Source organism: Leucoraja erinacea, unplaced genomic scaffold (assembly GCF_028641065.1).
Source record: "Leucoraja erinacea ecotype New England unplaced genomic scaffold, Leri_hhj_1 Leri_317S, whole genome shotgun sequence".
NCBI classification, from domain to species: Eukaryota; Metazoa; Chordata; class Chondrichthyes; order Rajiformes; family Rajidae; genus Leucoraja; species Leucoraja erinaceus.
The window spans coordinates 93,736-145,507 of record NW_026576218.1 but is presented as its reverse complement, the minus strand read 5'-3'; the positions used below and the strand labels follow the sequence as shown (position 1 = coordinate 145,507).

The 51,772-nt window shown below is 49.6% G+C and overlaps 1 protein-coding gene across 1 annotated transcript; it reads left to right on the top strand.

Moving 5' to 3' along the window:
* Positions 1-6,122: 6,122 nt before the first annotated feature.
* On the top strand, positions 6,123-35,298 carry LOC129693506 (mucolipin-3-like). Its single transcript, XM_055630317.1, has 15 exons — positions 6,123-6,204; positions 6,923-7,009; positions 10,131-10,342; positions 14,395-14,562; positions 14,962-15,115; positions 16,946-17,027; positions 17,360-17,456; positions 19,377-19,476; positions 21,268-21,380; positions 24,019-24,168; positions 27,094-27,195; positions 27,830-27,952; positions 29,839-30,045; positions 32,845-32,975; positions 33,780-35,298. Exons 1-15 carry the CDS (start codon positions 6,123-6,125, stop codon positions 33,796-33,798), a joined length of 1,827 nt encoding a protein of 608 aa, XP_055486292.1. The 3' UTR covers positions 33,799-35,298.
* Positions 35,299-51,772: the final 16,474 nt, after the last annotated feature.

Below are 51,772 nucleotides of genomic sequence, written 5' to 3'. Positions count from 1 at the left end.
TACATTGAGTGCTGCTGTTTGTGATGTTCAAAGCGGATAAGAATCATTTGAGCTTTTTCTGCCAGCGGCGCACTCAGGTCGCTGACTTTGTGGCACGCCCCTGTAGTTGGTAATGTCTTGTAGCCCCGCCTACCTCCCTGTATTATTGCTGGACAGTGGTACTCTCATGCTCCTCCTGTGACATCCGCCTTGGCCTTTTTAATACCACTTTGCAGCTCGGATAGAGCAGCCCTGTACAGAGCTCTGTCACATGACCTGAAGCCAGCATCGCGGGCTCGGAGGAGTGTGCGGACCCGACTGGACATACAGGGTTTCTGGTTTGTGAAAACCCGTATGTTTTTGTCTCCAGTCCTTCCGATGTGCAGAACTTGATATAGTCCATCACCTATTCTGTGAGAGTTTCCAGGGTCCGGTGTTCGAATATGTTCCCAGTTTGTCTGGGTAAAGGCAGTCCTGTAGATTTGAGGAGTGCATTTTCAGGCCAGGTTTGTAACAGATTTTATGGTGGGCCTGGCACTGCGTCTGAGGGGGGTGTAGGCTGGAGAGAGCAGAGGGAGAGATGGGTCTGACTGGCCGAGTTGGGGGAGGGGGATGGCTCTATACCGCGGGTTGATATGGTGTAAAACATGATCCAGCGTGTTCACCCTCTAGTAGAACACTTGACATGGTTGGTAGAATTTCGGCAGTACAGTCTTCAAGTTGGGCCTTATTAAAGTCCCCTGCGATTATGTGAACACCTTCGGGGTGGTCCCGCTGCTGTTCGCTTTAATGGTGTTCAGCAGGAGAGAGAGCGCCTTGTTTACATTGGCGTCAGGTGGAATATACAACAGCCGTGACAATCACGACTGTTAGTTCTCTCGGTAGAAAAAAAGGCCGGCATCTTACAGACATGTACTCGAGTGAGTGGGAGGGAGGGGGAGTGAGGGTTGAGGGAGGGGTGGAGGAGGGGTGAGGGAAGATGGGGTGAGAGAGGGGGGTGAGTGAGAGGGAGGGGGAGTGAGGGGTGGGGGAGGGTGAGGGAAGATGGGTGAGAGAGGGGGGTGGTGGGAGGGAGGATGGGATGGGGTGAGGGGGGGTTGAGGGGGGGGTGGTGGGAGGGGTGAGGGGGAGAGGGTGAGAGAAGGGGGTGAGTGGGAGGGAGGGGAGTGAGGTTGAGGAGGGTGGGGGAGGGTGAGGGAAGATGGAATGGGGTGGGAGGGGGGTTGAGGGGGTTGGAGGGTGTTGAGGGGGACAGTGTGAGAGAGGGGGGATGAGTGGGAGTGAGGGTGGGGGAGGGTGGGGGGATTTCTTTCTTTTTTTTCTTTGGGGGGTGAGAGGGAGGTTGAGATTAGATTACTCACATCATGGCGGGCTGCTGTTGTTTTTGCCTGTCGCTTCCGGCGTCCCCGGTTGCCATGGCCGTTGCCAGGGTGACGCGGTGACGTGAAGACGCGGTGCCCCAGGGCGGCGCATGCGCTGTGTGCAGACACTGGGGTCTGAAGTTTCTCACCAACTTTTCTCCAGAGGTTTGAACTTTGAAGGTTGAACCAGAGCGAACTGTGTTTTAGTTTACAGACACGTGGCCGTATCCAGCACCACCGGGGGAGACTACGCTGCTTCAAGCAGTGGAGACTTTGGAGGTTTTCACAAAAATATATGAACACAAGAATAAAAGAAAAGTTTTGACAACAATCTCAGCACACAATGGCACTAAAATGTTCTCCAGTGATGCTTGTATGTTTCTTACAATCGTCACAGACCAGTACAGCTTAGGGGGACGTGTTTTGATTTTATTTGAAGGGAGTATGAGATGTCTTGGGCACAGGTGGGAATGGACAGGAAGTCTGAAGAACAGTCCTGTCCCGAAATGTCAGCCATCCTTTTCCTCCACAGTTGCTGCCTGACCCGTTGAGTTCCTCCAACACTCTGTGTCAACAGAGCAGGAACAGGTCCTTGCATCCACATTCGCTTGGGCAGCTTGGACAGCCAGTGGTATGAATATTAATGATGTCTCTAACTTCAGCTAGCCCTGGCATGCCCTCCCTCTCTATCCCTCCCCCACACAAGTCGCACCTGCTTCTTGATTGAAGCTGACTGAGCTTGTTGCCTTCCCTCACAGTGGGAAACGTTGATTCCGCTGTGGGGGGTGTTTTATGTTAAATTCTACAGTCTTGTGTTTATCTTATTTGTGCGCTGCATGCTAAATCAAATTTCACTGCCCCAATTGGTGTATGCCACAAGAAATCTTTAGAATTTACTCTCTGGAATTTAGGAGATTGAGAGGGGATCTTATAGAAACTTACAAAATTCTTAAGGGGTTGGACAGGCTAGATGCAGGAAGATTGCTCCCGATGTTGGGGAAGTCCAGGACAAGGGGTCACAGCTTAAGGATAAGGGGTGAAACCCTTTAAAACCGAGATGAGGAGAACTTTTTTCACACAGAGAGTGGTGAATCTCTGGAACTCTCTGCCACAGAGGGTAGTTGAGGCCAGTTCATTGGCTATATTTAAGAGGGAGTTAGATGTGGCCCTTGTGGCCAATGGGATCAGGGGGTATGGAGAGAAGGCAGGTACGGGACACTGAGTTGGATGATCAGCCATGATCATATTGAATGGCGGTGCAGGCTCGAAGGGCCGAATGGCCTACTCCTGCACCTAATTTCTATGTTTCTAAATGTCACTTGAACTTGTTTTCACCCAATAAACAGCTGTTTCCTTGATCATCATTACTTTGTTTGCATATCTTTCATTCACTGTTCTTTATCTCTCTACATCAAGGTCTAGATCTCTCGTTTCCCTTATCCCTAACTAGTCTGAAGAAGGGTCTCAACCCGAAACGTCACCCATTCCTTCTCTCCAGAGACGCTGCCTGTCCCGCCGAGTCACTCCAGCTTTTTGTGTCTATCTTCGGTTTAACGCAGCACCTGCAGTTGCTTCCAACAACTTCCACCCCCAATGTCCGCGCTGAATATGATGACAAGATCATCTTTAATCTCCCCTGCCTGCACGTGATCCACAACCCTCCATGTGCCTATCTAAAAGCCTCTGAACCACTCTCGTATCTGTCTCCACCACCCACCCCAGGCAGTGATACAACATTGTGTTTGTTCGTAAGTTCACAAGACAAAGCGGCAGAATTAGGCCATTCGGCCCATCGAGTCTACTCTACCACTCAAACATGGCTGATCTATCTCTCCCTCCTAGCCCCATCCCCCCCATAACCTCTGACACCCACACTAATCAACAACCTGTCAAACTCTGCTTTAAAAATATCCAATGACCTGCAAGTGGCAAGGACATACAAAACAATATGCTGAAATACTCATTATTTAATTGCTAATAAAATGGAGGATGACATTTATTCCATCGCTGATTACTAACTACACCTTGTAAGGTAATCTATTCCGTCCCATTGATCCTCAGCCTTGTAGAGTATTTTCTGTGAAGTGCCAGGGCGTGTAGGCTTGTGAAGAATTTGTACACATGCATATCTCCATCAGAATCTGAAGAAGGGTCCCGACCCGAAACCTATCTATCTCTGCTTTAAAAATACCCATTGACTTGGCCAGCACAGCCGTCTGTGGCAATGAATTCCACAGATTCACCACCCTCTGACTAAAGGAATTCCTCCCCATCGCCTTTCTAAAGGTCAAGTCAAGTCAAGTTTATTTGTCACATACACATACGAGATGTGCAGTGAAATGAAAGTGGCAATGCTCGCGGACTTTTGTGCAAAAGACAAACAACAAAACAACCAAACAAATTATAAACACAATCATAACACACATATTATTTTACATAATAAATAATGGAAGGAAAAACGTTCTGTAGAGTTAGTCCCTGGTGAGTCCCTGGTAAAGGTGCGACCTTTAATAGGGGGGTTGCACGAAAGGTCACTGGGTCATAGGGCTCGACGCACGGAGCCGCTAAATCCAACTGGAAGACATCCGTCACTTTCAATATATGTTATCAATGATAGAAACGTGTACTTTCCTACCTGTTAAAGCCGCCAAAATGTTGAATTTTTGTGGGAGTCGGGGTAAGTGTGAGACACATGTACCCAACTTCAGAATTCCAAACGTGAAGCGAAATGAAGGTATAGGGTGATTTCACCAAAGGTCAAATGAGCGTAGATCCCCCCTCACGTGACCGAAATTTTTAACTGGAGGACATCTCTCAGTTTGGTACATGTAAGTGAATGGGGAAACACGCACTTTCACACCCGTTAAAAACATGGAAAACGGCCGAATTTTGAGCTGAAATTTTCTGTGCTAGTCGGGGTGACCGTGAAGCACAGCGACATAGATTTTCAGGCAAAAAAAAAGATAGAAAGTGAGGTAATTACAAGAGGGAACTGAAGGTAGAAAACAGCGGAAGTGAACAGCAGACATTTGCCGTGGTGATTTTAAGATCAAAATATCGGGAATTATCGCGTTTGCTCGCTGAATTTCATCAAAAGTAAGTTAATAATGCCTTACTTTTGATGAAATGCAGCGAGCAAACGCGATAATTCCCGATATTTTGATCTTAAAATCATCACGGCAAATGTCTGCTGTTCACTTCCGCTGTTTTTCCACCTTCAGTTCCCTCTTGTAATTACCTCACTTTCTATCTTTTTTTTTGCCTGAAAATTTAGGTCGCTGTGCTTCACGGTCACCCCGACTAGCACAGAAAATTTCAGCTCAAAAATCGGCCGTTTTCCATGTTTTTAACGGGTGTGAAAGTGCGTGTTTCCCCATTCACTTACATGTACCAAACTGAGAGATGTCCTCCAGTTAAAAATTTCGGTCACGTGAGGGGGGATCTACGCTCATTTGACCTTTGGTGAAATCACCCTATAGAGAAGCGAGAACTGAAGGGACAACAGCAGCTAAAGTGCTTGGTAAACATTGAAAATATTGGGAATTATCGCGTTTGCCCACTGCATTTCATCCAGTAAGGCATTATTTGTGTTTTTTCTCGATTCCTTTGGCATCTAGAAATTCTCAGAAGTGATAAATCTGGCTCTAAATTTTTCTTCAGATGCGTTTTCATTTTGTATGTAAAAACCCACGAGAACCATGGGCGATTTAAAAAAATTACAGCCAGATTTATCACTTCTGAAACTTTTTAGATGCCAAAGGAATCAAGAAAAAACACAAATAATGCCTCACTGTTGATGAAATGCAGTGAGCAAACGGCCAATGTTCGCCAAGCGCTCGGTCTGTTGTTGTCTCGCTTCTATCTACCGTCATTTCCCCTCATTTTTGGAATTGTGAAGTATGCTAAATGTCTCTCACTCTTATCCCGATTTCCATCATTATTTACAGCGCACAAATTGACAATTTCAGCGGGTTTTAACGGGCCCGCTACGCTGGAAACAATGGTAAGTGCCTACCTGCAGTTCACCGCGTGTACTCCACTTGGAGTAGCGTGGCAACAGTACGGGTCATGGTTTGTGACCCGACTGTCGTGAAACCTCCCTATACCTTGGGGGATGCAAGCAATGAATTTCACGTGACTTGTCGCATGTGGCAATAAAGCATTTATTCATTACTTCATTCAAACATACATTCATTCATACATTCATTCATTCATTCATGCATTATTCATTCGTTCAATCATTCATTCCAGTCCTGGGCCTCCTCCATTGTCAGAGTGAGGCCCACCACAAATTGGAGGAACAGCACCTCATATTTCACTCGGGTAGTTTACACCCCAGCGGTGTGAAAATTGAATTACTCCAGCATGTTATGTCTATCTTCGGTGTGAACGTTGACTTCTCTAATCCCCTCTTGCAGCGTGCACGCGCAGGGGGGGGGGGGATCCCTTTCTGGCAGCGTGCACGCGCAGGGGTGGGGGGGCTTTCTGGCAGCGTGCACGCGCAGGGGAAACCCTTTCTGGCAGCGTGCACGCGCAGGGGAAATCCCTTTCTGGCAGCGTGCACGCGCGGGGGAATTCCTTTCTGGCAGCGTGCACGCGCAGGGGGAATCCCTTTCTGGCAGCGTGCACGCGCGGGGGAATCCCTTTCGTGCAGCGGGCACTGACTGGGACACGTTGAGTTGCATTTGACTTTAATGAACGCTGTAGGTTTCGACGTGACCTCCAGGGCCGCCCAGCGGCAACTATTAAATTGGGGTCGTTCAATCTAGCTGCGTCAATGCCATGGGACTGGCGGCGAGGAGCGGCTCGGGCTGTGAGATGCAAACACTGGCCATCCAGTCGGCCTGTCCACAATACAAGCAAGGTCTGTCTGCATTCAAACCCGCCGTCTGCTGGCCGTGTTTAGACAACATGCCCTCGATAAAAAAACATACAGTCAAATAGTGCTGTCGTTTGTCTGTTGAGCAAAGTTCCACACAGAGGGCGGCGGGTGTGTGGAACGAGCTGCCGCAGGAGGTAGTTGAGGCTGGGACTATCCCATCGTTTAAGAAACATTTAGACAGGTACATGGATTGGACCAAACGTAAGCAGGTGGGACTAGTGTAGCTGGGTCATGTTGGCCGGTGTGGGCGAGTTGGGCCGAAGGGCCAGTTTCCGCACTGTATCACTCTATGACTAAGTTCAACTTGTGCTGTCCCTTCCCGTTTCCCATTCATTCCGAAAATTGTGAGATATATAGATATTATGTGTGTGTATTATTCTGTCGTTCTCAACTATACTATATACACACACACATCTTTCTATACATGTGTCACCAATTGTGGTGTATATATATTTGCTATATTGTGTGTGTGTGTGTATATATATATATATATGTGTGTGTAGGTGTTACAGTTCAGTGCGACTGATACTAAAATCCTTGACTTCCAGCTCTCTGGAGTTATTTAGTGTTATGTTGAAGTTGAATCATTTTTGAATAACTGCTTAGTGTTGGGGACTGTGATCTATTTTACAAGTCGATAGTCGCCTTTTAGCCCCTCGGGCCCAGTGTGTGGTTTGTTCAATTTGTTTCTGCTGCGCAGTAACTTTTTGTGAGTGTGCACACGAGTTGGTGACTGGGGACAAGAGTGAATTAATGCGCGGCTTTGGACCCGTGAGCGGCCGCGAAGGTGCGCGGATTGAACTACTCTTATCACGGGAAGGGTTGGGGTGAGTGTTAGTTCTGGGATGGCATTGTCGTGTGTGTCTCTGTCTGTGTGTCTGCGCGTCTCTGTCTGTGTGTGCCTGCGTGTGTGTCTCTGTCTGCTGAATTAATGACCCGTGTGTGTGTGTCTTTGTCTGTGTGTGTGTCTTTGTCTGCCTGTGTGTGTGTGTGTCTGCCTGTGTGTGTGTGTGTGTCTGCCTGTGTGTGTGTGTGTCTCTGCCTGTGTGTGTGTGTGTCTCTGCCTGTGTGTGTGTGTCTCCGAGTGTCTGAGTGTATGTGTGTGTGTGTCTGAGTGTGTGTGTGTGTCTCTGAGTGTCTGTATGTGTGTGTGTGTGTGTCTGAGTGTGTGTGTGTGTGTCTGAGTGTGTGTGTGTGTGTCTGAGTGTGTGTGTGTGTGTGTGTGTGTGTGTGTGTGTGTGTGTGTGAGTGTGTGTGTGTCTGAGTGTGTGTGGGTGTGTGAGTGTGTGTGTGTGTGTCTGAGTGTGTGTGTGTGTGTCTGAGTGTGTGTGTGTGTGTCTGAGTGTGTGTGTGTGTGTCTGAGTGTGTGTGTGTGTGTCTGAGTGTGTGTGTGTGTGTCTGAGTGTGTGTGTGTGTCTGAGTGTGTGTGTGTGTGTGTGTCTGAGTGTGTGTGTGTGTGTGTGTGTCTGAGTGTGTGTGTGTGTGTGTGTGTGAGTGTGTGTGTGTGTGTCTGAGTGTGTGTGTGTGTGTCTGAGTGTGTGTCTGTGAGTGTCTCTGAGTGTGTGTCTCTGAGTGTGTGTGTGTGTGTGTCTCTGAGTGTGTGTGTGTCTCTGAGTGTGTGTGTGTGTCTGAGTGTGTGTCTGTGTGTGTGTCTGTGTCTGCTGAATTAATGACCCGTGTGTGTGTGCGTTGTGTGTGTGTGTGCGGTGTTGATCCATTGTTCCACTATTTGTAGAGGTGGGGACACACACCCGCCTGCAACAACTCCACCTTGTCATCTCCTGATGAAATTAGACCCCACTCAGTCACAAGACAGGAGCAGAATGAGGCCGTTCGGCCCATCTATCCCCTTCCCATTCCCACACTGACCTTGATAGACACAAAATGCTGGAGTAACTCAGCGGGACAGGCAGCATCTCTGGAGAGAAGGGATGGGTGCCAGTGACATTTCGGCTCCAGACCCATCTTCAGACTCTAACTGAAACATCACCCATTCCTTCTCCCTGTCCCACTGAGTTACTCCAGCATATTGTGTCTAACCTCGTATTTGGCTTGGGTAGCTTGCACACAACCCAGTGGCATGAACGTTGAATACTCCAGGTAAATAACCACACACCCTTGTCCCCTTTTCCCTGGGGGCATCAAAGCCATCACCCAGTAACTGATGCTGTCCAGGCCTGGATGTCTACCCTTGAACTCCAACTATAGGCTGTGAACGCCATATGCAAGACGATTTACTTATTTATTGTCACATGTACCGAGGTACAGTGAAAAGCTTCTGTTGCGCGCTAACCAGTCAGCGGAAAGACAAGACATGATTACAATCGATCCGTCCACAGTGTACAGATACAGGATAAGGGAATAACGTTTAGTGCAAGGTAAAGCCAGCAAAGTCTGATCAAAGATAGTCCAAGGGTCACCAATGAGGTAGATGGGAGGTCAGGACCGCTCTCTAGTTGGTGAGAGGACGGTTCAGTTGCCTGATAACAGCCGGGAAGAAACTGTCCCTGAATCTGGAGGTGTGCGTTGGTTTTCACACTTCTGTACCTCTTGCCCGATGGGAGAGGGGAGAAGAGGGAGTGACCGGGGTGAGACTGGTCCTTGATGATGCTGCTGGCCTTGCCGAGGCAGCGTGAGGTGTAGATGGAGGCGATGGAAGGGAGGTTGGTTTGTGCGATGGTCTGGGCTGCGTCCACAACTCTCTGCGATTTCTTGCGGGTCTTGGACGGAGCTGTTCCCAAACCGTGCTGTGATGCATCCCGATAAAATGCTCTCTGTGGTGCATCTTGAGGAGTTGGTGAGAGTTGTAGGGGACATGCCGAACCTCCTTTGCCTTCTCGGGATGTAGAGGCGTTGGTGTGCTTTCTTGGTCGTTGCTTCAACACGGGTGGGTGGTCCAGGAGAAGGTGTTGCTGATATTAACTCCGAGGAATTCTGTTTCCACTATTCCATGTCTACTTTGGAACTGTCAGTGTAAACTGGGGAATGTGGACCGTGTCACTTCCTAAAGTCGATCACAGCTGACAGGAAGGCACTGCAACGGGTGGTGAAAACCGCCCATCATATCATCGGTGCCCCGCTCCCTGCCATGGCTGCCCTTCACCGCACACGGTGTCTGAGACGGGCTGGCAACATCATTAAGGACCCCTCGCACCCCAACCATGGACTGTTTACCCTCCTCCCATCAGGGGGGTGGTACAGGAGCCTTGGGTCTTACACCAGCAGGCTAAGGAACAGCTTCTTCCAAAACACCATTACCCTGCTGAACTCACAAGCCTGGCGCTAGCCCCCTGTATATGCCTATGTACACGGGGCTGGATTAACCATTAAGCAAAATAAGCACGTGCTTAGGGCATGAAGGGAAGGGGGGCACCACAGAGATGGTAAATGGTTTACAGCACAAAATAAATCACTTTAAACTTGCTAAAATAATATTCAAAGTGGTTTATATGAGTTTATATGTGTTACGCAAGATTAATTTTGAGATCTGATCAAAGACTTTGCAATTAAAAAAAGTAGAAAACTTTTCAACTATAAATAAAGTGGAAGTTTACAAAAATAAACATTATTTTACATCTTCCTGTTAGTTTTGTTTCATTTTGAAAAATAAAAAAATACTTTATTTCAGTTTATATTTTGAATTACATATATATGGGGGCAGCAAAATCTTTTAAGTGCTTAGGGCCTCTATGGGTCTTAATCCGGCCCTGTATGTACATACACCAATATATCCTCATTTGTGTATATTGCCTTCAACTGCACTTTACTAGTTTGCATTCTGGTTAGATGCAAAACTGCGTTCCGTTGTACCTGTACTTGTACTGTGTGCAATGATAATAAAGTTGTCTCGCTGGCTAGACTGCCGTGTCTTGCAGTTCCTTGTGTCCACGTTGTCCTTGCCTCGCCAGGTATGGAAGATGTCGATCTGCCGGTCAGTGACCCCCCCTCGCCGGGGAAGGACGGAGAGCGGGACGGAGACGTCGCCCACGCCGACACCGACCAACTCCGCAGGAAGCTGAAATTCTTCTTCATGAACCCGTGCGAGAAGTTCAGGGCCCGCGGGCGCAAGCCCTGGAAACTGGGCGTCCAGATCCTGAAGATAGCCATGGTCACTCTGCAGGTAACAACTCCCACACCTGTGGTCCCAACTCCACGTAACCCCCCCACACCCTGGCCCATTGTCACTTTGCAGGTAACAACCACCTCCCCCCCCCCCCCCCCCCCCCCCCCCCCCCCCCCCCTGTGGTCAAAACTCCAGGTAACCCCCACCCCCACACCTGTGGTCACTCTGCAGGTAACAACCCCCAGCCCACACACCTGTGGTCCAACTCCAGGTAACCGCCCCACACCTGTGGCCACTCTACAGGTAACCCTCCCACACCTTAGCCCATGGTCACTCTGCAGGTTACCACCCCCCCACCCAGCCCACACACCTGTGGTCCAACTCCAGGCAACTGCCCCACACCCTGTAGCCACTCTGCAGGTAACAACCCAACCCCCACACCTGTGGCCACTCTACAGGTAATCCGCCCCACACCTGTGGCCCACAGTCACACTGCACGGTAACAGGCCCTTTGGCCCACCTCCCCCATGCCCACCAAGGTGAACAATGTTTGGTTCATTGTCCCGTGTGCCGAGCTGCAGTGAGAAGCTTCTGTTGCCAACAGAGAGACTGCGCGTGATTACAGTCGACCCACGCACCGTGTACAGATTCCTGGTCGTCGCTCCCTACTCCGTCATGAGGGTCCCGCCTGCATCGAGGCCACCGTCACTCTGGTGCTGAAGGAAAACAAGGTCTTGTGCCTTGCCCACTGTCACCCAGAGACCCTGGCATCCATGATCATCATGTACTTGGAGAGACTAGTGGTGGAACGCGTTAAATCCAATCGGCCCAGCGACCATGAGGTGTACAAAATCATGAGAGGAATAGATCGGGTAGACGCACAGAGTCTCTTGCCCAGAGTAGGGGAATCGAGGACCAGAGGACACAATAGACAATAGGTGCAGGACTAGGCCATTCGGCCCTTTGAACCAGCACCGCCATTCAATGTGATCACGGCTGATCATCCACAATCAGTACCCCGTTCCTGCCTTCTCCCCATATCCCCTGACTCCGCTATCTTTAAGAGCCCTAACAAGCTCTCTCGAAAGTATCCAGAGAACCGGCCTCTGAGGCAGAGAATAAGGTTAAGGTGAGGGGGAAAAGATTTGATAGGAATCTAAGGGGTAACTCTTTCCCACAGAGGGTGGTGGGTGTATGGAACGAGCTGCCAGAGGAGGTAGTTGGGGCTGGGACTATCCCAACATTTAAGAAACAGTTAGACAGGTACATGGACAGGACAGGTTTGGAGGGATAGGGACCAAATATAAGGGACTAGTGTAGCTGCAGCAAGTTGGGCCGAATGTCCTGTTTCCACGCTGTGTCCCATCTAAGATGCTCCCATTTGGCCCATGTCCTTCTTAAACCTTTCCTCTCTGTCTAACAGCACAGCAGAGAGCATGGCAACGGGCCTTTTAGCCTGATTAGACCATGCTGACCAAGATATCCCAGCTACACGGCTTGTACTCGCTAGAATTTCGAAGATTGAGGGGGGAAACTTACAAAATTCTTAAGGGGTTGGACAGGCTAGATGCAGGAAGATTGTTCCCGATGTTGGGGAAGTCCAGAACTAGGGGTCACAGTTTGAGGATAGAGGAGGAATCCTTTAGGACCGAGATTAGAAAAACATTTTTCACATAGAGAGTGGCGAATCTCTGGAATTCTCTGCCACAGAGGGTAGTTGAGGCCAGTTCATTGGTTATATTTAAGAGGGAGTTAGATGTGGCCCTTGTGGCTAAAGGGATCAGGGGGTATGGAGAGAAGGCAGGTACAGGATACTGAGTTGGATGATCAGCCACGATCATATTGAATGGTGGTGCAGGCTGGAAGGGCCGAATGGCCTACTCCTGCACCTATTATCTATGTTTCTATGTTACACTAGTCCCATTAGTTTAACCCAGATCCCTCTAAACCTCTACCATCCATGTACCTGTCAGTGCCTTAGAAATGTTGTTCTGGTCCCTACCTGAAGACCTCCTCTGGCAGCTTGTTCCATACACCCACTGCCCTGTGTGTGATACCAGTTGCAATGAGGGTTCCTATCCAATCTTTCCCCCTCACTTTCAATCTGTGTCCTCTGGTTTGCTGATTTCCCCAAACTAAAAAAAGACCCCAGTCCCATTTTCTTACATCTGACCCATATCTCTCTAAACCTGTCCTATCTACCATTTGCCCGAATTACTATTAAATATAATTTCATCCATTGCTTTCACTTCCTCTGCAATGATTTTCAATTGTCACCGCCCAATCTCTCAGAGTCTGAAGAAGGGTTTCGGCCCGAAACGTCGCCTATTTCCTTCGCTCCATAGATGCTGCTGCACCCGCTGAGTTTCTCCAGCTTTTTTGTCAACCCTCTCAGAGTTCACTTCATGCTGAGTCTGAAGAATGGTCTCGACCAGAAACGTCACCTATTCCTTCTCTCCACAGATGCTGCCTGACCCACTGAGTTACTCCAGCACTCTGTGAAACGTCACCTATCCATGTTCTCCACAGATGCTGCCTGACCCGCTGAGTTATGGTGCAGCAACATCTATGGAGCTAAGGAAATAGGTAACGTTTCGGGCCGAAACCCTTCTGGAAATAGGCAACGTTTCGGGCCGAAACCCGGAAGGGTTTCGACCCGAAACGTTACCTATTTCCTTAGCTCCATAGATGCTGCTGCACCCGCTGAGTTACTCCAGCACTCTGAAACGTCACCTATCCATGTTCTCCACAGATGCTGCCTGACCCGCTGAGTTACTCCAGCACTCTGTGAAACGTCACCTATCCATGTTCTCCACAGATGCTGCCTGACCCGCTGAGTTACTCCAGCACTTTGTCTTCTTTTTGTAAACTAGCATCTTCCCTTCCTTTCCCCATCTCTGGACAAGAGACTCTGGGCATCTACCCGATCTATTCCTCTCATGATTTTGTACACCTATATAAGATCACCCCTCATCCTCCTGCGCTCCAAGGAATAGAGTCCCATCCTGCCCAACTTCTCCAATTTGATGTTGCCTTGAGGTCCCCGTCACCCAAGATGCCCCATCTATGTTCGAATAAATGAATTTCTGTAATCAGAGGGTGGTGAATCTGTGGACTAGAGGTCACAGTCTCAGAAATAAATGACGATCATTTAGAAAGGAGATGAGGAGGAATTTCTTTAGCCAGAGGGGGGTGAATCTGTGGAATTCTTTGCCACAGACGGCTGTGGAGGCCACAAGTCAGTGGATATTTTTAAGGCAGAGACAGATAGATTATTGATTTGTACGGGTGTCAGGGGTTATGGGGAGAAGGCAGGAGAATGGGGTTAGGAGGGCGAGATAGATCAGCCATGATTGACTGGGGGAGTAGACTTGATGGGCCGAATGGCCTAATTCTGCTCCTATTCCTTATGACCTTTGTTCTCTGGAGCTTTGGTGGCTGAGGGGGAGACCTAATAGAAGTGTATAAAATGACCAGTGGCATAGATAGGGTAACCAGTCACAGAGTGATACAGCGTAGAAACAGGCCCTTCAGCCCAACTTGCCCACACCAGCCAACATGCCCGCTGAGGCAGAGAATTCCACAGACTCACAACTCTCTGTGAGAAAAAGTGTTTCCTCGTCTCTGTTCTAAATGGCTTCCCCCTTATTCTTAAACTGTGGCCCCTGGTTCTGGACTCCCCCAACATCGGGAACATGTTTCCTGCCTCTAGCGTGTCCAAACCCTTAATAATCTTATATGTTTCAATGCGATCCGGCAGGGACATTGTGGGTCGAAGGGCCTGTTCCTGTGCTGAAGATAGACACAAAATGCTGGAGTAACTCAGCGGGACAGGCAGCATCTCTGGAGAGAAGGAACAGGTGACATTTTGCATGTCCAGGCCGTCCTTCTGACTGGGAAGGGTCTCAGCCCGAAGCGTCACCCATTCCTTCTCTCCAGAGATGCTGCCTGTCCCGCTGAGTTACTCCAGCGTTTTGTGTCTTTCTTTGGTGTAAGCCAGCATCTGCGGTTCCTTCCCACACACCATGCGTGGCTGTCCTGCGTGTCACTGTCCCGTGTTGTCACCACTGCTGTCGGCCGATGTTCACGTCTCCTGTTCTGCCCCTCAGCTGGTCGTGTTTGGTCTCAGCAACCAGATGGTGGTTCTGTTCAAGGAGGAGAACACGGTGGCATTTAAACACCTCTTCATTAAGAACTACCTGGACAACAGCAACAGTGACCTTGCCATCTACACCCAGAGTGAAGTCTACGAGTATCTGTCCTTCATCTTCACCCAGGTCAGTATTCCCAATCCCAGACCCTCTTGTCATCCAACCTCAGCCCAGTTATGTTTCAGTTGAAATACAAGTATAAACACATCGATGGGCGGCATGGTGGTGCAGCGGGTAGAGCTGCTGCCTCACAGGGCCAGAGACCCGGGTCTCATCCTGACTATGGGTGCTGTCAATAGACAATAGATGCAGCACCGCCATTCAATGTGATCGTGGCTGATCATCCCCAATCAATACCCCGTTCCTGCCTTCTCCCCATATCTCCTGACTCCGCTATTTTTAAGAGCCCTGTCTATCTCTCTCTTGTCTGTACGGAGTTTGTACGTTCTCCCCGTGACCTGCGTGGGTTTTCTCCGGGAGCTCCGGTTTCGGGAGTGAAGGGCCGGGGCTTGTTTTGTCTTGCAGTACGTGCAGCTGCGGAGGGTGTCGGTGGGAAACCATGCATACGAGAGGCGGGGGACCGGCCTGATGCCCCTCACCGTGTGTCAGTACTTCTACAAGCGGGGCAGCGTCAGCCCAGGCAACGAGTCCTTCAACATCGACCCAATGGTGGAGACCGGTACGTTAGCAGCAGAGTTCTTCCTGACCACGCGGGATTGGGGCGTGGCGTTGGGCGTGGCGTTGGAGGCTTGACTCCATCTACACCTCATGCTGCCTCGGCAAGGCCAGCAGCATCATCAAGGACCAGTCTCACCCCGGTCACTCCCTCTTCTCCCCTCTCCCATCGGGCAAGAGGTACAGAAGTGTGAAAACCAACGCACACCTCCAGATTCAGGGACAGTTTCTTCCCGGCTGTTATCAGGCAACTGAACCGTCCTCTCACCAACTAGAGAGCGGTCCTGACCTCCCATCTACCTCAGTGGTGACCCTCAGACGATTGGACTTTGCTGGCTTTACTTTGCAGTAAACATTATTCCCTTTATCCTGTATCTGTACTCTGTGGACGGCTCGATTGTAATCATGTATTGTCTTTCCACTGACTAGTTAGCGCACAACAAAAGCTTTTCACTGTACCTCGGTACACGTGGCAATAAACTCAACTCAAACTGTAGATACACGCACAACGCTGGAGTAATTCAGTGACAGGTGCATCTCTGGTGAGAAGGAATGGGTGATGTTTTGGGTCAAGACCCTGCAGACCCTTCTTCAAATCGAGAGATGCTGCCTGTCCCGCTGAGTTACTCCAGTATTTTGTCTATCTTCGCTTTAAACCTGCATCTGCAGTTCCTTCCTATAACATAAACTCAAACTGTTATACTTTAGTTTATTGTCACGTGTACCGAGGTACAGTGAAAAGCTTTTGTTGCGTGCTATCCATCCAATACATGATTACAATCGAGCCATCCACAGTGTACAGATATATGATAAGGGAATAACGTTTAGTGCGAGGTAAAGCCAGCAAAATCCGATTAAAGATAGTCCGAGGGTCTCCAATGAGGTAGATAGTAGTTCAGGACCGCTCTCTAGTTGGTGAGAGGACGGTTCAGTTGCCTGATAACAGCCGGGAAGAAACTGTCCCTGAATCAATACCCTGGGGATAGACTTGGTTTATACTCTCTAGAATTTAGGAGATTGAGAGGGGATCTTATAGAAACTTACAAAATTCTTAAGGGGTTGGACAGGCTAGATGCAGGAAGATTGCTCCCGATGTTGGGGAAGTCCAGGACAAGGGGTCACAGCTTAAGGATAAGGGGGAAATCCTTTAAAACTGAGATGAGAAGAACTTTTTTCACACCGAGAGTGGTGAATCTCTGGAACTCTCTGCCACAGAGGGTAGTCGAGGCCAGTTCATTGGCTATATTTAAGAGGGAGTTAGATGTGGCCCTTGTGGCTAAGGGGATCAGAGGGTATGGATTCAGATTCAGATTCAATTTAATTGTCATTGTCAGTGTACAGTACAGAGACAACGAAATGCATGGAGAGAAGGCAGGTACGGGATACTGAGTTGGATGATCAGCCATGATCATATTGAATGGCGGTGCAGGCTTGAAGGGCCGAATGGCCTACTCCTGCACCTATTTTCTATGTTTCTATGTTTCTAATCTGGAGGTGTGCGTTCGTTTTCACACTTCTGTGCCTCTTGCCCGATGGGAGAGGGGAGAAGCGGGAGTGACCGGGGTGAGGCTGGTCCTTGATGATGCTGCTGGCCTTGCCGAGGCAGCGTGAGGTGTAGATGGGAGTCAGTGGAAGGGAGGTGAGGTGATGGGGACGTGGGGAGAAGACGGAACGATGGGTGAGACTTCAACCCATGTTGTTGCACGGAGTGTGGGAACAGCAGGGCAGAAACTGTCCGTCAGTCTGTGGTGTGGAGTGGTGTGGGAATGCATGGCTAGTGTTGATGCTGCCACCGGTTTAACACGCGTGATGTTGGCGTGTTTTCTACATGCAGAGTGCTTGGACATTGAGCCAATGACTCCGGGTTCCGCTGGACCGGCAGCTGAGAAACCAAACTTGACCCTGCACTTCCATCGGTAAGTCACCTGGTTTAGTTCCTTGCTGAACCCAAACTGCTGGAGTAACTCAACGGGGCAGGCAACATCTCTAGAGAGAAGGAATGGGTGACGTTTCAGGTCCAGACTGTCTTAAGAAGGATCTTGACCCGAAACATCACCCATTCCTTCTCTCCAGAGATGGTGCCTGTCCCGCTGAGTTATTTGTGGTTTGGTGTAGTGTTTCTCTCTAGTATCTAATGGTATAAATGGGGCTGGTTTGGATGGGGGATGTCGGTCGGCATGGGCCAGTGTTTCTGGGCTGTGTGACGATTTGCGATGAATTTCATTGAGTGCTTTTTATTTTTTCTCAGCCTTTTAATGGTGCAAATTCAGTTTAAACTCAAGGCCATCAATCTTCAAACCATCCGGCGTCACGAGCTGCCTGATTGCTACGATTTCCATGTGACTGTAAGTTGCTCCTCTGTACAATGTCGCCCCATCCACCTGCTGCTCGGTAGAATGGCTTGATTGTAATCATGTATTGACTTTCTGCTGACTGGTTAGTATGCAACAAAAGCTTGTCACTATACCCTGGTACACATGACAATAAACTCGACTCAAACTGTAGATAGACACAAACTCAGCGGGACAGGCAGCATCTATGGTGAGAAGGAATGGGTGACGTTTCGGGCTCGAGACCCTTCTTCAAATCCAGAGATGCCGCCTGTCCTGAGTTACTTCAGTATTTTGTCTAACTTTGCTTTAAACCAGTTCCTTCCTATAACATAAGCCTGTTGCAGTGTAGTTTATTGTCCCGTGTACCGAGGTACTGTAAAAAGCTTTTGTTGCATGCTAACCAGACTGATTCCTGGGATGTCAGGACTTTCATATGAAGAAAGACTGGATAGACTTGGTTTGTACTCGCTAGAATTTAGGAGATTGAGGGGGGATCTTATAGAAACGTACAAAATTCTTAAGGGGTTGGACAGGCTAGATGCAGGAAGATTGTTCCCGATGTTGGGGAAGTCCAGGACAAGGGGTCACAGCTTAAGGATAAGGGGGAAATCCTTTAAAACCGAGATGAGGAGAAGTTTTTCACACACAGAGAGTGGTGAATCTCTGGAACTCTCTGCCACAGAGGGTAGTTGAGGCCAGTTCATTGGCTATATTTAAGAGGGAGTTAGATGTGGCCCTTGTGGCTAAAGGGATCAGAGGGTATGGAGAGAAGGCAGGTACGGGATACTGAGTTGGATGATCAGCCATGATCATATTGAATGGCGGTGCAGGCTCAAAGGGCCGAATGGCCTCCTGCACCTATTTTCTATGTTTCTATGTAACCAGTCAGCGGAAAGTCAATACATGATTACAATCGAGCCTTCACCAACTAGAGAGCGGACCTGACCTCCCATCTACCTCATTGGAGACTGACGGACTCTTTAATTCGACTTTGCTGACTTTATCTTGCACTAAACGTTATTCCCTTTATCCTGTATCTGTGTGTGGACGGCTCGATTGTAATCATGTATTGTCTTTCCACTGACTGGATAGCACACAATAAAAAAAGTTTTCACGGCACCTCTGTACAGGTGACAATAAAGAAACTAAATGAACAGTCCCTGACCTCCCAAAGTGCTTTACCTGACGCTTGTCCTGATTAAACTCCATCTGCCACCTGCCTGCCCCTTCTGATCTATGTCCCCTGTATCAGTCCACAACCATATTTGCTGTCTACAGCCCTTGTCCAAAACCTTGCTAATCATAAGTGATAGGAGTAGAATTAGGCCATTCGGCCCATCAAGTCTACTCCACCATTCAATCATGGCTGATCTATCTCTCCCTCCTAACCCCATTCTCCTGCCTTCTCCCCGTAGCCCCTGACACCCGCACTAATCAAGAATCTATCAATCTCTGCCTTAAAAATACCCACTGACTTGTGGCCTCCACAGCCGTCTGTGGCAATGAATTCCCCAGATTCACCACCCTCTGACTAAAGAAATTCCTCCTTATCTCCTTCCTAAAAGAACGTCCTTTAATTCTGAGGCTGTGCCCTCTGGTCCTAGACTCTCCCACTAGTGGAAACATCCTCTCCACATCCACTCTATCCAGGCCTTTTGCTATTCTGTTAAGTTTCAATTAGGTCCCCCCTCATTCTAATAAACTCCAGCGAGTACAGGCCCAGCGCCGACAAACGCTCATCATATGTTAACCCACTCATTGCTGGGATCGTTCTTGTAAACCTCCTCTGGATCCTCTCCAGAGCCGGCACATCCTTCCTCAGTTACGGGGCCCAAATGTACAGCAACACATGCAAGTTATTTATCTGAACGTGTGCTTGGTCCAGTTACAGAAATGAATGTCTGCACTAATGGTCATTTGTATTTGTTTCAGATCACCTTTGACAATAAGGCTCACAGTGGCAGAATTCAGATTGGTTTGGACAGCGACATATCCATTAGAAAATGCAAAGGCAGGCATGTAACTGGGGGAGGTGAGTATCCCTGATGTTTAGAGTCACGTAGCTGTACAGCACGGAAACAGGCCCTTCGGCCCACCTGGCCCATGCTGACCAAGTAGGCAGATTGGTCGCGTCCCATTTGCCTGTATTCGGCCCATGTCCTCTCCCATCAGACAAGAGGTACAGAGGTCTGGAAACGCATGCCTGCATATTCAGGAAGATACCTCCAGTCTGAAGAAGGGTCGAGTCAAGAGTATTTTATTGTCATGTGTCCCAGATAGAATAATGACATCTTTAGTTGCTGCAGCTCAACACAATATGTAAACATAATAAATAATATAACAAAAACTCAGAAAAAATAAATAACATACAATAACAGTGCAATGATAATAATAATCTGTTGTAGTTCAGAGTTTATGATGTTGTGTTTAATAGCCTGATGGCTGTGGGGAAGTGGCTGTTCCTGAACCTGGACGTTACAGTTCTCAGGCTCCTGAACCTTCTTCCCGATGGCAACGGAGAGATGAGTGTGTGGCCAGGATGGTGTGGGTCTTTGTTGATGTTGGCTGCCTTTTTGAGGCAGCGACTGCGATAGATCCCTTCGATGGTGGGGAGGTCAGAGCCGATGATGGACTGGGCAGTGGTCACAACTTTCTGCAGCCTTTTCCAATACTATACAATTTATTTGTCATTTGGACCCCATTGAGGTCCAAACGAAATGACGTTTCTGCAGCCATACATTACAAACAAATAGACCTAAGACACAACATAATTTACATAAACATCCATCACATCGCTGTGATGCAAGGCAAAAAAATTATCTCTCCACTGCATTCGCCCCCCCCCCCCCCCCCCCCCCCCCCCGATGTCAGAGTCAAAGCCCCCGGCTGGCGATGGCGATTGTCCCGCGGCCATTAAAGCCACGCCGGGTGGTGCAAGGTCGCACACCGGGTTCTTGATGTTAGAGCCCCCGGCGGGCGCTCGCAGTGTCCCGCGGCCATTCCAAGCCGCGCGGGGCAGTGCTCTTCGACCCCGCAACTCGGGCGGGAGAAGTCGCCGTTGCGGAAGCCCTGAAAAGCGGTCTCCCTCCAGGGACCCGCGGGCTCCCGGTGCCGCCGTCCGCCAGACCCGCAGTTGCAGCCTCCGAATCTCCGGAGGTCGGGCCGCAGCAGCGCTCCACCACCGCTCCGCCCGCTCCGGACTCGGCCAGCCCCGTGACGGTGAGTAGTCGGCAGCTCCGCGACTGGAGCCCCAGGTCGTTCCTGTTGGAGGCCGCTCCACGTTGCAGCCCCAACGACAACGGAGACCCGACAAAGAAAAGGTTGGGTCTCCCGTGCAGGGGAAAGATTTTAAAGTTACACCAACAACAAAAAATAACAAAAACTACATAAAAACGAGACAAAAAATAATAAAAACACAGACGGACTGCAGAGGCCGCTGCTGACGAGAGTCGCTCCACCCACCTGGACGTTCAAGTTGCCGAACCAGGCCACGATGCAACCAGTCGGCATGCTCTCTACTGTGCACCTGTAGAAGTTTGAGGGAGTCCTCTTTGACATACCGACTCTCCGTAATCTTCTCGGGAAGTAGAGGCGCTGTGAGGCAGCAGCTCTACCCGCTGCACCACCGTGCCGGCCCAAATGGGGGCTGAAATGAAATATTCCAAGTGTCCACTAGATGGTGATGTGGAGTCAACATGCAGGGACCAGGATAGACACGAAATGGTGGAGTAACTAACTCAGCGGGTCAGGCAGAATCTCTCGAGGACATGGTGTACCTGCTGACCTGCTGTGGTCACTCTAACATTGAGTTTCTTTCTCCTAGTGCAACGAAACAGCCACTACATGGTGATATTCGACGGTTTTATCGTGGGGATTTGCCTGATCTCGTTGGTCCTCTGCACCCGGTCCATTGTCAATGGGATAAAGCTGCAGCATGTACGTATCACCTCGTGTTTGATAAAGGTGTTGTATTGTTTGTTGTCACGTGTAGCAAGGTGCAGTGGAAAAACTGCAGACCAACACAAAGTGCTGGAGTAACTCAGCGGGTCAGGCAGCATCTCTGGAGAGAATGAATGAGTGGCATTTTGGTGGGTCTGAAGTTGGGGTTAGGGTCTGATGAAGGGTCTCGACCCAAAACGTCACCTATCCGTGTTCTCCACAGATGCTGCCCGACCCGCTATGGAGCTAAGGAAATAGGCAACGTTTCGGGCTGAAATCCTTCTGGAAATAGGCAACGTTTTGGGCCGAAACCCGGAAGGGTTTCGGCCCGAAACGTTGCCTATTTCCTTAGCTCCATAGATGCTGCCTGACCTTCTGAGTTACTCCAGCACTCTGTGAAACGTCACCTATCCATGTTCTCCACAGATGGTGCCTGACCCGCTGAGTTACTCCAGCACTCTGTGAAACGTCACCTATCCATGTTCTCCACAGATGCTGCCTGACCCGCTGAGTTACTCCAGCACTCTGTGAAACGTCACCTATCCATGTTCTCCACAGATGCTGCCTGACCCGCTGAGTTACTCCAGCACTCTGTGTCTGTATCCGTGTAAACCAGCATCTGCAGTTCCCTCCTACACAGTGAAAGGCTGATCATATTATACATGTTTATGATCAACTTGGGCATGAATATGAAAGGTAGTGCAAATGAGTCGTACAGCATCGAAACAGGCCCTTCGGCCCGACTCGTCCATGCTGACACAGATGCCCCATCTAAGTCAGTCACGTTTGGCCCATCCCACTCTGGCCTGGCATGGTGGTGCAGCGGTAGAGTTGCTGCCTTTTGCAGTGCCAGAGATCTGGATTAGATCCTGACTACAGGTGCTGTCTGTGTGGAGTTTGTACGTTCTCCCCGTGACTGCGTGGGGTTTCTCCAGGTGCTCCACTTTCCTCCCACATTCCAAAACGTGCAAGTAAATTAATTTGCTTCGGTAAAATTGTAAATTGAACGAATGAATAAGTTTATTGGCCAAGTATTCACATACAAGGAATTAGCCTTGGTGCTCCGCCCACATGTGACAACGACATACAGCGACAGTTAGGAATGACACATAAAACATTAAACATTAATAATAAAACATTATTGATTAAACATGAGAATTAAATAAAATACCTGAGCAAAAGGAGGCTACAGATTTTTGGTTATTGTCATTCATTCATTCAAAATCTAAATTGTCCCTAGTGTGTAGGATAGTGCTAGTGTACGGGATGATTGCTGGTCGGCACGGATTCGGAGGGCCGAAGGGCCAGTTTCCACGCTGTATCTCAAGTCTAAAGATTCCTTTGGGAACCTGCAAAAGAGGAGAATAGCAGGATTTAGTGTTGCAGAATTATGTTGTTACACTTGGAGAAAAGGTCCAGTGTGCACATGGGGTAGGCTGGAGGATCAAGACTACACCCAGGCTTAGTTGGTAACTGTGGTGGCACAGCGGTAGAGCTGCTGCCTCACAGCGCCAGACACCCGGGTTCCATCCTGATCCTGTGCTGTCTGTACGGAGTTTGTACGTTCTCCCTGTGACTTTGGGGGTTTTCTCCGGGTGCTCTGGTTTCCTTCCACACACCAAAGATGTTCAGGTTCGTGGGTTATCTATAGTCTCTCTATGGTTTATTGGTTAATTTGCTTTGGTTAAATTGTAGGATGGTGCTAGTGTACGGGGTGATCGCTGGTCGGCATGGACTCGGTGGGCCGAAGGGCCAGCTCCCACACCGCATCTCAAGTCTTGAGATTCCTTGGAAACCTGCAAAAGAGGAAAATAGCTGAGTGCAGAATATAGAGTTACAGCGTGAAATTGTTACAGTTGGAGAAAAGATCCCGTAACTGCATTGTGGTTGGTTGGAGGATCAGATCTACACCCAGGCTAGTTTATTGTCATGTATACCGAGGTACAGTGAAAAGCTTTTGTTGTGTCTAACCAGTCAGCGGAAAGACAATGCATGATTACAATCGAGCCATGATAAGGGAAAAACATTTAGTGCAAAGTAAAGCCAGCAAAGTCTGATCAAGGATAGTCCGAGGGTCATCAGTGAGGTAGATAGTAGTTCAGGACCGCTCTCTAGTTGGTGAGAGGACGGTTCAGTTGCCTGATAATAGCCTTGAAGAAACTGTCCCTGAATCTGAAGGTGTGTGTTTTCACACTTCTGGGGATGATCAGCCATGATCACATTAAATGGCGGTGCTGGCTCAAAGGGCCAAATGGCCTACTCCTGCACCTATTGTATCTATTGTACCTCTTGTCAGATGGGAGAGGGGAGAAAAGGGAGTGACTGGGGTGAGACTGGTCCTTGATGATGCTGCTGGCCTTGCCGAGGCAGCGTGAGGTGTAGATGGAGGCGATGGAAGGGAGGTTGGTTTGTGCGATGGTCTGGGCTACGTCCACAACTCTCTGCGATTTCTTGCGGGTCTTGGACGGAGCTGTTCCCAAACCGTGCTGGGATGCATCCCGATAAAATGCTCTCTGTGGTGCATCTGTAGAAGTTGGTGAGAGTTGTAGGGGACATGCCGAACTTCCACGGCCTACTGAGGGAGTGGAGGTGTTGTTGTGTTTAGTGGGTACGTGCCTGTGTTCTGTCCCTGCAGGAGTTCGCCAGCTTCTTTGCCCAGCAGTACAGCAAGCAGGTGAGCTGGTCCGAGCGTTCGCAGTTCCTCAACGGCTGGTACACCCTGATCATCACCAGCGACCTGCTCACCATCACCGGCTCTGTACTCAAGATGGAGATTGATGCCAAGGTGAGGGGTGATGGCGGTCTGGGTGCGGACTGACCCCGTGGGTGGTGGGATAGTAATGTTCATCAGTTACTGCAGCAGAATTAGGCCATTCGGCCCATCGTTTTCAAGATGAGAGTTGCTTTCAAGAGTTAGATAGAGCTGTTAGGGATAGTGGAGTTAAGGGATATGGAGAGAAGGCAGGAACGGGGTACTGATTGTGGATGATCTGCCATGATCACATTGAATGGCGGTGCTGGCTCGAAGGGCCGAATGGCCTACTCCTGCACCTATTGTCTGTTGTCTCAAGTCTACTCCGTCATTCAATCATGCCTGATCTATCTCTCTCTCCTAACCCCATTCTCCTGCTTTCTCCCTGTAACCCCTGACACCCGCACTAATCAAGAATCTATCTATCTCTGCCTTAAATATATCCACTGTCCTGTGGCCTCCACAGCCGTCTGTGGCAAAGAATTCCACAGATTCACCACTCTTTAGTCAAAGAAATCCCTCCTCATCTCCTTCCTAAAGGAACGTTCTTTAATTCTGAGGCTGTGCCCTCTGGTCCTAGACTCTCCCACTAGTGGAAACATCCTCTCCACATCTACTCTATCCAGGCCTATTGCTAGTCGCTAAATTTCAATGAGATCCCCCCCCCCCCCCCCCCCTCATTCTTCTAAACTCCAGTGAGTACAGCGGGCGGAACGGTGATGCAGCGGGTTGGGCTGCTGCCTTACAGCGCCAGAGACCCGGGTTCCATCCTGACTACGGGTGCTGTCTGTACGGAGTTTGCACGTTCTCCCCGTGACCTGCGTGGGTTTTCTCCAGGATCGTCAGTTTCTTCCCACACTCCAAAGACGTGCAGGTTTGTAGATGAATTGGCTTAGTATAAGTGTAAATTGTCCCTAGTGTGTGTGTAGGATAGTGTTAGTGTGCGGGGATCGCTGGTCGGCACGGACTGGGTGGGCCGAAGGGCCTGTTTCCGTGCTGTATCTCTAAACTAAACCCAATCTACAGGCCCAGTGCCTACAAACGCCCATCATATGTTAACCCAGTCATTCCTGGATTGATTCTGGGGAACCTCCTCTGGACCTTCTCCAGGGCCGGCCTAAGCCACACGCTGCCTGGATGGTTCAAAACGCAGCGCGTGCAATGTGGGGTTAGATGTGTTGACCACTCCAGCGTGAAGCGACTAGGGACGTTTGCTGGAGATAGCTGGGGACTTGGTCAGCATGGCTAAGGTGGACTGCACGGCCTGTTTTCATTACCTGAAGAAGGGTCTCCTATTCTTCAGACGAAACATCGCCTATTTCTCTCCACAGATGCTGCCTGACCCGCTGTGTTACTCCAACACTCTGTGAAACGTCACCTATCCATGTTCTCCACAGATGCTGCCTGACCCGCTGAGTTACTCCAACACTCTGTGAAACGTCACCTATCCATGTTCTCCACAGATGCTGCCTGACCCGCTGAGTTACTCCAACACTCTGTGAAACGTCACCTATCCATGTTCTCTACAGGTGCTGCCTGACCCGCTGAGTTACTCCAACACTCTGAAACATCACCTGTCCATAGAAACTTAGACATTAGGTGCAGGAGTAGGCCATTCGGCCCTTCGAGCCTGCACCGCCATTCAATATGGTCATGGCTGATCATCCAACTCGGTATCCCGTACCTGCCTTCTCTCCATAACCCCTGATCCCTTTAGCCACAAGGGCCACATCTAACTCCCTCTTAAATATAGCCAATATCCTTCTGGAAATAGGCAACGTTTTGGGCCGAAACCCTTATGGGTTTCGGCCCGAAACGTTGCCTATTTCCTTAGCTCCATAGATGCTGCCTGACCCGCTGAGTGACTCCAGCACTCTGTGAAACGTCACCTATCCATGTTCTCCACAGATGCTGCCTGACCCGCTGAGTTACTCCAGCACTCTGTGAAACGTCACCTATCCATGTTCTCCACAGATGCTGCCTGACCCGCTGAGTTACTCCAGCACTCTGTGTCTATCTATGGCCCGTCTTCATATCTATGACCTGATCTGAATAATTACAGCCTTCTCCAACAGAGGGAGGTGGATGTATGGAACAAGCTGCCAGAGGATGTTTAGATTAGAGATACAGCGTGCAAACAGGCCCTTCGGCCCACCTACTCTATGATGACCAGCGATCTCCATTGACGTTAACAATATCCCACACTCAAAATAGACAATAGGTGCAGGAGTAGGCCATTCGGCCCTTCGAGCCAGCACCGCCATTCAATGTGATCATGGCTGATCATCCCCAATCAGTACCCCGTTCCTGCCTTCTCCCCATATCCCCTGACTCCGCTATCTTTAAGAGCCCTATCGAGCTCTCTCTTGAAAATATCCAGAGAACTGTCCTCTGATGCAGAGAATTCCACAGACTCACAACTCTCTGTGAGAAAAAGTGTTTCCTCGTCTCTGTTCTAAATGGCTTACCCCTTATTCTTAAACTGTGGCCCCTTGTGGCCACTTGGGACCATTTACAATTTTACTGAAGGCAATTAACCTACTAAGCTACAATTGTCTTTGGCGTGGGGAAGGAAACCGGAGCACCCGGAGAATGGTGACGGAGAGAGGGTACAGACTCTGTACAGACAGAGCCCCGAGAGTGGATTGAATGCGGGTCTATGGCACTGTGAGGCAGAAGCTCCACCCGCTGTCTGCACGGAGTCTGGAGAGTGGGAGGCTGGAGCTGATCTTAAAGAGCCGCATAAACTCACGAGGGGAATAGATGGGGTGAATGCAGAGTTTCTTCCCCCACCTCAGGGAATCATCAAGCAGAGGACATGGGTTTAAGGTGAGAGGGGGAAAGATTGAACAGGAGGCTGAGGGGCAACGTTTCCACTGGGAGGGTGATGGGTGGGTGGGTGTGTGGGTGGTTGAGGCAGGGACTGGAACAGCATTTAGATGTTTGTTTGTGTTACAGAGTTTTGCATCGTATGATGTGTGCAGCATCTTGCTGGGCTCGTCCACGCTGCTGGTCTGGGTGGGAGTCATCCGATACCTCGGCTTCTTTGAGAAGTACAACGTAAGGAGCTGTGTGCCTCTTCTGTTTGTGTTTGTGTGTGTGGATGTGTGTGTGTGTATAGGATGTGTGTGTGTGTATAGGATGTGTGTGTGTGTAGGATGTGTGTGTGTGTGTGTGTAGATGTGTATGGGATGTGTGTGTATAGGATGTGTGTGTGTATATATATGCATATAGTATATATATGTGTGTGTTTATATATATATATGTCTATATATGTGTCTGTTTGTTTGTGTGTGTGTATGTGTCTATTTGTGTGTGTGTAATATATATATATATATATATGTGTGTGTAATATGGGTGTGATTGTATATGTGTATGTGTGTGTGTGTGTAAATATATATGTATATGTATATGTATGTATATGTATATATATATATGTATATGGGTGTGATTATATATGTGTATACGTGTGTGTGTGTGTATATGTGTGTGTGTGTAAATATATATATGTGTGTGTGTGTGTGTATATGGGTGTGATTATATGTGTGTGTGTGCACATGTGTGTATATATGTGTATGTGTCTATTTGTGTGAGTATATATTTATGTGTGTGTCGTATATATATGTATGTGTATGTGTGTGTGTGTGTGTGTGTGTGCATATATCTACACGTGTGTACGTGCCTCTTGCTGCAGGTGTTGATTCTCACCCTGCGTGCAGCACTGCCCAATGTGATGCGTTTCTGCTGCTGTGCCTCCATGATGTACCTGGGCTACTGCTTCTGTGGATGGATCGTGCTGGGGCCGTATCACCAGAAGGTGCGGGGGGCCGCTGACGAGGGGGCGGGAGGGAGGGGGGGAGCGAGGGTGGGGAGCGGGTGGGCAAGATGCCAGCGGGGGCAAGAGTGGGGGGGGGGGGGGGGGGATCGGGTTGGACCCCGCTTGTTGCCTTTGGGCACCAGATCTGAGGAAGGATGTGCTGGCTCTGGAGCGGGTCCAGAGGAGGTTTACAGGAATGATCCCAGGAATGATGAGCGTTTGTCGGCACTGGGCCTGTACTCGCTGGAGTTTAAAAGGATGAGGGGCAAAACCTCATCAAAACGTACAGAATAGTGAAAGGCCTGGATAGAGTGGATGTGGAGAGGATGTTTCCACTAGTGGGAGAGTCTAGGACCAGAGGGCACAGCTCAGAATTTAAGGACGTTCTTTTAGGAAGGAGATGAGGAGGAATTTCTTTAGTCAGAGGGTGGTGAATCTGTGGAATTCTTTGCCACAGACGGCTATGGAGGCCACAAGTCAGTGGATATATTTAAGGCATTATTTGCCTGAGTCTGGTCCCAGGTCATCATAGAGCCACACAAGAATGGGACCTTTGGCCCTCATTAGATTAGTTTATTGTCCCGTGTACCGAGGTACAGTGAAAAGCCTTTGTTGCGCGCTAACCAGTCAGTGGAAAGACAATACATGATTACATTCGAGGCGTCCACAGTGTACAGATACAGGATAAAGGGAATAATGTTTAGTGCAAAGTCCAATTGAAGATAGTCCGAGTGTCTCCAATGAGGTGGATGGGAGGTCAGGACCGCTCTCTAGTTGGTGAGAGGACGGTTCAGTTGCCCGGTAACAGCCGGGAAGAAACTGTCCCTGAATCTGGAGGTGTGCGTTTGTTTTCACACTTCTGTACCTCTTGCCCGATGGGAGAGGGGAGAAGAGGGAGTGACCGGGGTGAGACTGGTCCATGATGATGCTGCTGGTCTTGCCGAGGCAGCGTGAGGTGTAGATGGAGGCGATGGAAGGGAGGTTGGTTTGCAATAGACAATAGGTGCAGGAGTAGGCCATTTGGCCCTTCGAACCAGCAACGCCATTCAATGTGATCATGGCTGATCATCCCCAATCAGTACCCCGTTTCCGCCTTCTCCCCATATCCCCTGACTCTGTTATCTTTAAGAGTGTCTAACACTCTCTTGAAAGTATCCAGAGAACCGGCCTCTACTGCCCTCTGAGGCAGAGAATTCCACAGACTCACCACTCTCTGTGTGAAAAAGTGTTTCCTCGTCTCTGTTCTAAATGGCTTGCCCCTTATTCTTAAACTGTAGCCCCTGGTTCTGGACTCCCCCAACATCGGGAACATGTTTCCTGCCTCTAGCGTGTCCAAACCGTGAATAATCTTATACGTTTCATTAAGAAACCCTCTCATCCTTCTAAACTCCAGAGTGTACAAGCCCAGCTGCTCCATTCTCTCAGCAAATGACAGTCCCGTCATCCCGGGAATTAACCTTGTAAACCTACGCTGCACTCCCTCAATAGCAAGAATGTCCTTCCTCAAATTAGGAGACCAAAACTGCACACAATACTCCAGGTGTGGTCTCACTAGGGCTCCGTACAACTGCAGAAGGATCTCTTTGCTCCGATATTCGATTCCTCATTATAAAGGCCAACATGCCATTGGCTTTCTTCACTGCCTGTTGTACCTGCTTGCTTACTTTCATGGGACCCCCAGATCCCGTTGTACTTCCCCTTTTCCCGTTTTGTGTGACGGTCTGGGGATTCTCGTGGGGTGGGTATCAGTTGGGGATTGCTGGGGAGTTGCGGATTGTGGGGGGGGGTGGGGGGGGGGGGGGGGGGGTTGGGGGTGGCTGGGGGCCGTCGGGGAGTCGGGGGTGGGACAGTGGAGTTGCCCGCTGATGTTGGCTCTGGATCCACAGTTCCGATCGCTCAACATGGTCTCCGAGTGCCTCTTCTCCCTCATCAATGGCGATGACATGTTCTCCACCTTTGCGGCCATGAAGGACAAGAGCTACCTGGTGTGGCTCTTCAGCAGGCTGTACCTGTACTCCTTCATCAGCCTCTTCATCTACATGGTCCTCAGCCTCTTCATTGCCCTCATCACCGACACCTACGAGACCATCAAAGTAAGGAGACCTCACCTGGGCGTTGGCTGCTGTTTATTGTCACGTGGACAGAGGTGCCGTGTAAAGCTTTTTTGTTGCGTGTTAACCCGTCAGCAGAGAGACAATACATGATTACAATCGAGCTGCCCACAGTGGACAGATACAGGATAAAGGGAATAATGTTTAGCGCAAGGTGAAGCCAGTGTGCCGGAGACCATTGGCTGGGGCCCAGGGCTATTGGCCAGTCCTGGCCTGAGCGTAAATATAAACATGCTTGGGACTAGCATGGATCTGATGATCTCTCTACAGGGTCAGCAGAGTAGTGCAGTGCCGACTACAGGTGCTGTCTGCACGGAGTTTGCACGTTCTCCCTGTGACCTGTGTGGGTTTTTTTCCGGGCGCTCCGGATTCCTCCCACACTCCAAAGACTTGCAGGTGTGTAGGTGAATGGTCTTCTGTCAAATGTCCCCAGTGTGTGTGTCGGGGTGGGTGGAGGACACGGGCAGGAGAGGAGTGGCGGCTCGTGAGCCAGACCAGTGCTATTTGTTACAGGCACCTTGTATGTGAACACTTGGCCAATAAGCTCTTCATTCATTCACCTCCAGTTCCATTTCTTACCCTCCTAAATGAACCTGCCGACTGCAGTCTTTGGGATGTGGGAGGTAAACAAACTCCTTGGGGAACCCTGTGCACCTGAGGCTGGGATTGAACCCGGCTCTCCGGAGCCGAGTGGAAGCAGCTGATGGAAATTTGCATCAACTTGATGATAAACGTGTCTGACTGTTTTACGGGAATGTTTTGAATGCAGAGTGTTTTACCCAGAGTAGGGGCATCGAGAACCACATGACGTCATGGAGAATGGAGCGGCTGGGCTTGTACGGGGGAGATGCAGCGAGACCTGGGTGTCATGGTACACCAGTCATTGAAGGTAGGCATGCAGGTGCAGCAGGCAGTAAAGAAAGCGAATGGCATGTTGGCTTTCATAGCAAGAGGATTTGAGTATAGGAGCAGGGAGGTTCTACTGCAGTTGTATAGGGTCTTGGTGAGACCACACCTGGAGTATTGCGTGCAGCTTTGGTCTCCAAATCTGAGGAAGGACATTATTGCCATAGAGGGAGTGCAGAGAAGGTTCACCAGACTGATTCCTGGGATGTCAGGACTGTCTTATGAAGAAAGACTGGATAGACTTGGTTTATACTCTCTAGAATTTAGGAGATTGAGAGGGGATCTTATAGAAACTTACAAAATTCTTAAGGGGTTGGACAGGCTAGATGCAGGAAGATTGTTCCCGATGTTGGGGAAGTCCAGGACAAGGGGTCACAGCTTAAGGATAAGGGGGGAAATCCTTTAAAACCGAGATGAGGAGAACTTTTTTCACACAGAGAGTGGTGAATCTCTGGAACTCTCTGCCACAGAGGGTAGTTGAGGCCAGTTCATTGGCTATATTTAAGAGGGAGTTAGATGTGGCCCTTGTGGCCAAGGAAATCGGAGGGTATGGAGAGAAGGCAGGTACGGGATACTGAGTTGGATGATCAGCCATGATCATATTAAATGGCGGTGCAGGCTCGAAGGGCCGAATGGCCTACTCCTGCACCTAATTTCTATGTTTCTATGTTACACTCTGGAGTTTAGAAGGATGAGAGGAGATCTTATTGACACATATAAGATTGTTAAGGGTTTGCAAGGGTTAGAGGCAGGAAACATGTTCCTGATGTTGGGGGAGTCCAGAACCAGGGGCCACAGTTTAAGAATAAGGGGCAAGCCATTTAGAACGGAGACGAGCAAACACTTTTTCTCACAGAGTGTTGTGAGTCTGTGGAATTATCTGCCTCAGGGCAGTGGAGGCCGGTTCTCTGGATATTTTCAAGAGAGAGCTAGATAGGGCCCTTAAAAATAGCGGAGTCAGGGGATATGGGGAGAAGGCAGGAACGGGGTACTGATTGTGGATGATCAGCCATGATCGCATTGAATGGCGGTGCTGGTTCGAAGGGCTGAATGGCCTACTCCTGCACTATTTGTCTATTGTCTGTTTAAAGTCAGAGGAGGAAAAGGTTTGCTAAGAACCTGAGGGGCAACTTTGTCCACACATGAGGGGGTGGGTGTATGGAATGAACTGCCTGAGGAGGTAGTTGAGGCAGGTGCTGCAACAATCTTTAAAGGACATTTGGACAGGTACATGGATAAGGAAGGTTTAGAGTTATGGACCAAACGCAGGCAGGTTTAGGTGGAGATACAGAGAAGAAACAGGCTCTTCAGCCCACCAAGTCCGCTACAACCAGCGATCCCCACACAAACACTAACACTTTCCTGCACACATTAGGGACAATTTACACCTACACCAAGCCAACTAAACCTAAAAAACCTGCACGTCTTTGGAGTGTGGGAGGAAACTGAAGATCAGCCATGATCATATTGAATGGCGGTGCAGGCTGGAAGGGCCGAATGGCCTACTCCTGCACCTAATTTCTATGTTTCTATCTCTGAGAAAACCCACGCAGGTCACGGGGAGAACGGACAAACTCTGTACAGACAGACAGCACCCGTAGTGGGAATCGAACCTGGTTCTCTGGCGCTGCAAGTGCTGTAAGGCAGCAACTCTACTGCTGAGCCACTAGGTGGGACTAGAGTAGATGGTGGGCAGGGGCAAGTTGGGCTGAAGGGCCTGCGTCGGTGATGAATGACTCTTTGTGTCCGCGGTTGAGGAGGTGGTGGCTGTTTGGCCTTGTCTTGGAGGTGGGTTTATGGTGCTGCATGTTACCTGCTGCTTGCCTCCTGTGTACCCTTGCCCTGCGTCACGTCCTGCTCTGTCCTCTCCATCAGCTTCACCAGCGGCAGGGGTTCCCACAGACCGACCTGCAGGCATTCATCGGGGAGTGCCAGGACTTGCCGGACTCTGGCAAGTACCGGGTGGCCGAGGAGTTGCCCGTCTCTCTCTACTGCTGCTGTAACAGGTGAGGCTGGGAGAGGCACTGCCCTGTCCAAATCATCGTCCACAAGTTAGTTTTAGTGATACAGCGCGGGAACAGGCCCTTCTGCCCACCGAATCCATGCCGACCAGCGATCACCCTGCACATTACTCCCACACTAGAGGCAATTTACTGAAGCCAATGGACCTACAAATCTGAAGAGGGCCCTCGACCCGAAACGTCACCCATTCCTTCTCTCCACAGATGCTGCCTGACCCGCTGAGTGACTCCAGCACTCTGTGAAACGTCACCTATCCATGTTCTCCACAGATGCTGCCTGACCCGCTGAGTTACTCCGGCACTCTGTGAAACGTCACCTATCCATGTTCTCCACAGATGCTGCCTGACCCGCTGAGTTACTCCAGCACTCTGTGAAACGTCACCTATCAATGTTCTCCACAGATGCTGCCTGACCCGCTGAGTTACTCCGGCACTCTGTGAAACGTCACCTATCCATGTTCTCCACAGGTGCTGCCTGACCCACTCAGTTGTGGTGCAGCAACATCTATGGAGCTAAGGAAATAGGCAACGTTTCGGGCCCAAATCCTTCTGGAAATAGGCAACGTTTTGGGCCGAAACCCTTACGGGTTTCGGCCCGAAACGTTGCCTATTTCCTTAGCTCCATAGATGCTGCCTGACCCTCTGAGTGACTCCAGCACTCTGTGAAACGTCACCTATCCATGTTCTCCACAGATGCTGCCTGACCCGCTGAGTGACTGCAGTACTTTGGGCCTCCACACTGTATATTTAACAATAATGCTCAGATCCATTTTCCTTTTTGTTTCCCAGGTTGAGGTCGGAAACGTAGGGATGAGAAGTCCTTGCCACCTGTCCTGAAGATGGTGTGTGTGGGTGCGTGTGTGTGTGGGGGTGCGTGTGTGTGGGTGCGTGTGTGTGGGTGTGTGTGTGTGTGTGTGTGTCTGGCTTTGCCCCTCACCAGCTGGGTGCGGGCACTCTACGTAATGCCAAGGCTCTGGCTTGAGCTGAACATGTGTCCACTGGCCCAGTATGGTGACGCTGGTCTGACGAGCCCACCTGAACGTCCCCAGGGCACGGCCTGGCCACGTCTCTTCAGTCGTGCTGCGGCCCTGGAGAATGAAGCTGCCATTGGTCGTGCTCTCCAGCTTGCTTGTCGCATTGGACGGGTTGATGTTGGACTGGGACCAGTTGGTGCTTGATCAGCTGGTGTGGGACTGAACTAGTTGGTGTGGGACTGAACTAGCTGGTGTGGGACTGAACTAGTTGGTGTGGGACTGAACTAGTTGGTGTGGGACTGAACTAGTTGGTGTGGGACTGAACTAGTTGGTGTGGGACTGAACTAGTCGGCATTGGATCAGCTGGTGTGCGACTGGGACTGGCTGGTGTTTGACCCGCTTGTCTGGGACTGGGACTGCTTGGTGTTGGACTCTATGATGTTGGACATGTTGATCTACAACTCTGGCTGTGCAGCACGAACAAACCTCTGCTCATCCACAAGCCCCAACTCCTTGGTAAAACTCAACGCAACAAAGCAGGTGCCTGTGAGTGAGGGGACAGTGTCTGGAGGGACGGAACATGGTCTAACTCCAGCTTGAACCCAGTGCTGCCGTTCTGTTGACTGCCTGTGTCCCTTCTCCTTGGCTGCTCTTTGACCTCCCCCCTCGGCTTGGCTGCAGAGGGCAAGTTTAACGTCGCTGTGACTGGACGGGTCACTAGGGCGAGAGTCCCAGACTGCCCACGGTCGTCCCCAGCTCCCCGTGGAACTTCCTGCAACACCACTAGAGACTTTTATTAACTGATTCACCATTCAAATTATTGAAAATGTAACATATGCTGCAAATCTGGACCACAACGTGCAAACTGGAGGGAGAAAGGCTGGTGTTTTGGAAGTGAAATAAATAAATCTCTAGCCACTTGGTCTGTGCTGTGTCACCATCATTCATTCCCATAACGTCTGATGAAAAGCCGGAACAATGCCCACAGCTGGCTTCCACCTTCTAGGTCATTGTCCTCGGCTGTCCGGTGCAGTTGGCAAAGGTCCTGCAGGATCTGGGAGTGTGCTGGTCCTCCAGTGTCCACATGTGTTTTGTTTTGTTCCTTCTTTAGCGGCGGCACAGTGGTGCAGCGGGTAGAGCTGCTGCCTCGCAGCGCCAGAGACCCGGGTTCCATCCCGACTACGGGTGCTGTCTGTACGGAGTCTGCACGTTCTCCCCGTGAACGAGTGGGTTTTCAGCACACTCCAAACACGTGCAGGTTTGTAGCTTAAGTACCTCCTGTAAAGATTGTAAATTGTCCCCAGTGTGTAGGATAGTGTTGGTGTACGGGATGGTCGCTGTGGACTGTCGGCTGAAGGGTCTGTTTCCACGCTATATCTCTGAACTAAAAAAATCTAAACCCTTCCCACCTCAGAAAGATTTAGGAGGGAGGTTCAGCAGTTGTCTTCTGCTTTGACTCTTGCAACCAAGAGACCAGAGGGTGTAGCTTTAAGGTGGGAGGTGCGGAGTTGCAAGGAGATGTGCAGAGCAAGTTTGAAGATGTGGTGTGGCCCACCAAGTCCATGCCAACCAACAATCACCTGTACACACACTAGGGTCGATTTACCTGCACGTCTTCGGGATGTGGGAGGAAACCAGAGAACCTGGAGAAAACCCACGGGGTGAACGTACAAACTCCGTACAGGTGGCACCCGAGGTCAGGATGGAACCTCTTATCTCTGGCGCTGTGAGGCAGCAACTCTCCTGCTGGTGACAAGCTTTTGTTTACACGGTGGTGGGTGCCTGGAACACGGTATTGGGGGGGGATGGTGAAGGTAGATACCCTTGTGGTGGTTTAAGGAGCATTTAGAAACATAGAAAATAGGTGCAGGAGGCCATTCGGCCCTTCGAGCCTGCACCGCCATTCAATATGATCATGGCTGATCATCCAACTCGGTATCCCGTACCTGCCTTCTCTCCATACCCCCTAATACCTTTAGCCACAAGGGCCACATCTTACTCCCTCTTAAATATAGCCAATGAACCGTGGCCTCAACTACCTTCTGCGGCAGAGAGTTCCAGAGATTCACCACTCTCTGTGTGAAAAAAGTTTTCCTCATCTCGGTCCTACAATTTAGATTAGTTTAACTTGGCATCATGTTCAGCCTGGACATTGTGGGCCAAAGGGCCTGTTCCTGTGCTGGATAGCTCCATACTGACCAGGTGAGGCACCTTCTCCAACCTCTGCTGTTCCAGGTGCCAACTTCTTTACATCGGCGAGACCAAGCGCAGGCTCGGCGATCGTGTCCCTCAACACCTCCGCTCACTCCGCCTAAACCTACCTTATCTCCCGGTTGCTCAGCATTTCAACTTCCCCTCCCATTCCCAATCTGACATTTCTGTCCTGGGCCTCCTCCATTGTCAGAGTGAGGCCCAGCGCCTCATATTTCACTTGGGTGTCTTACACCCCAGCGGTAGGAACATTGACTTATCGAACTTTAGATAGCCCTTGCTTTTCCTCTCCCTCCATCCCCTTCCCAGTTCTCCCACTTGTCTTACTGTCTCTGCATACGTTTTATCTTTGTTCCACCGCCTCCCCTGACATCAGTCTGAAGAAGGGTCTCAACACGAAACATCGCCCATTCCTTCTCTCCAGAGATGCTGCATGTCCCGCTGAGTTACTCCAGCATTCTGTGTCTATCTGCCATACTGTTGTACAGATGTTTAAGAAGGAACTGCAGTTGCTGGAAAATTGAAGGTAGACCAAAATGCTGGAGAAACTCAGCGGGTGAGGCAGCATCTATGGAGCGAAGGAAATGGGCGACGTTTCAGGTCGAGACCCTTCTTCAGTTGCACTCTCATCTCCTGTTGCAGTCTGTTCTCCCCACTGACAGTTCAGCCCTGTTGATGTCTGTATGGGCATGTTAAAAAGATTTCGGTGACAGTAGCGACAATTTTTGCTGTCGTAGGTTATCGCCAGGTGTTGTAGGTGAATTCCATTAAAACTAGCCCCTGGCAGTCGCCTAAAGAGTTGCCTAAGTGGGACAGTACTGGAGTAACTCAGCGGGACTGGCAGCATCTCTGGAGAGAAGGAATGGGTGACGTTTCGGGTCGAGACCTTTCTTGTTGGTGCCATCACTGCAGGGCCCTTGGTCAGAGCAGTAGGTGACCACTGATGTCCCACTTGAGGCCAGTATTTGGCCGTTGGGCAGATTCGCATCACGGGTAACCAGCCCTTCAAGATGGGCCGAAAGGCCTGTATCAATGCTGTACAACACTATTTGCAATGTAGCAATTCTCCAACAGTCCCAAACATGGCCAGCAGAGGTCAGTGGAGATGGACACAAAATGCTGGACTAACTCAGCGGGACTGGCAGCATCTCTGGAGAGAAGGAAGGGGTATTGTTTTGGGTCGAGACCCTTCTTCAGAGACCCCTTTGCTCCAGAGTCTCTGCCTGACCACCAGTGAGTCCACCAGTGAGTCGCGGGGAAAGACAGTTTAAAAAGAGCCAAGATCCAGGAGCTCGGAGAAGTAGCAAGCAGAGACAAGAGACTATTGGCTTGAAAGTCGTGAGAAAGAAGGTGAGTCGGAGGGAAAGACCCAGGTTCAGGTAATTTACTAACCAGCACTACAGTAGTTGATTAGGGAAGAGATTAAAAACAAGTGCAGATTTAGTGGAGCAGCCTTGCTGAGATGAAGTGCCTTGGTGAGTAAAGTGTGAGTCTTTGGCGAGGAGACTGAGGCAAGGAGGCTACCCTTGATTCGAAAGCTGTGATTTTATTTATTTTTTTTTGTCCATTGAAGAAATGGCAGGTAAGTTGGTGCAGTGTGTTTCCTGCATGGTGTGGGAGGTCAGGGTATGGAGGGTGGTGTGGGAAAGGTTAGACTAGGCAGGTGAAAGGCGGAGAGCGAGGAAGGAGGGTTGGTTTAAACTGCATGTATTTTAATGCAAGGGGCCTGATGGGGAAGGCAGATGAGCTTAGGGCGTGGATAGGTACGAGCGGCTGGGACATTGTAGCCATGACTGAGGGGCAGGACTGGCAGCTCAATGTTCCGGGGGTACAGGAGCTTCAGGACAGGCAGGGGTGAGGGAAAAAGAGAAGGGGGGAGGGGTTGCATTGTTGGTTAAGGAGGATGTCATGGCTGTGTTCAGAGGTGACATTGCGGATGGTTCGTCTAGTGAGGCTATATGGGTGGAGCTCGGGAACAAGAAATGGATGATCGCATTGTTGGGGGGGTACTACAGACCCCCGAATAGTCAAAGGGAATTAGAAGAACAAATGTGCCGGGAGATTGCAGACAGCAGCAGGTCAAATAAGGTTGTTGTAGTCGGGGATTTCAACTTTCCCAATATAGACTGGGACAAATTATAGTGTGAAGGATTTAAATGGGGTGCAATTCCTCAATAGAGTTCAGGAGAGTTTTCTTAAACAGTATGTGGAGGCCCCCACACGTGAGAGGGCAACGCTGGATCTACAGTAGTATTGGGAAATTGGGAAAGCAAGTTAATGAAGTGTGTGTGGGTGAGCCTTTTGGGACCAGTGACCACAGTTCGATAAGATTTAAGATAGTTATGGATCGGGACGGAGAGGGTCCACGTGTTAAAATGCTAAACTGGGGTAAGGCCGACTTTGAGGGTATGAGAGAAGGTCTCGCTCAAGTTGACTGGAGCAGGTTATTTGAGGGGATAGGAACATCGGCTAAGTGGGATGTTTTAAAAAGTGTACTGAAGAAAGCTCAGGATGTGGACGTCCCTGTTAGAGTAAAGGGCAAAGCAGGCAAACGTAAGGAAACTTGGCTGACGAGGGAAAATGAGACGTTGGTCAAAAACAAGAAGGATGCATGGGACAGGTATAGGATCAAGTGCATCCCTGGAGGAGTTTCGGGAACTAGGGGGTAAACTGAAAAAATAAATCAGAAGGGCAAAATGGGGCCAGGAGATGGCTCTGGCGGGTAGAATTAAGGACAATCCCAAAATATTTTATAAATACATAAGGGGGAAAAAAGGGAACTAGAGAGAGAGTGGGACCTCTCGGGAATCAAAGCGGTCACCTCTGTGTGGAGCCACAGGAGATGGGCAAGGTCCTCAAAGAGTCCTCTGTATTTACTGAGGAGAAAGACAGTAGGACGGAGGAAATTGGAGCAGTCACTGGAAGTGGCTTGAGAGCAGTCCGTGTTACCGTCGAGGAAGTACTGAAGGTACTGTTGTGTATGAAGGTAGACAAATCTCCAGGGCCTGATCAGATATATCCGAGGACATTGCGGGAAACTAGAGAGGAAATTGCGGGAGCCCTGGTTAAAATTTACGAGTCGTCCATAAATACAGGAGAGGTGCTGGAGGACTGGAGGTTGGCAAATGTTGTGCCTCTTTTCAAGAAGGGCTGCAGGGAAAATGCGGGGAACTATAGGCCGGTGAGCTTAACATCTGTAGTTGGTACGTTACTGCAGAGTATTCTGGATCGATTGGCCAGGTGGGTGGAGGAATGGTTGATGGAATTTAATGCAGAGAAGTGTGAGGTGTTGCATTTTGGGACGTCGAACAAGGGCAGGACCTACACAGTGAATGGTCGGCCTCTGGGTAGTGTTGTAGAGCAGAGGGATCTAGTAGTACAGGTGCATGGTTCCATGAAGGTCGAGTCGCAGGTAGATAAGGTGGTCAAAAAGGCTTTTGGCACTTTGGCCTTCATCAGTCAGAGTATTGAGTATAGAAGTTGGGAGGTCATGTTGCAGTTGTATAAGACGTTGGTGAAACCGCATTTAGAATATTGTGTTCAGTTCTGGGCACCGTGTTATAGGAAAGATATTGTCAAGCTTGAAAGGGTTCAGAAAAGATTTATGAGGATGTTGCCAGGACTAGAGGGTGTGAGCTACAGGGAGGGGTTGAGTAGGCTGGGTCTCTATTCCATGGAGCGCAGGAGGATGAGGGGAGATCTTATAAAGGTATACAAAATCATGAGAGGAATAGATCGGGTAGATGCACAGTCTTTTACTCGGAGTAGGGGAATCGAGGACCAGAGGACATGGGTGCAAGGTGAAGGGTAAAAGATTTAATAGGAATGTGAGGGGTAACTTTTTCCACACAGAGGGTGGTGGGTATATGGAACAAGCTGCCAGAGGAGGTAGTTGAGGCTGGGACTATCCCATCGTTTAAGAAACAGTTGGACAGGTATATGTATAGGACAGATTTTGAGGGTTACGGACCAAGTGGAGGCAGGTGGGACTAGGGTAGCTGGGACATTGTTGGCCGGTGTGAGCGAGTTGGGCCGAAGGGCCTGTTTCCACACAGTATCACTCACAGTGACCTGCTGAGTTACTCTGGCTTTTTGTGTCTATCGGCAGTTTAAACCAGCATCTGCAGTTCTTTCCTTCACACAAGTCAGTGGCCGATGGTTTCCGCTTTGATTCTCCGACAGAGGCGTGGAGATGAGGAGTTTAGCGATAAACTGTTGGACCCACTGCGTCTACGCTGACTATCGATCACCCGTTCACACTAGTTCTATGTTATCCCACTTTCTCACCACCCTGCACACCGGGGGGGGGGGGGGGGGGGGGGGGGGGGGGGGGCAATTTACAGAGGTCCAATTAACCTACAAACCCACACATCTTTGTGATGTGGGAGGAAACCGGAGCACCTGGAGGAAACCCACGCGGTCACAGGGAGAACGTGCAAACTCCACACAGAGGGGGCCGGAGGTTGGGGTTGAATCTGTCTCTGTCCACTACTCCACCAATTCTGTTTTTTATCTGGAGAGGGTCAAGAGGAGGTTTACAAGAATGATCCCAGGAATGAGTGGGTTAACACACGATAATCGTTTGACGGCACTGGGCCTGTACTCGCTGGAGTTTAGGATGAGGTGGGGACCTCATTGAAACTAACCAAATAGTGAAAGGCTTGGATAGAGTGGATGTGGAGATTCGAGGACCAGAGGTCATATCCTCAGAATTAAAGGACGTTCCTTTAGGAAGGAGATGAAGGATTTCTTTAGTCAGAGGGTGGTGAATCTGTGGAGGCCAAGTCAGTGGGTATTTTTAAGGCAGAGATAGATAGAGTCTTGATTAGTACGGGTGTCAGGGGTTATGGGGGAGAAGGCAGGAGAATGGGGTTAGGATGGAGAGATAGATCAGCCATGATTGAATGGTGGAGTAGACTTGATGGGCCGAATGGATTAATTGTGCTCCGGTTTCTTATGAACATGGATTTATGAATGCTGGCAGGAACGGAGTGATCTGTGTCCATGTGTGGTAGACAAAAATGCCGGAGAAACTCAGCGGGTGAGGCAGCATCTATGGAGCGAAGGAATAGATGATGTTTCGGGTCTCGACCCGACACGTCACCTACTTCCATCGCTTCATAGATGCTGCCTCACCCGCTGAGTTTCTCTGGCATTTTTATCTACCTTCGATTTTTCCAGCATCTGCAGTTCCTATTGTGTCCACGTGTGGGTGAGTTCAGGACAATGGACAGAGCCCACATTCTTGGGGGCAGTTGCTTCCCCCAGGGGGGTCTGGGCCTCGGCTTGCTGTCGGTTCTGGCCTGGGGCTGTTGGCTGGGAGCCAGGGGAGATGTTTATTAAATGTCTCCATTCTTTGAGCGATAGATTTGCATTCCAATCCCAGCTGAGATGCATAAAGGGTGCTTGCAAACAGGACAATGACCCCCCCATCCCACCACCCCACCACAGTCCAGCCACATTGACCCAAACTGATCCCATGCATAATTCTGATTCTTGATTCTAAGGTTAGCCGAACAAATATTAGAATTTGAAGAAGCCAACAATCTCGCAGTGTTTACGATGCAAATGAGTGCTGTCAGCTCTCTGTAGCTACTACATGTTAATGTTCACATTGCAGTCCACTGTGTACGGGTCATGTTTTTGTATTCAATGCAAAGGGAGCCCTTCAGTCAGTCTAAAATGTCCCCCGATCAGTCCACAAACATGCACACTGTGTACAACCCCAGCACATATTCCACCACCGCCAATACACAAAGGACAATTAATTCATGCCGCCACCGGGTCTTAATGGGAATGAGAATCGACCTTTAGTTGATAAGAAGGAAATAATTTCAAGGGGTCTTTGTTGAAAGATGAATCTGAAAAGGCTTTATATTTCTTCGTAGGGTTTAGTTTAAAGATACAGTACATATACAGGCCCTGTGACCCACCGAGTCTGCACTGACCAGTGATACACTACCTCACACACACTAGGGACAGTTTTACATTGACATCAAGCCAATTAACCTGCAAACCTACACGTCGTTGGAGTGTGGGAGGAAACCAAAGATCTCGGAGAAAATCCACGCAGGTCACGGGAAGAACGTGCAAACTCCGTACAGACAGCACACGTAGTCGGGATCGAACCCAGGTCTCTGGAGCTGTGAGGCAGCAACTATACCGCTGTGCCACCCTTATGGTCATTTAGAACATTTGAAATTACGAATGCTCTCTTCTATAAATCCTCCTTTGAGGTCATGTTTCGTGATGTTGGCTTGTGATGAAGGCCTGTCTGAAAATCAAAATACTGCAGACAGTGGGAATGCAAAATGAAAACACAGCATGCTGGAAACACTCAATAGGCCAGGCAGCATCTGTGGAGAGAGAAGCAAAGTTAATGTTGTCAGATTCATGAAGGGATGTTGACCTGAACCTATAGAGCATAAAACAGTACAGCACAGGAACAGGCCGTTCGGCCCACAATGTCCATGCTGAACAGGATGCCAAGTTAAACGTATCTCCTCTGCCTGCACGTGATCCATATCCCTCCACTCCCTGCATATCCATGTAAACACCACTATTGTATCTGCTTCCACCACCCCTGGCAGCGTGTTCCAGGCACCCACCACCCTCTGTGTAACCCTGTACATCTCTAAACTTTGCCCCTCTCACCTTAAAGCTGTGCCCTCTAGTCTTTGGCAAAACGTTCTGACTGTCTACCCCATCATATACCTCTGCATTTAAAGAAGACCTTAGAGCAGAAACACAATTAGACAATCAAGCTGTCGGCCGTGCCAGAGTTAGTCTGTTGTGTTCCGTTGCTGAGGTGGGATTAGGGTGGGTTCAGGAACGTGATGGTCATGGGAAAGTATCTGTTGCTGAGCCTGGTGGTGTGGGTCGTGAGGCTTGTGTACCTCCTCCCCTGGCGGGAGCAGTGAGATGAAGGCAGGGCCCGGATGGTGGGGAACCGCGAGGAGAGATGCCGACTTCTTGTGGCAGTGCCCGGTGTCGATGTTCTCGATGGTGGGGAGGGCTGTACCCGTGATGGACCGAGCTGAGTCTATCAGGGCCCAGCTGGGCTGAATAGCCTGCATTTGTATTGCTGTAACTGGAGCCAAGACATGGTGGCTGGATCTGCCAGGTAGTTTATTTTGTTGTCACGTGTACCGAGGTACAGTGACAAACTTTTGCCAGTTAGCGGGAAGCCAATACATGATTACGATCGAGCTATTCACAGTGTGCAGATACATGATCAGGGAATAACGTGAATAATCTTTGGTGCAAGATAAAGTCCAGTAAAGTGAATAATATCCTGAGGGTCTCCAATGAGGTAGTTTGTAGTTCAGGACTGCACTTTAGTTATGGTAGGACGGTTCAGTTGCCTGATAACAGCCGGGAAGAAACTGTACCTGAATCTGGAGGTGTGCGTTCGTTTTCACACTTCTGTACCTCTTGCCCGATGGGAGAGAGAAGACGGAGTGACCCGGGGTGAGACTGGCCCTTGATGATGCTGCTGGCCTTGCCGAGGCAGCGTGAGGTGTAGATGGAGGCGATGGAAGGAAGGTAGACAGAAAATGCTGGAGTAACTCAGCAGGTCAGGCAGCATCTCTGGAGTAAACATAGAAACATAGAAAATAGGTGCAGGAGTAGGCCATTCGGCCCTTCGAGCCTGCACCGCCATTCAATATGATCATGGCTGATCATCCAACTCAGTATCCTGTACCTGCTTTCTCTCCATACCCCCTGATCCCTTTAGCCACAGGGCCACATCTAACTCCCTCTTAAATATAGCCAATGAACTGGCCTCAACTACATTCTGTGGCAGAGAATTCCACAGATTCACCACTCTCTGTGTAAAAAATGTTTTTCTCATCTCAGTCCTAAAAGATTTCCCCTTTATCCTTAAACTGTGACCCCTTGTTCTGGACTTCCCCAACATCGGGAACAATCTTCCTGCATCAAGCCTGTCCAACCCCTTAAGAATTTTGTAAGTTTCTATAAGATCCCCCCTCAATCCTCTAAATTCTAGCGAGTACAAGCCGAGTCTATTCAGTCTTTCTTCATATGAAAGTCCTGACATCCCAGGAATCAGTCTGGTGAACCTTCTCTGTACTCCCACTATGGCAAGAATGTCCTTCCTCAGATTAGGAGACCAAAACTGTACGCAATACTCCAGGTGTGGTCTCAACAAGACCCTGTACAACTGCAGTAGAACCTCCCTGCTCGCTGCACCTATACTCAAATCCTTTTGCTATGAATGCTAACATACCATTCGCTTTCTTCACTGCCTGCTGCACCTGCATGCCTACTTTCAAGGACTGGTGTACCATGACACCCAGGTCTCGTTGCATCTCCCCTTTTCCTAATCGGCCACCATTCAGGTAATAGTCTACTTTCCTCTTTTTGCCACCAAAGTGGATAACCTCAAGAAACCAGGGGCAGATCTAAACCATGTGTGCATGGCCTCTTCACCATGTGCGTAGATCTGGCCACAGCACAAGGAGAATATCATCGGAAAAATGCAGATCGTTTTACCAATCAAACCCAGCCCTCACGGACTCGCGTTTCACATCAGTGCTGGAGGACGGGGAGATGATATTTATAACCAGTCAGCTGTTGCTTGGACGTACACAGCTGAGGCCTCGAACCTGTTATTACAGATAGCTGCATCTGAACTCCACCTGTCTCTTGGCCACATTAGGCCTTCATCGTCTCGCCTGAACTTCAACTTGCATTTCCCACACGCTCACAAAGAACAGCAGATGCTGCAATCTTGCGTAGAACACTAACTTACTTTAGTTTGGAGATACAGCGTGGAAACAGGCCCTTCGGCCCACCGAGTCGGCGCCGACCAGCGATCCCCGCACGCTAGCACTCTCCTACACACACACACTAGGGACATTTTACAATTTTACCAAGCCAATTACCCTACAAACCTTTACATCTTTGGAGTGTGGGAGGAAACCGGAGGACCCGTAGAATACCCACGCAGGTCACGGGGAGAACGTACAAACTCCATACAGACAGCACCTGTGGTCAGGATCGGACCGGGGTCTCTGGCGCTGTGAGGTGTACCACTCCATCATGCCGCCCCAAACTGCTAAAGAAATCCCATCAATGCCTCTACTTCCTTGAGTAGATTGAGTATGTCGATGAATATTCTCGTCAACATCTACAGGTGTACAGTAGAGAGCATATTTACTGGTTGCATCTCGACCTGGCTCAGCAACTGAAACTGACAGGAACTAAGGAGACTACAGGGAGTGGTGAACACTGCCCGGTCCATCACAGTACTGACCTCCCCACCATCGAAGGGATCTACAGGAGGCAATAGACAATAGGTGCAGGAGTAGGCCATTCAGCCCTTCCAGCCAGCACAGCCATTCAATGTGATCATGGCTGATCATCCCCAATCAGTACCCCTTTCCTGCCTTCTCCCCATAACCCCTGACTCCGCTATCTCTAATAGCCCTATCTAGCTCTCTCTTGAAAGCATCCAGAGAACCTGCCTCCACTGCCCTCTGAGGCAGAGAATTCCACAGACTCACCACTCTCTGTGAGAAAAAGCGTTTGTTCGTCTCCGTTCTAAATGGCTTACCCCGTATTCTTAATATGTGGCCCCTGGTACTGGACTCCCCCAACATCGGGAACATGTTTCCTGCCTCTAGTGTGTCCAAACCCTTAACAATCTTATATGTTTCAATAAGATGCCCTCTCATCCTTCTAAACTCCAGAGTGTACAAGCCCAGCCGCTCCATTCTCTCAGCATATGACAGTCCCGCCATCCCGGGAATTAACCTTGTAAACCTACTCTGCACTCCCTCAATAGCAAGAATGTCCTTCTTCAAATTAGGGGACCAAAACTGCACACAATACTCCAGGTGTGGTCTCACTAGGGCTCTGTACAACTGCAGAAGGACCTCTTTGCTCCTATACTCGACTCCTCTTGTTATAAACGCCTCAAAAAGGCAGCCAGCATCATGAGAGACTCACACCACCCTGGCCACTCTCTCATCTCGCTACTGCCATCGGGAGGAAGGTACAGGAGCCTGAAAACCGTGATCTCCAGGTTCACGAACAGCTTCTTCCCAACAACTATCAGGCTCTTGAACGCTGCACAACACTAACTTAACTACAAAATATAAACTATGTTGATAGCACAAGGGACTTTGGGCTTTTGTTTTGCACATTTTCTGTTGGATTGATTGAACTTTCTTTTGTTTTTTATGTTATCTATGAGTACTGTGTGTACAGGCCTGTTATGGCTGCTGCAAGTAAGAATTTCATTGTTCCATTTGCATTTGGCAGTTAAACACACTTGACTATTAACTCAGCCGGTCAGGCAGCATCTGTGCAGAACATGGATTAGTGACGTTTGAAACATAGAAATAGAAATTAGGTGCAGGAGTAGGCCATTCGGCCCTTCGAGCCTGCACCGCCATTCAATATGATCATGGCTGATCATCCAACTCTGTATCCCGTACCTGCCTTCTCTCCATACCCTCTGATCCCCTTGGCCACAAGGGCCACATCTAACTCCCTCTTAAATATAGCCAATGAACTGGCCTCAACTACCCTCTGTGGCAGAGAGTTCCAGAGATTCACCACTCTCTGTGTGAAAAAAGTTCTCCTCATCTCGGTTTTAAAGGATTTCCCCCTTATCCTTACGCTGTGACCCCTTGTCCTGGACTTCCCCAACATCGGGAACAATCTTCCTGCATCTAACCTGTCCAACCCCTTAAGAATTTTGTAAGTTTCTATAAGATCCCGTCTCAATCTCCTAAATTCTAGAGAGTATAAACCAAGTCTATCCAGTCTTTCTTCATAAGACAGTCCTGACATCCCAGGAGTCAGTCTGGTGAACCTTCTCTGCACTCCCTCTATGGCAATAATGTCCTTCCTTAGATTTGGAGACCAAAACTGTACGCAATACCCCAGGTGTGGTCTCACCAAGACCCTGTACAACTGCAGTAGAACCTCCCTGCTCCTATACTCAAATCCTTTTGCTATGAAGAAGGGCCCTGACCTGAAATGTCACTTATCCATGTTCTCCAGAGATGCTGAGTTACTCCAGCACTCTGTATTCTATGTCAAGAGCAGATAGAATTGAGTTTAAATGGCGCAGAGAGTTTGCAGATATTGTCCGTCATGGTGGTGCAGCGGGTAGAGCTGCTGCCTCACAGCGCTAGAGACCCGGGTTCCATCCTGACTACGGGTGCTGTCTGTACGGAATTTGCACGTTCTCCCTGTGACTGCAGGGAGTTTTCTCCGGGTGCTCCGGTTTCCTCCCACACTCCAAAGACGTGCAGGTTTTCGGTTGATTGGCTTTGGTAAATCTTCGCTAATAGACAATAGGTGCAGGAGTAGGCCATTCGGCCCTTCGAGACATCACCGCCATTTAATGTGATCATGGCTGATCATCCACAATCAGTACCCCGTTCCTGCCTTCTCCCCATATCCCCTGATTCCGCTATTTTTAAGAGCCCTATCTAGCTCTCTCTTGAAAGCATCCAGAGAACCTGCCTCCACTGCCCTCTGAGGCAGAGAATTCTACAGACTCACCACTCTCTGTGAGAAAAAGTGTTTCCTCGTCTCCGTTCTAAATGGCTTACTCCTTATTCTTGAACTGCAGACCCTGGTTCTGGACTCCCCCAAGATCAGGAACATGTTTCCTGCCTCTAGCGTGTCCAAGCCCTTAACAAACTTTTATGTTTCAATGAGATTGCCTCTCATCCTTCTAAACTCCAGAGTGTACAAGCTCAGCTGTTCCAGTCTCTCAGCATATGACAGTCTCGCCATCCCGGGAATTAACCTTGTAAACCTTCGCTACACTCCCTCAATAGCGAAAATGTCCTTCCTCAAATTAGGGGTCCAAAACAGCACAGAATATAATGATAGTGTTAGTGTGCGGGAATCGCTGGTCGGCACGGGCATGGTGGGCTGAAGAACTAGTTTCTGCACTGTATCTTCAAAGTCAATAGTCTAAAGACTCTCCTACTAGTGGAAACATCCTCTCCCTATCCATTCTATCCAGGCCTTTCACTTCACGGCAAGTTTCAATGAGGTCATAGAAACATAGAAATTAGGTGCAGGAGTAGGCCATTCGGCCCTTCGAGCCTGCACCGCCATTCAATATGATCATGGCTGATCATCCATCTCAGTATCCCGAACCTGCCTTCTCTCTGCCTACCCTCTGATCCCGTTAGCCACAAGGGCCACATCTAACCCTCTTAAATATAGCCAATGAACTGACCTCAACTACCCTCTGTGGCAGAGAGTTCCAGAGATTCACCACTCTCTGTGTGAAAAAAGTTCTTCTCATCTCGGTTTTAAAGGATTTCCCCCTTATCCTTAAGCTGTGACCCCTTTAAAGATAAAGGGAGAAAGAGAAGACAGAAATTAATAGAGAGAAGAAGAGAAAAATTAAAGGAGATGCAGAGTGAGACTCTGGAGTGAGACAGAGGTCCCCCCCTCATTCTTCTAAACTCCAGCGAGTACAGGTCCAGTGCCGTCAAATGCTCATCATATGTTTGCCTGAGTCCCATCTGACATTTGTAACATCTGCAATTCCTCTATCGCCGAGTCTCTGCTGGACTGGCTGAGCATATGAAGCAAAAATAAATAAGTGTAAATGCTGGAGATGTCTGCAGGGATCAGATCTGCCACAGTGAATATTAATTTCAATAACTTCAAGTAACCCTTGCTCTCTCTCCATCCCTCCCCCACTCGAGCCATTGTACCAGCTTCAATGTCGTCTTGTTGAGTCTCATTGTCTGTAACTAGTTTTCACCCGGGCCCCACAGCTAACTATGGCCTGTTTCCTTCAACATCATTCCTTTTTTGCATATCTTTCATTCATTTGTTCTATATCTCTCTCTACTTCACCGTCTAAATCTCTCGTTAACCTTTCCCGTGCCTCTCAGTCAGAAGAAGGGTCTCGACCTGAAACGTCACCCATTCCTTCTCTCCAGAGTTGCTGCCTGACCCGCTGAGTTACTCCAGTTTTTATGCGTCTATCTTTGGCACGGACAGAAACCAGGGCTGCCTCGGGGAAATGAACACATGGTCTACAAACTGTCTTGCTGCATCAGCTCGGGGTCGGCGGGAATCAGCTGGAGACGGTTTGCACGTCTAATGTCTGCCGCATGTCACGGGAGCTGCTGCTGAGACTTGTGTATCTGTGTCCAGGGGGAATGGTTCAGGCCGCACGGTTGGGGAACATCACAGTGGGTTGGGCTGATCCGTAGAGGCCCGCGTGTGGGCTAATCACACGTGTTCCCGGGCACAGCTCTCACATGATGTCTCCATCTCAAGCCGTGTTCTGGTCCAATGGTCACGTGTACCAAGGTACAGTGAAAAAAACGTTCACATTCAGCCCGGCAAGACTGTCAGTGTCCATGAGTACAACCCCCCGGATGTACAGACCAGCCCACAGTCCATGTAGAAGAGTGGTCATGTTGGGGCCATTCCTCAGTCCCAGCTGTAGTCAGCCACAAAGGCCCGTAGCAGCATCCGTCGCCTCCATTCCTCTCGCCCCGTGAGCTGTCGTTCCTCTCGTCGCCCAGCCCTCCTTACCCGAAGGGGGGGGGGGAAAGTGGGCTCCCGGAGCTGACCTCGATGGTGCGGAAGGTAAGATCCTCCCTGCCCACGATTCCTCTCACCAGGCCCTTTGTCCAGTGTCCGTCCCCGTCTCCCTCCACCCCCTCTCCAATTCCCTGTCCATGGGGCCAGCAGGGGCCAGCAAGGGCTCAGCGGCCTGCCCAATCCGTGGGGCCGGGCCCACGGTTGGGATTCAGTCATGGGACGCTGGGCCGAGCCCCAGGCTACTGCAAGGCCCCCAGCGGCCCTGTCCACCGTCGAGGCCCAGGCTGTGGCCGGGCCCCCAGCGGTCTCCTCCATCACCGAGGCCCTACACTGCTTCCTGCCGCCCCTCCTCTGACCGACTCCCTCCTCTCTGGTCCATGAGGCTGGCAGAGGCACGGCTCGGCAGCAGCCTCCCCGGCCTGTTGTCGGGCATGGCTGCAGCCAGGGCCCATCGGGAGTCATAAGATCATAAATGATAGGAGTAGAATTAGGCCATTCGTACCATCAAGTCTACTACGTCATTCTATCATGACTGATCTATCTCTCCCATTCTCCTGCCTTCGCCCCATAACCCCTGACACCCGCACTAATCAAGAATCTATCTATCTCTGCCTTAAATATATCCATTGACTTGGCCTCCACAGCCATCTGTAGCAAAGAATTCCACAAATTCACCACCCTCTGACTAAAGAAATTCCTCCTCATCTCCTTTCTGAAGGTACGTCCTTATATTGCAAGGCTGAGTCTTCTGGTCCTAGAACCCCCACGAGTGGAAACATCCTCTCCACATCCACTCATCCCAGGAGGTGACGAGGGGGATAGTTAGGATGAATGCATACAAATGCTTCATGGAATAGTTATGGCACTAAAGGTGACCATTCGGCCCATTATGTCCATGCTAGCTCCTGGCAGAGCAATCCCATCAAACACTCGTGAGGGGAATAGACAGGGTGAACAGTCTTTTACCCAGAGTAGGGGAATTATGAATCAGAGGACAGAAGTTTAAGGTGAGAGGCGACAGATTTAATAGGAACCCGATGGACATTTTCCACATCGCAAGGAAACAGGCCCTTCAGCCCACCAAGTCCTTGCTGGCCAACAGCTATTCTGTTCCATTCACCACATTTGATTCACCCCATTTTATATGGGTGTATGGAATGAGCTGCCAGAGGAGGTAGTTGAGGCAGAAGTATAGCGTCATTTATTTAATAGACACTTGGACAGGTACATAGATAGGATAGGTTTAGAGTGATATGGACCAAATGTGGACAGGTGTAGATGGGGCAGCTTGGTGGTTGTGGGCAAATTGGGCTGATGGGCCTGTTTCCGTGCTGTGACTAATTACAATACATAGAGCAAATGTTTCCCCCCACATCCCAAAGACGTGCAGGTGGGTGAGTTAGTTGGCCGTTGTAAAAACGCACTTTGTGAGTGGGGGGAATAAAATGTGAGGAGTAACAATGAGTAGTAAATGGCCAGCAGGGGTTTGATGGGCCAAAGGGTCTGTTTCCATGCTGTATCTCTCTGTCGCTGTGACAGTGTCAGTGCAGGCTGTACATTTCCTTTCGGGGGGGAAGGGTAAGATGATGGGCTGGCGGCTCGCTGGCAAGGAATGTGATGGATCAGAGTGAGTCACGGAGCCAGGAAAGGTCAGAGCCGGTCGAAGGTTCGATCCCGACCAAAGGCATCTGTTTCTCCTCCTGACCAGACCCCCGGTGAATGATTCATAACCACACCAGAGAGAGTGCACATATTTTGTTCGTGAGGAGGCCGTCGGCACACATTTGCCGTTTGTCACATGTTGTTCAGAACTTTATTTTAGTTTTTTTTTAAAAGTGTTTCTTTTGGAGAAACGGGCCCTTTGGCCCACCAAGTCCGAGCCGCCCAATAATCACCCCGTACACTAGTTCTATCCTACACACTGGGGACAATTTACAGAAACCAATTAAGCCTTCAAACCCGCACGTCTTTGAGGTGTGGGAGGAAACCGGAGACCCTGGAGAAAACCCACGTGGTCACAGGGAGAACGTA

Excerpts from the sequence above, each read along its gene's own strand:
- LOC129693506 (XM_055630317.1), top strand. The coding sequence starts at position 6,123 with ATGGGACTGGCGGCGAGGAGCGGCTCGGGCTGTGAGATGCAAACACTG. Across the intron at positions 6,205-6,922 it reads CTGTCCACAATACAAGCAAG|TAACTTTTTGTGAGTGTGCA; the intron begins GTCTGTCTGCAT and ends TCTGCTGCGCAG. Across the intron at positions 24,169-27,093 it reads AGATGGAGATTGATGCCAAG|AGTTTTGCATCGTATGATGT; the intron begins GTGAGGGGTGAT and ends TTTGTGTTACAG.